This window comes from Microcebus murinus, chromosome 3 (assembly GCF_040939455.1).
Source record: "Microcebus murinus isolate Inina chromosome 3, M.murinus_Inina_mat1.0, whole genome shotgun sequence".
NCBI lineage: Eukaryota > Metazoa > Chordata > Mammalia > Primates > Cheirogaleidae > Microcebus > Microcebus murinus.
In genome coordinates this window covers 64,468,323-64,540,411 of record NC_134106.1, presented here as the reverse complement: position 1 = coordinate 64,540,411, position 72,089 = coordinate 64,468,323, and the positions used below count along the sequence as shown (strand labels likewise).

The 72,089-nt window shown below is 32.5% G+C and overlaps 1 protein-coding gene across 2 annotated transcripts; it reads left to right on the top strand.

Annotated features, from left to right (window-relative positions):
• The first annotated feature begins 23,596 nt into the window (after positions 1 to 23,596).
• LRRTM4 (leucine rich repeat transmembrane neuronal 4) lies at positions 23,597 to 42,678 on the top strand. 2 transcript variants are annotated; one of them, XM_012735382.2, is made up of 2 exons: positions 23,597 to 23,891; positions 26,099 to 42,678. In XM_012735382.2, the coding sequence occupies exons 1-2, from the start codon at positions 23,885 to 23,887 to the stop codon at positions 27,649 to 27,651; spliced, it is 1,560 nt and encodes a 519-aa protein (XP_012590836.2). In that variant the 5' UTR covers positions 23,597 to 23,884; the 3' UTR covers positions 27,652 to 42,678. The 2 variants fall into 2 exon arrangements, with proteins under 2 accessions (XP_012590836.2, XP_012590835.2); XM_012735381.3 differs by having other exon boundaries at positions 23,597 to 24,302.
• The last annotated feature ends 29,411 nt before the right edge of the window (positions 42,679 to 72,089 follow it).

Genomic DNA, 72,089 nt, shown 5'->3' with positions numbered 1-72,089 from the left:
TTATACCAGTACCATGATGTTTTGGTTGCTATAACCTTGTGGTGTAATTTGAAGTCAGGTAATATGATACCTTCAGATTTGTTCTTTTTGCTTAAGATTGCTTTGGCTATTTGAACTTTTTGTTGTTGTTGTTGTTCCAAATGAAGCATAGAATTTCTAGATCTGTGGAATATGACATTGGTATTTTGATGGGGATTCCATTGAATCTATAAATTACTTTGGGCAGTATGGATATTTTCACGATGTTGATTCTACCAATCCATAAGCTTGGGATGTTTTTCGATTTGTTTGTATCATCTCTGATTTCTTTAATCAGTGTTTTGTAGTTCCTCTTATAGAGATCTTTCACCTCCGTTGTTAAGTATATTCCTCGGTATTTTACTTTCTTTGTCTCTATTGTAAATGGTATTCAGTCCTTGATTTGACTCTCAGCTTGACTATTAAAAGTATATAGAAATGTTATTGATTTGTGTACATTGATTTTTTTAAACCTGATACTCTGCTGAATTTATTTACCAATTCTGAGATATTACTATTTTTAACCAGACACACTCATTCACACATACACATATTTTATGTGTAAAAAATCAGTTACTGGATATCATTTTTACTTACATTTTAAAAGCCTCTGCTATCTCTTCATATGTTCTGTGTTGACTTCCTTTCTCTGTGCTAACTTTTAAGTAAAAATACTTGACATTAAATAAAAAATGACATACATACATATATTTAACATTTATTGATTTTACTACTTTAATAACAAAGAAAACGTAACCAAATATACTTTTCACGTTGTTTTCAGCTTTCCATAAATCCTTGTCCTGACTTTTCTTTACAAATTCTGCCTGTTAACTTTGACATTATAATGACTTTTCATACTTCATAAATTCCAAGCAAGTTAGAAATGTTGCAAGAACTTTAATGAGTAAAACATCAACTTCACTTTCATCATCAACAAAGTTCTAATCAGCAGGATAATCAGATCTTTTTTGAAAATCTATGTTTAATAGCAACTTCTTTCTGCAAACAGAGTTGAGCAAATTAGGTTTCCAAGTGAACTCCACTCCCAGAGCTCATTTTGTGGCCATTTCCACACCTTAAACTCACATTTTACAACAATGATCAAGAGAATATAAAGAGGTTGGATGATAACTGTATCAGTACAAAATAAGTATAGAAGAGTGCAAAGGAGATTTTAAATCATGAGCTCACAATTCTTTCACACACTCCCTTCCATTGGTAGCTGCCTCTTTGAGATCCAGTCAGGCTTGTGACTACAGCAACCTACATTAACTAAATAATGCTGTCACTCTGAGGCTCTAACACCTGTGATTATAGCCTTTATCAATTCAAAGAGAGCAGCCCAAATCAGCCAAGCTCTGAAAAAGCCAAGACACATGGCGAAGCCATATATAGCTCTAGTCAGTGCCATAACCTTCAAGCCATCCAATCCTAGGTAGCAGACACGGAAGTGAACAAGCCTTCAGAGTCATTCCCATCCTTTGAGTTCCCAGCTGAGGTTTCAGACATTGCAGAGCAAATCCCCTGCCCCTGTTGTACACTGTCCAATTTTCTGTCCCCAGAATCAGTGAATAAACCAAATAAGATGTTTTGAGATGTTAAATTTTGATTAATTTTTATAAGTCCATAGTAGCTTTAACAAATGCCTAAAGAATACTCTGAGAAATTTCTCTGATGTACACTGCAGCCTGGTTGAGGGAGGAGTCAATTAACCAAAGGATTCACTTGAAGCCTGTTCTGGGAAAAACTAAAGGGATCCCAAGAAGAACCATCCTCACACTGACTCCATTAGAATAGAAGACAGAAATTGTAAGTGAAGTAGAGCTGTAGGAAGGTGGGCATGGGATGTTTATGCTGGGGTTTGAGTGAAGCATGTATTCAGTGTTGGCACAGAGGAAAATAGTCTTTCCAACTTATTTTGTGTTAGTCTGCACCTTCAGTAACATAATGCATTCCTATGCCACAGTGGAATAAGTAAAGGTATATCCATTTGAGAAGCAGGTAAATGTCCCAACTCACTACACACTTCTGGACATCTAAGAGGTAGAAACATATGAGCGTATTACTAAGGTGCCGTCTTGCATCTGCCAAGACCGTACCTTATGCTGCCCTCTCAAGAAGCAGATGCCCTAAGAAGAGCACTGAGCACAGGAATGACATGGTTTATGTATATTGTTAAAATACCATCTTGGCTGTTCAGTGTAGGATAGATTGGAAAAAAGCAAGAGTGGAATTGCAAAGATTTCTTTCAATAGTTCAGGTGAATAATGACAGTACCTTAGATGAGGGAGGTCGCAGGGGGACAGAGTCTCAATTTATCTTAGAAGTAAACTATAAGAATTGTTGATGAATTAGGCTTGTGGTGGAGATAGTGGAGGTTCCTCTTTTTAATTTATTTTTCATTTAATTTATTTATTGGGGTAAATTTCTTTTTTGCATTTGCTGTTTGAGTGTGTGTGTGTATGCATGTGCACAGCATGCTTACATTTGTGTCTTTTCTTACTATTATGGTGTTCATTTTATTTTTATGATGCTTTCAACTTAATTGTAATCTTATATATTCTCTTGAGTACATTAACCCTTTCATTTTGATATATTTTGCAAATATTTTCCCAAGTTAACATTTCCCTTTCACTTTAGTATATGATGTTATTAGATTACAATTAGTTTAACATTTTTATTTGCAAATATTTGGCTTTGCAAAATGTGCCACTTCAAAATGTTTTTGTCTCTAATCTAAAGCTATAGAAACAAACACCAATGTAGAACCACTGAAAATATTATGTCTTCCTCTTTTCTAAATTTTAGTATATTTTGAGGTAAATAAACAGAAAATTCTTTCTTTAGGGAGTAATTTATAACTCAATTCATTAGCTTTGCCTAAAGCAAATTTGATTTCTGATTTCTCAAGAAATGCTTATATTGTTGAAAGATTAAATTGCTCAGAAGCCTATACCCTGTACATCTGTGGTTTTGCTTTTTTTCTCCATGATAAGCCTATATTATTAATATCTAATAAGATATTTCAGATTCTCCGCTGGGCACTGTGGCTCATGCCTATAATCCTAGCATTCTGGAAGGCCCAGGTGGGAGGATTGCTTAGGAATCGGAGACCAGCCTGAGCAAGAGTGAGACCCCATCTCTACTAAAAATAGAAAAAAATAGCTAGGCATGGTGGTGCACAACTGTAGTCCCAGCTACTGGGGAGACAGGCAGCAGGATCGCTTGAGCCCAGGAGTGTGAGGTTGTAGTGAGCTATGATGATGCCACTGCACTCTAGCTGGGGTGACAGAGTGAGACTCTGTCTCAAAATAAATAAATTAATTAATTAATTTAAATTAGCTAAGCCATCATTCTTCTATCAGTGCCTCACAAAGAGGCTCTCTAACATGTAAGAACCCATTTAGTGTATTATCCACACCACTCCTGGAAGTATTACATATGAATGTGAAGTTAGAAATGGAAAGGATAACATGGTGATAAATAAGAAAGGATAATAAGTAATGGTGCTAGTGAAGCATGGTGTTGTCTCATTGCAAATCAGAGAGCAGAAAAATACCCTAAAGTTGTGTTAAGAGATGATATATTTCATAGAAAGTTAAGTAGTCTGAGCCTGAAGTTTGTCAGATTATCACGATAAATAATTACAAGTATCTATTGAAGCATAGTTTACACAAGTTACCTCATACCTCATGCCTTTAAGATTGGCACATTAAAAAAGAAATACATAATTTCCAAATTATTTGAGCCCGAGTGAAGAAGATTTGAAACGTGTGCTTAAATAATGTGATAAGAATGAAAAGCATAAAGAGAGATTATCAAAGTAAAAGCAATCGAGAGTTGCTTTTCTTCAACTTAAATTATATAGATTACATAATCTAAGTGTGATTTGTGATGTAATAAAAATATATATATTTGGTCTCTGCCCCTGGAGCTGGCACACAGCTACTAAAACTCTTGGAATCTCCAGGGTGATGAGTGTCTCTTTTACGCTAATGAGATGACTGGTAGCTGGGGCCCCTAGATTGTTTCAGGGTGGAGACTGGTCACCAGATAGAGGGTTGGGACTTTCATTAGCTCCAAGTAGTGTCAGAATTGACTTAAATTATAGGACAATGACATTTAGTTGGTGTCCACTGGAGAACTGCTTGGTGTGTAGAGAAAAATAATCCCACATATCTGATGCCAAAAGTGTTATGTTCAGTGGTGAGTGAGAGTAGAGGCTAAGAAAAACACTTTGGTCTAAGGTGAACTTACACATATTATTAGCAATATTATTTCATTAAAACAAAACAGATAACATTAGGGTAAATTAAAATAATACATAGTGACTTTAAAATTTTCACTATCATTTTTGACAACTAGCAAACATGTAAAGAAATATTAATGTCATGTGTGTGTATGTATGGTAAAAGACAAAGTACTATAAAATGTTAAATATATATTTAAATATGCAGCAATATATCTGTTTATATACTAAACTCCAAAGTAACCTTTAACATCTTTCCTAAAGTTAAAGGCATAAACTTCTTTTAAAATCATAATTGAATAAGTCCATGAAACAATAATAAAAAAGAAAACATTAAATATCTTGGGGAAAAATTAAACTTTACAAATAATGCTTTACCAAGGAAACAAACTATATATTTTTTTCCTTTAGGTTTTATTCTAGCAGGTTTCAAACATCAAAAACTTCTAAAAGTAAACAAAAACTCCAACTTGTCATACAGAGTGATAAATTTGAGATAACTCAACTTTTCAGTTTTACAATTGCTGTGCTATCATTACTTATATAAAATTATTGTCACAGTATTTGGAGACACAAGCCACACTGATGCAATATCCAGTGATTTGGAACCATTAAAAAATTATTTTCAGAGAAATAGGAAGTGTTCTGCACAGGGGAGAAACAGGAAGTGTCCTGCACAGGGAGGAAACAGGAAGTGTGCCTGCCATAGGAGAAAAAATAGGAAGTATTCTACACAGGGAGGAAACAAGGAGTGTGCCTGCCTTAGGAGAGAAACCAGAAGTGTCCTGCACAGGGAGGAAACAGGAAGTGTCCTGCACAGAGGAAAAGCAGAAAGTGAGCCTGTCTCAGAAGAGAAACAGTAAGTGTGCCTGTCTCAGGAGAGAAACAGGAAGTGTCCTGTACTGGGGGGAAACAGGAAATGTGCCTCCTTTGGAAGAGGTACAGGAAGAGTCCTCCACAGAGGAGAAACAGGCAGTGTCAACAAAACTATATGAACATATCAGCAAATTAAAAAAAGAAATAATGTATTTTATTTTAAAACTTTAGGATATACTAAGACTACATTGTGAGGAAAATTGATTCTCTTAAACTTTTTACAAAATGAAAAAAGCCCTTACCTCAAAACTTAGAATATGAACAGCAACAATAAATATGGTGTGTGAAATCAGTAATAATTATTTGTTCAACAAAATAAAGTGTTTAATAAATCTAAATACATTTATTTGAAAGGGCCAATTAAAACCTCTGTTACATTTAATTAATAAGTAAAATTATTATAAAAATAATATTGTTGCCATCCAACTGGGTTGTATTGCCCACTGCATAGAGAAGAGCCAATGTACTGAGGCAGTCAATGTTGCAATGGAGAAAGTTTATTCTGCATAGCGCTAAGCAGGGAAATGGGAGAACTTTTCTTAAGTCCGCCTCTCTGAGAATTTGGGAGACAGGGTTTTTAAGGATAGTTTGGCCGGCGATGGATTAGGCAATTAAGTTTGTTAATTGGGGAAAACTTTTAGGGGTATAGAAATAATCTTTCTGTGTTGCTTCAGTCCCTGGTATGACAATTCCAGTTGAGTCGGTTTCTTGGTATGGGCCACTGGTCTGGATGGGTCAACCAATCCACTGGAATGTGGGTCCTGCAAGATATCTTAAAAACTGCCTTTAGGTTTCAAAAAGGTGACGTTATCTATGGAGAAAGTTAAGAATCTTTATGACTGCCAGCCACATGGCTCAGGAGTGGCAATTATAGAGAAGCAAACAGGGGACAGTGACAAATTATTATTATTTTTAGTGGGCCTATGCCTTATTTTTAGCTCAGCCCTTACCACAGTTCTCAACTTGAACCCCTTTTTATTAATTTGTAGGGGTAATTTAAATATTATAAATTTAAAAACTTGATAAACCATAAGCACGACTGGTAGAAGAAAGATTTATAAATACTTATTTTATAAATAAATATATTTTATAATTAAAAACATTTAAACTCATTTAGAGTTTAGGAAACGATAGATTTTTTTCTTAATTCCCTTGAAACAAATGGAACACACATAGATAAGAAAACCTAACCATATGCAAAGAAATAAATTACAGATAAAAAATTATCAAAAAAACCCCAAATTGTTTTCATTGATATATTAATAGACCAGCACAACATTCCAATGTAGTATTCATTCTGGGAGTGAAAATAAAGTTCAATATTTTGTGTATATAAATATAATTTGCCACGTTAATAGTTCATGCAAGAAAAAATCATTTGGCCATGCTTATTAAAGCAAAAAATAATTTTAAAAACTTCAATACCAACTCTTGGTAACTTCTTAGAAGCTATAAATAGTATAATTTTCCTCTAAAAATGATAAATAAAAGCAATTTAATTCTACTACCCCAATCACACTTAAAGTAGAGGTATAAGTACTTTTTAATGCTCACTCATATTTATTTAACATTTTTCTGTAATTTCTGATTAAAATTTTTAAAAGTCAGAGATAAGAGTAGATTATTAAAAAGCAGGAATGTTTTCTGAAATTACTTAAAATTTAAAAACAGACAATTATTTAAATAGATGTTTGCATATTCTGTTAAAGAAATATTGTAGAAAATATCTGTTGACATGAATACATATTTAGTAACAATATTTTATTAAAAAATACAATTTGCTATTTTTGTAAATTATATAGGTATGTGTGTCTGCATGTGTTTAAGCATAGGATGATTTTAGATTTTTACTGAAGACATTAATGTTATCACTAGGGGAGAGTACTATACAAAATATTTTCCAGTTGTACATATAGAGTATGTATTACTTGAAACCAAAAGCTCAATGCTACAAAAGTGAAAGAAGCAATGTTAGAACAGGATGTAAAAATATTCGCTAATCGATGGTGGAAATGGTTCTGATTTAATACAGGATGTTGACAAAACTTGGTAAATGAACTTTTTTTTTCCTGCAGAAAGAATTTATTTATTTATTTATTTATTTTTATTTCAGCATATTATGGGGGTACAAATGTTAAGGTTACATATAGGATTACATTTTATTTAGTGGGAACTTCGTTCAGCAGTTGTGGTTAACAGGAAAGGTATAATATAGAAAGTTTAATTCCCTGTGTTCCTTTTGCATGTGGGATCCTGGTATGCATGACAGGATTCACACATATTTATAATCCTTTCGTAACCTCTGAATTTTTTACCTTTCAAGGTCATCTTCTTTATCCTTCTCTCTCTTTGTTCTCCTTCTCTTACTTTGTCTTTTTTTTCCCTAACCAGTTTCCTCTCCAACTATTATTGAAAAATTTCCGGGAGTCACTGTATGTTCCACCAATATGTCACAAATTAAAAAATCTGCTTTGGTCATCTCTTGTTACCCCCATGGACAAATCTTGTCCTAATTTTTAACAGGAAAAACAGAAACTAATCTTTCCATTAACTCAAATGTGTTGAAGGTTTGTGAAAAAAATTTTAAAACGAAATAAAAAGAATTGCAGCCTGACCTTGTTATTACATGTGTGGCCTTTATCTTATTCTATGGAGCTACCACCTTACAGAGACCAGGTCACCTTGGCAACTGTGAGTGATTTCCAACACTACCAGTTTTTGTTTACTCAACAATTCCTACCACCCACAATGCCCTTTCCTTTCCATCCCATTATCCTCAATGGACATTGATTCCATTGGGATGCTGATGGCCTTGCACTTGGGACCTTCAGGACAGTGTACCAGAATACAACAATCCCTATTCAGTCCATTTCTAAACACTCACATACTCAATCTGAAATAATGCATGTGAAGCATCAGCAAAACAATCCAGGTTGGTCTTTGCCTCTCTCAGCCTCTTCCTGTTTATGGTATTTCTACTAGTGTGAAACCAAGATGTTCTTTTTCCTCTTATCTGGGCTCTGAATCAGATACCCTGTGGTTAACTACCTGGACACGGATTTTCCCAAAATAAAAAATAATTTTCAGAATAGCAGTCTAATTCTAATACTGGTGAAAGAAACATTACATATAGTAGAGCCATAATAGTACACATAACTTTAACAATGAAGTGCCTTATATAATAACCTCAACAGGAGCACCAGCTACACACACACATGAGTTTTACACTTTCAAGAGATAACTGGTCTTTGACCAGCTTTTACTTTTACATAAAAGCCTAGAACAAAGTTTTTAAGGTCCTAAAAAGCCATTGAAAATTTAAAAAAAAATTTAGCAAGCAACACTTTTCCTATAGAAACCTAGCCCACATAATATATTTATTATTTCTTCACCTTCCAGCCTCAACTTGAATGTCTATATGTGCATCCTTAGGATTAGCTTCTCACAGTGAGCAAATGGTGTGATAAGGCATTTGCCAATGTCCCATAGACAGAAAACTCACTGGCAGTATGTGGATATTTTATCTGTGAAACTCCTTGAATGGTTTGATGTGCTTGTAATATTTTACTATTTTTCAAACAAAATCTATTTATAGAAATCTAAGACATCACCAAGACAGAACAGTGTGAAGCTAGTAAGAGGGTCTGTGATACATTACAGACATATTTAGTAAATCTTGTTTTGATTTAAGAATTGACACAGCTCAGCTTCCAGAAATGCCAGAAGTTTCATTTTTCATTCTAAAGCATAAAAAAGTACATGTTAATATAGTAATGGAATATAGCATATTTCATGTTTCCTCCTCAATAACATTAGGAATAAGGACAAGTGACTTAGCCAGTTTAATTGTTCTGAGGCTGATACAAATTATAGAGTTCAAATTCCCAAGTTTAAAGTATTTTTATGGCACTGTAGACACAATTAACTAACTCTAAGTTGATCTTTAATATAAGTGATAATTTCTACTGTATAAGAAAAGAATGGAATTGGTTCTGATAAATGCATTTCTTCTTTAATGTCATGTTTAAAGATAATGTTTAGTTAAAAGTTTTATTAATAAAATTATGTTTCTAATTTCTTTGTTATAATGTTTTCTGAGTTTTAAGAAATGAAATTAGTTAGATTACTAACTTACTAACCAAACTAGTTTGACTAGTTAGATTACTCTAACAACTAATTTAGTGTCCACCCATTTTTTTAATACTATTCACATGTTTTTTTGAGAGAACCCAATGTTTCTCTTAGATAAGACATACTTTTCCTCAATTAGCTTTCAGTATAAAATGACTGGCAATTGGAGAATGCCACCATTGGTGAGAAGATGTGAGAAATAACTCATTCTGTAAATGCCAGTCATTTTCAGAAACAAAATTATACCAATCTTCCATTTTGAAAATTTTAGAAATAGATATTCAGGGCCTGATATTTAAGGACTAAGAGAAACTGTCAAGAACAAAAGTATTTTTCAAATATTATATTTTCTTATTTTGAAAATGCAGATGATCCAGATGATCTTAATTTATATGGATAAGTATATTATTTTGATCTTGAAGCTGATTGACTTTTAAGATATATAAATTATTAATCATGTAGTCTTTCATAATTTTAACATAATGAAAGACAAACTTCAAATTTTCAATGTAGTTTATACTGAATGCTGTTTCCTATGTCTCAAGAGCTTTCTAGAAAAATTCCTGTGCTTAGAACCTGCCCTTGATTTGTGATCTGTGAATTACCTTAGCCCTCAAGCAATAGCCCTACTAGAGAGGGAGGGTGAGTGTATTTTTTTTTCTGGGGGACATTCGGTAGTATTTGCAGACATTCTGGGTTGTCATAACTGGGGTCATAGTTAGTAGACACCAGGGCTACTGCTAAATACCCGATAATGCACAGAAGAGGCCTCACGAAAAGAAGCATCTGGTCCAAAATGCCGATAGTGCCCATGTGGAGAAAACTTGCACTAAAGTATTAGTTTCCACATGACAAATATAACCTCAAACACTGAACCCAATATTTCCTTTGAAAGCAGCTCCAGCTGCTTTGACATCATTGGCAAGGGCTATTTCAAACAATAGTGTTTAGTTTAAGTGTTTCATTTAGTGAAGTCACTTATTAAGTTAACAAGTCAATCAACCACAAGTCACAAGTCAATAATAAAATAAGCTTCATTAGTTCCAACATTTTCTCCAAGGAACAGTTTCTTAAATCATAGCAAGTAGAAATGATGTTGTATTTGTACAGGTATTAGAGGCAAAAATAGACATTGATAAATGGAATTTTGTTATGTGTTAAAAATTTTAAACATATTGTTTATTACTCAAGAACCCTTTTACTCTGAAATTTAACATGGTTTTACATATTGGTTATGTCAACTAAAACCAGCTATTAAATATCAAAATACCAAATATTGCTTAATTCCACAATCTTCTCATACATGTGGGTTTCTGAACACTCAATGAATTATTTGGATTATTTAAATAATATCCACCTTTTTGTAGAGCAATATAATATGCACTTCTCTATGAATCATGCAATATATATGTATTGCATGCATATATATATATATGTATATATGTATATTATGTGTCAATACTGATATACACAAGCAATAGTAAGATATGAATACCTTCCCATGACTCAAAAATTAATATTGAATAAAATTTTAACAAATTAAAGCTCAGGCATATCTTCTATATCATGATTAACTTAGAGAAAATTCAACCTAAAAAAATAATGTAAGCAAGAATTGAATTGTTTTGCAGCCTGAGAAGACTTGCATTATGAGAATTTTGCTGGCATTTCTGTTGACAGACAAATGGTTTTCACCCTTACAAATTTGTTCTCTGTCAAAAGTTGCAAGAGGCACAAGAGTAATTCACTACATTTATATTCTACACGTCCAATACACAGTCTATCACACTCTTTTGTCATGCATTATAGATTTTTAAGTATGATCTTAATCTATATTTTAAAATATACCACATTATTTCCTTTAGAAAGACATAATTCCTTGAAAATTGGATATATATCATATTTCCTTGTATTTTCATTTCTAGTATCATCCTAAATAAATAGTAAATATTCAGTAAATATTTGGTCATGAAGTAACATATTCTTGCCTTTCCCAGTCAATTTTGTAATCTATGAATTGCATTTGTAAAAATATGTGGTTGGAGGAAAAAATTATGGAGTTTGAGACCAAAAAGAGAAGTTTCTCCCAAGTCTTCTAACTTTTTCTTTAAGTCAGATGCTTGGTTAAATACGTATGTGTGTGTGTATGTGTGTGTGTTTATATGTATGTATAGCAACCATGTATATATGTTCAAATGTTCAAAGGTCTGGAAACCCTTAGCCCACCAGCCTCTATCCATCTGTTTTCCATCATTCAGTTTAGTTTTTGCATGAATGGTACAGTGTTGCCCTGTATGTGGAAATAGTCCTTATTGGAAGCAGTTTAGCATTCTCCATCGCCTCCCGACAGAAGTACAAACTGGTTTCAGGCCACATAAACTAGGTATCAGAGAGGGAGGATGCCCAGAGGTTGCAGCTCCCAAGCTTTTCCTGGCTTTGAGTGAGTCCATTGCCTTACTTAGCTCTGTAGGTTAATCATTGTCCATGCAACTTTAGTTTAGTGTGAAAGTCACCCATGGGCAGGACTGAATCTACCTCCAGCACTGATGGGAACTTATATTTCTGTTTGCATTCTCTCACACTCTCAGAAGAAGCTGATCTGGTACAGCCTTCAGTAATCAGTGAGAGGATAAAGACGTGAGCTTTGGAGTCCATCTACCTGCTTTCTAATGCTGGTTTTGCCACATATTAGCTGCCTAATCTTAAGAAACTTATTTTAAAATCCCTGCCTTGTATTTCTCATCTGATAAAGGAAAATAGTAACAATACCTATCACAAATGTTTAAAAGAAAAATAGGCTGTTTAGAGCATTCAGTGTCATAGAGTAAAGGTTATATAGATGTTAGTTGTGTTATGATGATTGCTACCAATGCTGACTATGTAGCCTACCACATGCAGATGACTGGCTGCTCTTCCAACCCTTCCTCTGCCAGCTGTACTTCAGCTGAGACCTGGAGAAGCAATTTGAATGGATCCAACAAGGGATCTTTGAGGTTCTAGCTCCTGTACTGAGGTATATAGCAAACATTTCCTAGCTCATTTGTCCTCTGAAACAATCTCTCACGTCCTTATTGCTGATGTGAAGTACTTGCCTACTCAGTCTTTTGCTTTTCCTCTCATTGGAGAACATCACTTCATGAGATAAAGCCTCTACCCTAAATTTGCCACACACATCATGATCCTCTAGAAATATGTTTTAGTTAGCTTACAGAACTTTCCAGGTCCACATGCTTTAATCTTTTATTATTAATAATATCTATTTATTTTTGCCATTACCTTTATTTAATGTATTACATTTTGTAAGACTTGGGCTATATACAGATACAAAAACTGAAGCTGTAAATTGTTAAATAAATAGGCTGAAGTCATATTCATAGCCGGTATTTGGCAAGCACTAGAACTCTAAAATCACACCACACTCTGCAATTTTAACTTCTGTTCATTTCTAGTGATATCAAGGTTAATTTGGAAATTTTTCATTAAAGCAATGGCTAATTATAGAAAAGTTAGGTTAACAATTTTATTGAAAAAGTTTTTATTAAAAGTTTTAAAAAACCACTATATTTCCATAGGTAGTAACTTGTAAGTAAAGAGTTGCATAAGATAATCCAATATATTTGTATGTACCCATGTGTTTTAGTATGCATGTGTACACATGTACCTAGAAGAAATCAGTATTTTTAGTACAGAAGTATTTTTTGGTGGGACATATGTTTCAGGGTAATATCTAGATAGTTACCGTTTACATTCTAATTATGCATTAGTTGTTAAGCCTGAAAGGTATAGAAATTGCAGTGATAAGCACTTAAATTCATGTTGCCCAGTTATTTATGTTCCTGCAGAATGGAATAAAATCTACTCTCTGCTGCGGAAGCATGTTCATTTTGTTCATTTGCTATTGTCACTATTAACTTTGTGCTGTCTGCTTTAGATGAGAATGACTCAGGGTCATTTGAAGACCTTGTAGCATAAGCTTACATCTTACTTCCCTGACTAAATGCAATGCAATACTGACTAAAATTACTACAAACTATACATAGTCAACTTTTAAGTTGTTGTTTTGTTTTGTTTTTTCAATTGGGCTCTTTATAGTTACAAATAAGGACAGTTTATATTTGCAATATATTTAAGGTGGTTTTTTTCCGATTGAAAGACATCCTTTGTTTACAAATAAAAGGCAAATATGTGAAGTAGAGAATTGACTTATAAAACACTTTAGGCAGGTGGGAGTTTAATGTATTTTTATCTACTTCACTAGAAAACAATTTCTAACATTTTCTTTATTATTTTATATCATGCATGAGATGGATGGAGGGATTTTCAGCAACTGGTAGAATAGACCATGATAGATCCTATTTTGCCAGGGTTTATAAAGGTGAGATAGCAAGAAGCAGGATGATCAAATATTCCCTTGAATTTCTTAATGTGTATAACATTTGTAGCTATAGTATTATTCAGTTAGAATGCAATTAATTACAGATTGTTAACAGCTAAAGCAGTCTGATACTCTCACTCAAGTATGGAGGAAAAAAAGGTTAGGGAAACTATGATGTTCCTAACATCATTTTGCTGGTTGGTAGTTAAGCCTGGATCATAATGTACTACACTGGGTGATAGTGCCAATGAATGTATGACTAAAGGACTTGAGCAAGCCTGGTAACATACTAGCAATGAAAGCCATTAAAACAGAAATAGAAATCCTGTTTTATCTTTTAAGTAAAAAGTTGGTAGTAAAAAACACAAAATATATATAGACATGCTCAGTTAAACATTACTAAATCTATCAGAAAAAAACTGAGCATGCATTAAATAAATAAAAATATATTAGTATATCTATCAATATGGATATTGATATGAAGACATATACATTTAATTGTCAAAACAACCTTAGAAATGATATAACAATATATCATTATTCCCTTATCTCGATTTTACAGGTAAATAATTGAGTTAGGAATGGTTAATTTACTTTTCTATACTCACTCTATATCAGGACAGAGACTTTTGTTTTCATCACTGGTAACAATGCATGCCCAACAAATATTTGTCAGATGGAAAAATGGCCACCAATGATGCACTAGAATACAAATCTATTTTCTTTTTACTTTGATATTTATTTTTTTAATATATTGTTTTGCTTTTATTTAAAAAAAATATCCAGTGTCGCAAAAAGGAAAAGAGTATTGATTGGTGATGTCATTTAAAGCTTCATGAGTTAGCGGATGAAGAATACTTCATTGGGCAATTTCAGTCAAAACTATCCTGTATAGTACTTCATAGAGCACTATGCATAAATAGGCACTATCATCTGATGATAATGAATATAACTATCTAGTGAATAATTATAAAGCTTTTGTTTATGAAAGATATTATAAGCCACACTTTGTAGAAGGTCAAAATTAATCAACAATAGCAATATTATAACAATTACCAAAATATAACTTCTGGATATGGCAGGATAATATGCATAAAACAATAAACTTCAGTACAAACTTACTAAGTGTATTTTTTAACTAGCTATATAAACATGAATCTTACTGGCAACATTAAAATAGCTCTAAGCATTTTTATAATTTTATTGATATAATTTTCTATCACTTAATTGATCCTCAAAGTATCTCTATTATATAAATATAGAGATATATTATATGTGTTACCATCCCCTTCCTTATAGAAGATAAACATGAGATATAAAGTGTAATGAGATTTATTAACATGATTCGGATTCAAAACCAAGACTAGAGTATAAAGTACCTATCATAAACAATCACCTTCCTCTAATCACCTTCCTCACCACACCTCTAATCAAATGTGTGGATATAATTAAAAAAGAGACTTAGTTCAAAATCATTTGCAAAGTATTCCAGACCTTTCTATAATAAAGTCAGAAAGTTGGATTTATAATGATACATGAAATTAATATGTCATAATTTAGGGTGAAAGTAATATTTTTCGGGTGCTGTCTTCAATCTTTCTGACTCATCTTGCATTAAAAAAAATAAGTATAAATAAATGATCCGAAAAGTTACAAATTTATCAAGTCAATTTTTTTCTGAGTTACTTTTGCTCCTTTTTGTTACACGAGCATAAATATTTTACATAGTTGTAGTCATTAAAATGACTATCATTTTGCTTTCTACTTTTTGCATGTTATAAAAATCATTTTTATATTTTAGTGGATGCAAATATTTTATTGATTGATGTGTCACATTTCACTAATATATTCCCTCTATTTGCAACTTTTTTCTTCTCTAATTATACTACAATACATATTTTGAATTTTGCATTCTATTTTAAAACATTCAAGGATTAGAATACTACGTTAAAGACTAGAAAATTTTCTATGGATCTTGATATATATTGCTATGTATGTGACAAAATAATTACTCTAATTTATATTTCCATTATAAATATAGGCTTGACATAAAAGCATGTGAAATATAATTTAAAGTATAATATTTGACAATACAATCAGTATATGGTTTAACTTTTATTTCTTTTACTACCAGGATATTGATTTTTTTCATATCTGCTAAATTTGTAGTTTATATTTTTGTCTGGTCTGATTTTCTGAATTTCTGATAGCTTATTGCATCTATCTACATTGAGCCTGGACTTATGCATTTCTAAGCATTTTTAAATTTCACATGGAAATAAAGCTTAAATTCATTGTTTTAATTTTCTTTTTAAATTTTTCATCAACCCAAAATTGTGCAAATTATAAATTAAAATTTCTAAGTTCTTTTTTTGATGATTTCTTACTTTATCTTTTATAAAAATAATAAACATCGAAGGCAAGTAATTATAAGTGCTTGAGCCAAGAGTTACCTTTTGGTAATGGAATTTCCAATAGGTATTGCCAGTATTGGCTATAATGAAAAATTGTTTATGTTATGTAAACAATATTATGTCATTTAACATACATTGAATTCTATTTATAGCTCTAATGCTATTTGTAAGATATTGAAAAGGTTATGAAGCTTAACTTTAGTTTCTTGTGTCTGTGTATTTATATAGGTGTTGTTTATACTGCATAAATTAAGAAGCCAGCCAATCGAATAAATAGGGCTATCAGCATATTATTGAACAAAGTTAAATGAAATATAAAGCAATCAAAGTATTGCTTTATGAAAAATATTTTTAGTTTGGTAAAATGCATTCATTTCTGTGGGTGATGATGAAAAAATATATATGCATTTACCTATACTTATACATATACAAGGAAGCCACTAAACTAAAATTCACATTGTATTGTTTTATCTAGTTCACTAAATAATCTTCGTTCAGCTCTGCCAATTTCCATTTAAATCTATTTATAGAGTTATTTTTTAATTATTTAATGTATTTTATTTATTTATTTCAGGATATTATGGGAGTACAAACATTTTGGTTATGTATTGTGACTTTGCCACACCCAAACCATGATTTGAGAAGTGCCTTTTCCTGCCTACAACGCTCACCGCGTCCATTAGTTGTGATTTAACCACCCCCAACTCCCTAATCCCTGAAGTATATTACTACCATGTGAGCACCATAGAATTAATCAGTCAGTACCAATTTGATAGTGAGTACAGGTGGAGCCTATTCTTCTGTTCTTGTGATACTTCACTTCAGAGGATGGGATCAAGCTCTATCCAAGAAAATATAAGAGGTGCTAGATCACCGTTGTTTCTTATAATTGAGTATATTCCATTGTATACATATACCAAATTTTATTAATCCACTCATGAATTGACGAGAACTTGTGTTGTTTCTACATCCTTGCAACAGTGAATTGTGCTGCCATAAACAGTTGGGTGCAGATGTCTTTATTATAGAATCTATAGAGTTATTGATTACAGTTTTGTTCATAAGTTTAGAATTTTGATTTTATACTTATTATAGATTTTACTTCTCTGCTGAAATTTCCCATTTTGTGATCTATTATTTTTTTGGCATAATAATAACAGTTGTTTTTAAATTTGTGTCTGAGAACTGCAATACTGAATCATCTGTGAGTCTGTTTCTATTATCTGGGTTTTTTTCTCTCTTACTTGGTTTTCTTTTGTTTCTCTTGTATATCTTCAAACAAGCTCAAGTAGTCACATCTCTTAGAATCAGAATTATTTTCTTATTGTTTTCTTTTTTTTTTTTTTTTTTTTTGAGACAGAGTCTCGCTTTGTTGCCCAGCCTAGAGTGAGTGCCATGGCGTCAGCCTAGCTCACAGCACCCTCAAACTCCTGGGCTCAAGCAATCCTGCTGCCTCAGCCTCCTGAGTAGCTGGAACTACAGGCATGCGCCACTATGCCCGGCTAATTTTTTCTATATATATTAGTTGACCAATTAATTTCTTTCTATTTATAGTAGAGATGGGGGTCTTACTCTTGCTCAGGCTGGTTTCGAACTCCTGACCTCGAGCAATCCACGCCTGCGTCGGCCTCCCAGAGTGCTAGGATTACAGGCGTGAGCCACCACACCTGGCCTCTTATTGTTTTCTATACCGTGTTCTTTCTCCTTCATTTTTTCTTGGTTTACTCCTAGTTATCCTGTAGGTTGCACAAATTTTGGTAATGTATTCATTCTATGAATGTATGAGAGCAGTTTACATTAATAGCAATTAAAATTTTTCTGAAGAACCCTTTCCCAATGTTCTTATATAAATTACATCTCATTATTGTTTCATAGCATTCTCTTTTTTTAGTCATTAACAGTTACTATAATCTGTAAATTATATATATTTATTTTTAATTTTTATTAGTTTAATTTCCAATTTCCATCCACCACAACCCAAATTGAAATTGTGGAATATTAATCACATGTTGCACATTATCATTATCTTCTCATTAATATCCTATCATAGGTGATTAACTTATTTTATCATATTATAAGTTAGTTCATTGGTTAAGAATATGAGACAGAGGCCATTTTTATGTGTGTATATTGCAATACAATTTTTCTGTGACAATATTGATAATATAAACAATATATTGATTGATATACATGTCAGGATTAAAGGTTAGAGGTACGAACATCAGTATTTCCAAATGCAGCTGAACACATATAGTAAAATTTTATTTTTATTTAAATTTTTAATAAGTTAAATAGCCAATTACCACTATTATCAGCAATGAGGTGCTGCTAAACTGTGATAAATTTGAAAAGGGAGAAAAGGGCATCCATTTTGAAAAACATGATTTGAGGTTCTTCTTCATTTTGAAATTGAATTATGTACATAATTAAAATGTGTCTGGAGGAGTAAATTATTTTAAGCATGTACATGTATTGTGTGGGTTTCACTGTGTGTGTGTGCATGCGTGCATGTGTGTGCAGGAGAGCACGCACAACCTATTATTTATGTTCGTTTACCATATGAAGAGTAAAATTAGGTTTAGGAATATTTGGTAAATCAGAGTAAGGAGAAATTTAAATACTGAGAATAAAGAAAACATAGGTACCTGGTGCCAAGGTAGAGCAATAGCAAACGAAAGGTACTGGGAGGTTGTTATGTTTTGTTACATTGTTTTGTTTGGTTTTGCTGTTGTTATTTCTATTTTTTGTATGTTTGGTTTTGTGGTTTTATTTGCATGGTTTATATATTTTCTGTGCTCTAAACACCCATCCTTATCCCTTATCCCACTTATACTGCTAACGTAAATGATCCCCTGAAATTTAGTATCTTACTAGGGCTTTGGAATTCTGGGTTCTTGCCAGAAAAGGGAGAAAGAGACTCTTTCTTAACCACCTTGGCCTAGAAGTAATACACATCGATTTCTGCTCATAGTTCCGTTGGTTACCAGGTTTAGTTACATTGGCCCATTGGTTATAAGAATTAGTTACATAGGTCCCCACCTAGATGCAAGATGTGCTCTGGCAGAACAGCTACTTTTTACCATAGTTCACAGTTTTATCTTTTGGATAGGATACACACATTTTTTCCTTTCATTTTTCAGCCCATATTTTCTTTAGAAACACTACACCACTATAAGGGTAGAATATGTGACCTATATGTAACCAATCCAAAGAATCTTATTCTTCTGGACAGAGAAAATTATTCGGGGGTGAGGGGACCGCTAAAGCCAGCGCATGCAATGGGTTATTTATTAGTTCTTGAATCTTAATATACATAGACTGGAACTGTCTGGAAACTAGAATCAAAATGGTATGTTAGGCCTGAGAAATGAATCAAAGGAAACCAGATATCAGTGATACATTTAATCATTGGATCAAGCTATATCTGACTGTAGAATTTTTATTTACCTGAGCTAAAATAATTTTTCATTTTACTTTCATTCAGTCTGAGTTGTGATTTCTTTCACTTGCAACTTTTAATTTCTTAACTAACATAGCCTTTTAATCTTTTAAAGGGGAGAACAAATAATATTTTAAAATGAAAGAAAGTATTGAAGGTATTGAAAGCAAAATTAATAGTGATAATAGCAATTGGTTGATTACTTTAGTTACTAATTGATTGATGGTTGCCAGATTCTTTGGTTAATTGATTGACTACTGCATGCATCCATCATCTTAAACATTATCTTGAGCATCTACAATTTGGCAGTATCACACTACTTACAAATTTTTGGTGTACCAAACAGAAAAATCTTATATGCTGCTACCAAAATGTTATTATAATTTTCAATGAGAAATATAGATATGTCCCAATGGTTTGGATATTGCAGAATTGTTTTGCAAGAAGAAATAATAATTATGGAAGTGGCAGAGTTAGAAAGGAGCCTCTGTTGATCTCATGCAATGTTTCAGCTGCCTTTTCTCCCTTAATATTAACTTGTGTCTGGGTAGAGAAGAGATATAATTTAAAGTCAGGCCATCACTAATATTTATTTGTTAAAACTAGTTCACATTTGGGGCAATAAATATTAACATGTAGACCCTAGGTACAATGGTATGCTGATATGTTTAATAACTGGTTCTCCAAGTGTAATCCCAACATGATTATTGCCTTGTATTTTTTACATTAATAAATAAGACAAAAGTGAAACAACATAGACATATATTGAAACTCTGCTTATTTGTCAATGACATTAGTGACTTTTTGCTTAATCAGAAGGTAGTTTTCAAAAAATGAAAGACTATTTCTCAATGTTGTGCTACTTATTGTACAATTAAATAGCTGTAGGCAAGTACATTTTAAGTTTAATTTGTGTTATTAATATTTTCTCCATTATTTTCTTAAGTCTAGACCTACAATAAAATAATAAATTACACCTTAATTTTTAATCTTTACTGATTTTTGTGTTATAAATACCCCTACCATGGTTAATGTCAAGTTACCAAGGTGAGGTCATTGAATGCTCTTTGAGGTAACAAAACATTCTATTATCTTCTTAGTTCATGAAGTCTTAAGTCAGTAAATGAGTATTCGGTCCAGCATATTAGTCAGTACCTCACACTTTATACAAAGCATAAGCATTTCCTCCCATTTCCTAAGTGGGACCAGCTGCAGATGTGCCATCTACTCCCTAGGAAAAAAGAGGAAGTATAGTCATCTCCTCTCATCCTTGCTTTTCATCTCCCACACTTACTAACTTCTGTTTCTCACCTTACCAGGATACTTTTTGCTCGGCTGGTGCTACTGTAAAAAGGATTTGTGATCTCCGAGTCTAAAAGGTGTTGAGAGATATTTCCCTTTTTCATGAATGCATTGATAGATCCTTAATAGCCCCATTAACAATAATGAACAAAGATGACACTTTTATTCTGCATTTTTCTGATGCTGTCCACACTCAGTTTCTGTTTGTTTATTGTTTATTTGATGGTTTGGCAATACACTCAAATGGACTCTTTCTGTTGAGGGTGTCTTGTCAGGATTTAATATGGCTCCAAGATGACTCTTTCTCCCACTTAGCCCTCCTCTCTTCCATGGAAAACATACATACATATTTTTACTCAAACAAACTCTGAAAGTGAAATCCAATTCCAACACAACAGTAACTCTTCTTTGCTCTGAAAAACCCATTGTTTTCCCTTTGGATATCCCAATAAGAATTGGATCCCACACTGTCATGCTGGGCTCACTGTGGGAAACACCTATCAAGCTCTTCAAGGAGTCTGTGGACATCCCTTTCATTAAGGTTAAAACCAAGGAACTGACGAACCCATCACAAACCCTTGGGTAAAGGGTAGTGTGTGTTGTCTGTGTGTATGTGTGTGTGTGTGTGTGTGTGTGTGTAGATAAGATCAGCACAGCTTTTTCCAAAAAAAATATTTCATAAAGCATCTTTGGCCACTCAGCTCTCTTCACCCTTTTATATCCTCACAGTGTGTTCAAGAGATCTGTAACTGATTTTTGGCTACCTCCTTTGTAAATTCTATGTACAACCTACTACCTACTTTGGAATGTAGCATCTGTTAGATCTTGGTACTTTAAATAAAACTTGTATTTTAGGCAGTTTTTGCACTATAAATGAAAGTAATAGCCTGTGATTTCCCCAATCCACTGTTAAAAATTGTTCTTATATCTTGGATTCAAACAAAGGGAAATTTATACACACACACATATATGGATAGATATCCCACACATGACATATTCATTATATTTACACATTAGAAAGCACAGACAAATTTCAGCAAAAAAGATGAAATCAAATACGTCTAACATCCATCTAACATCCATCCAGGAAAATCTGCTCTGAATATTTTATTTTGCTGTCATGCAAATAAAACTACTTACAGAAATAAACTCTCTTTCAATGTCCTCAAGTACCTGAGTTCCCTGTCCCTGCCCTTCTTACTTTATACATGGTAGTCTAATTTCCTGTCATCAAATAAAAACCTTTATTTTAATTATAATAGCAGCATGTGTTCTATCTCATGAATGAATATATTAATATTTTTTGTTAACTAATTGTCATCATTAAATATTTGGGTGGGGTTTGTGTTTCTATGTAAACTACACTTCTATGAACAATTGTGCATGTATCATTTATATTGATATATTTCCTGTCAGCAACCACAATAATATTACCTCTTTTGGTGGGCATTTGCATTTTAATAAGTAATAATCCTTAAGCCAAAGGGACACATTTCTAAAATAGAAATCCAGGTATCAGTTAATGGGAAAGGGCTATATTTGGCATAGGTATTATTACCTTCTGTTCTTTGAGAAATCTTGGTAATTAGACAATGGCCTGTTACTGCCTACTGATAGATCTGAGTCAAATTATACGTGTTATTCATATGATAAACCTCTCTTAATTATTAACATTTTGGAAAATAACCTAAAATTAAGAATATTTTTTAAAATATTCATTTGCAATGATTCAAAGCAATTCTAAATGCTTATGTAAAGTTCATCTAAACTTCTCACATCTGCTAAATTAGGTTAGCAATCTTACCTAGTAGTCTCTCTATATATAACATTGGTTCATTCTCCTGGATTATTCAAAAAAAAATTGTTATCTGCTAGAGGGTTATGAGATAAGCTAGCAAAAATAAGGAGCAAAGTGGAGGTGATGTACTATTTTTTTTTCAATATTTATTACAAATTTAAGGAAAGTGTGTCGGTTTTTAAAAATTACATATTTCAAGTATTTCATCATTTCACCCCTCCTAATTCTGAGGATAGTCTGCAAATTTTAGAGAAATACCATGATAATGCCATACTCAAGTGCTTTTGTTTTTCTAGAATTGCACATTACAATAAGTGATTTGCATAAGAAATAATTTGCATTCTCAACATAGATGAATTTAAGGAAAGTGACTGCACTACAAATGTCAAGCTGGAATTCTACTCTTAGTTATCTTCACATTGGTAATACAGCATAAATGATAGCAGCTTTAAGACTAAAAATATAAACTTTTAGAAACTAATGTTCTAGACTCTTCAATAAAATGCACAAAATTGCAGAATGTATTTTATTTTCAAAGGTTGAGCATTTAAAGATTAGACTTAAACATTTTAAATGTAACTATGTTTAAAATTGATCGAACTACATTTTTCCCTTGAGTAGGATTGCTTCCCTATGTAGTTAGCTTAAAAATGTAAATAAATAAAATAAACCAACGGCAACAATAAATAAAACTCAAATTTCAAAGATTTCTGGCCTTGAAAAAAAAGATGATTAATCCCCTAGGACATGTGCAGGAAAAAAAAAATTAGGTCAAGGCAACTTTTAGAAACTATTAATTGTATAACATTTAGAGAAGCAGAATTTTACTTAATATTTGCACTCATTAAAAGGAACTCCTTGGCATAAACCTTTCATAATTTATATTATTGGAGAGAGAAAAAAAGCGATTCTGTGCCTTTAATTTCCCTTTCTGAGCAAGGGAAGGCTGCACACCACTGACAGGCTCACTTGTTCCCGTCTTTAATGTGCAATCTGTTTTCTCCAGCGGAGGGCACTCAGTGTATCACAAACTCAAGCATTAGCACCAACAAGCTCTGAGCATCATCAGTCTCTGGAAAGCCTTCTGAATTAGACAAGGGCTGCCTCTCAGCACAGCTACAAAACACTTTAAACCTGACCAGCTAAATGGATAAACCTAGCCTGCATAGCTTTTAAACTGGGGTCTTATACAGCACAGGAGGCCTACTTGCTTCAAGAACTGAAAATCCAGAGGATGAATTGCTTTATCTGGGAATGGCAAAAGCCAGCACAATAAGGAATGCCAGGTATTCTGAAGATTTTCTTTTTTTCCTGTCTTTTTACAGAGAAGTTGGTTACCTCCGAGATGGGCTGTAGCTCTTTTGCACAGATTGCCAATTACTGCTGATGGGTCTCTGGTGAATTACACAATGGTCCTCAGAGCCTAGAGGCCCTCTCCCCCAGGCCCCCCAACGGCTTCCTTTTCCCTGCCCCCCATCCCACCCCGTGCTGATTTTTTAAAATACATATGTACGTATATATTTTTTGCCTGTCCTCTCCGGGGAAGTTTGTATGGGGCTACTAGCTCACATGCGGGATCAGAATGGTGTGAATGACAGCCGCACTGTGTCATGAACGTGGTGGTGGTTTCAGCACGAGAGACCAAATAAGAAGAAAGCTGAGAGAGGGGGGAAACGTTTTTGGATGACAAAGGATGGGTAAGTGAACTTTTGTTGTTTCCTTCTTAGCAAAGCTGATCCTCTTGGCTTCCTATCCTCAGTGGTTGCATTAGCTGATAAAAAGACGGGAAAGAGGCAAAAAGCAGCAGCCTTGGAGTTTGCCAGTTGATTCACTATAGTTGCTATTATATTTTTAGATCATTTTCCTTTTTGCAGTGTTTTTTTTTCTAATCCATAAATGCATAAGACAGACTTAAACAGACTCCGGAGAAATATCTTTAAGACTGTCTCTACCGTCTGCGTTTCCACAGCTTGGGAATTGAACATGAGATAAATATTGTGTTTGCTTCTATTTCTTGATAATATTAGACATGCTTGTATTTCTGGTTGCCGTCAGGATTACTATTAACACTTTACTGCGTGTGTGGAGGGGTGGGGTCCTTACTTTATCAGAGGTTGCACAAGGGCTTGTTTTATCTTTGAAGCTGGATCCTGAACACAGCTTCCAAATTTCCAGCAGTCATTTGCCAGTCTTATTTTTTTCAAGTGTGACTGGCTTTTTTTCCCCCCTTTCTCCTGTCTGAGAGAGCTGGAATGTATTTCAATGAGTCTGTAGCTGGCAAGAGGACAGAGAGCAAGATCGGGTTTTAAATTATAAAGAAAAAAACTTAACTGCTTGAGAAGGAGGGTTTTTAGATTAGGGGTTTGGCTGGTTGCCTCTTGGTTAAAAATATGAAAATTTAAGGAAAGAAAGAAATTGCAGTACATGGTAGTTTTGTTTTTTTTTGTTTTTTTCACCATTAGGAAATAATAAATCTACTGTTGACAGAGGAAAGAGGTCCCTTAATATGCAATGATTTGGAAATGCAGCATAAGTGCCAATAGATTGCAACTTTGCAGGCTTTCTGAAGTTAATGGAGGTAGGGGAGGAAAAAAGTCAGTGAGAAATTTGAGCATGTCTGGGTGTTAGGGAGAGGGATGGTATTCTGCTGTTTCTGTCCTTGTTTATCTCGCAAATTTGCCAAAGCCACTATATTTAAAATAATAGCAAATTAATACTACACAAGGTTAGTTTGCATATATGTAAATATTTAATAAGAATGTGACAGTCTTAACTTTCAAGTATTCTCTGTTATGAGTAGTTAGATGTGTTAGCTCCTGTACCACTGGGCAGGGAGCCACAGTATGCAATAATATATACTTATTAACAAATTGAGAATACCTCACACTGTTACTAGTCTTCATACTATGCTTCATTGCCCGCCTATACTAGTCTTAATGCCATATTTCAGAGCTCATATGTTGCTATCCCATGTAATAAGTATACGATTTCAGACAGGGCAAACTTGGGTTGACAGCTTACTGAAGCTCCTTTGCCAAATCACAGCCTGTTTGCTCAACTGGGAACGACATACAAGGAGCAGGTTTATGAAGTCACTTTTTTGCCCTTAGCAGAAGACACAGTAGATGTCCTTTTGGTGCTATTGTTCAACACAGTGACTAGCCAAATATTATTGTTATTAAAATGTCAGCATTCAGTGATAAGCAAGCATCTGTGCTTTTCAGTGAGGAGGTAGTAGGAAGTCCTGAAACTTGAAAAGGCTTTTCCTAGTTCTCTGGCACTGTGGTGATTTGAAGATCAAGGAAGAAAGAAATGAAAGCTAAACAGCAAACATGCAACACTGAAGAAAATAATGTTCATACGTTAGATACGTTGTCCTTAAATCAACTGTCCCATTCCTACACTAGGTGGAGTGCCCCTGACATTGGTAAGCTGGGGGTGATTTATTTTAATAGGTTCACAATGTACATCTGTCTTCTTTTTAATATCGTAGGTTTCCATTTAATTACGCAGCTGAAAGGCATGAGTGTGGTGCTGGTGCTACTTCCTACACTGCTGCTTGTTATGCTCACGGGGGCTCAGAGAGCTTGCCCAAAGAACTGCAGATGTGATGGTAAAATTGTGTACTGTGAGTCTCACGCTTTCGCAGATATCCCTGAGAACATTTCTGGAGGGTCGCAAGGCTTATCATTAAGGTTCAACAGCATTCAGAAGCTCAAACCCAATCAGTTTGCCGGCCTTAACCAGCTTATATGGCTTTATCTTGACCATAATTACATTAGCTCAGTGGATGAAGATGCATTTCAAGGGATCCGTAGACTGAAAGAATTAATTCTAAGCTCCAACAAAATTACTTATCTGCACAATAAAACATTTCACCCCGTTCCCAATCTCCGCAATCTGGACCTCTCCTACAATAAGCTTCAGACGTTGCAATCTGAACAATTTAAAGGCCTTCGGAAACTCATCATTTTGCACTTGAGATCTAACTCGCTAAAGACCGTGCCCATAAGAGTTTTTCAAGACTGTCGGAATCTTGACTTTCTGGATTTGGGTTACAATCGTCTTCGAAGCTTGTCCCGAAATGCATTTGCTGGCCTCTTGAAGTTAAAGGAGCTCCACCTGGAGCACAACCAGTTTTCCAAGATCAACTTTGCTCATTTTCCACGTCTCTTCAACCTCCGCTCAATATACTTACAATGGAACAGGATTCGCTCCATTAGCCAAGGCTTGACATGGACTTGGAGTTCCTTGCACAACTTGGATTTATCAGGGAATGACATCCAAGGAATTGAGCCAGGCACATTTAAATGCCTCCCCAATTTGCAAAAATTAAATTTGGATTCCAACAAGCTCACCAACATCTCACAGGAAACTGTCAATGCGTGGATATCATTAATATCCATCACCTTGTCTGGAAATATGTGGGAATGCACTCGGAGCATTTGTCCTCTATTTTATTGGCTTAAGAATTTCAAAGGAAATAAGGAAAGCACCATGATATGTGCAGGACCTAAGCACATCCAGGGTGAAAAAGTTAGCGATGCAGTGGAAACATATAATATCTGTTCTGAAGTCCCAGTGGTCAATACGGAGAGATCACACATGGTGCCCCAAACTCCCCAGAAGCCTCTGATTATCCCTAAACCTACCATCTTCAAGCCTGATGCCCCCCAACCCAGCTTTGAAACACCAAGCCCTTCCCCAGGGTTTCAGATTCCTGGCACAGAGCAAGAGTATGAGCATGTTTCATTTCACAAAATTATTGCAGGGAGTGTGGCTCTCTTTCTCTCAGTGGCCATGATCCTCTTGGTGATCTATGTGTCTTGGAAACGCTACCCAGCCAGTATGAAACAACTCCAGCAACACTCTCTTATGAAGAGGCGGCGGAAAAAGGCCAGAGAGTCTGAAAGACAAATGAATTCCCCTTTACAGGAGTATTATGTGGACTACAAGCCTACAAACTCTGAGACCATGGATATATCGGTTAATGGATCTGGGCCCTGCACATATACCATCTCTGGCTCCAGGGAATGTGAGGTATGAACCATGATCATCCTAAAAGCATTTCTACTGCGGGGAAGGAGAGGTAAATGTTTGAAGCTCTAGAGGTGTCTCTAATCACTAGAAAGATTAATGACCCTTTTGCTTTTGGGTTTTGCTCAGTGTGAAAGGTTACTTAATTAAATTACAACCACCAGGAAATTGACTGCTTTTTTTTTTTTTAATGGTTGAAACTTGAAGGAAGTTCATTCAAGGATAAGTTGGAATAAAGCACTATGTTAAAACATCTGCTTTTTAACAGTTTGTATACAGGGGTTGGACTTAAAAACATACATACAAACAAAACTCTTTTCATTCTGAAATTTATGTCTGGTTCATGGTGTTTGACTTTTGTAAAGGAGTAAAGAAAAAGGGGCCAGCTTAATTTAAAAATAAAGTGAGTTTACCAAAATTCCAGGAGGTAACAAAGATTTAAACCAAAGAGCAATTTTCCCAAGGGTTGATTTTGTTGTAAATTTTTAGTTTAATTAAAGCATGCAACAGGGAATCTCATACCCATGTTACTTGCCATTTAGTTGTTATACCAGCATAGAGAATGTCAGAGGCCTACTGTGTAATTGTATCAGACTTTTAAGGCTTCTTCCTTTCCCCTTCCTTCCTACCCCCCTCCTTCCTTCCTCTTTCTTTCCTTTCTACTTTTTCTTTTTTAATTATTGGGACATAGATCACTTTTCAAAGGTTTTTTAAATGCTGGCTATTGGTGTTTAATCAGAATGATACTTCAATTCCATGTTTTGGCTTTGTCCCTGGTAACAAAAATCAAGTCACGATCTTGTGGATGATTTAGCAATAACAAAATGACAGTCATAACAGGGACTATTTGTCAATATTGCTGTCATCCCCAAAAGAAATGACATGTATTCTTTTAAAGTTACCCTAAATTAAGTGATGCAAATGTTTATAAATAAAAAAGAGACAGGTTTGAGTTCTGGATAGTCTCCCTTTTTGTAACAGCCTCAAATGAAGGCATATATTTCATGTTATATCATTTTTTGTTTTCATAAGAATAAGTTTGGACCCAGTTTCTGATTAATTTTAAAGATCACATATAGGAATGTATTAGTGAGTAGATAAATCGTCACACATTTCCAACTTGTCAATAAGTAATAATGGGTGTAAATTGTTCTTTTCTTGATAAAGTTGATCATTTTGGGCAAAGACTGTGACTACCAAGGCCTTGTGGCTGGAATAAACTAGTGAAGAGAGGTTAAGTTCTGGCAATATGCTGTTTCAGTATCTGATTTTAGATGATTACTTTTTCAAAAGAGAGTTTTAATGAGTATTTAAAGACTTTGCCCTTTCTAATGCTAGTTATAACCATTGAAAAATATAATTTGCTCTTTGATAATATATACTCCACTTTTTCCATAGTCCTAAATGCAGATGCTAATGAAAATGTTTTTAGATAAAGCACTGAATTTGAAATAATCTCCAACTCAGTACAATTTGGACTATTGAATTGTTCTTCACAGAGTTCATTTTCTCCTTTTTTTGTGTATCATTGAAAATAAGATAAATAATCCCAGACAATAAATCCGAAAAGAAAACTGTATAAGCAATTGCCCTTAAAAATTAAAAAGAATAAAAGATTTTCTATAAAAGTCTAACAAGGTTTGATGTTTTTATTGCAGGCCCACATTTTTACAATATACTTGAATACTAGTAACACAAGGTTATCCTGTTTTATTCTGTGTTCTCCTTATATTTTGTGATCCTCTTAAGGCTAGTAACATAAAAAGAAAAGGACAATCTAGGTCCATTTGTTCATTTTCTCTTGACTTTCGGAGTAGAATGCTGATTTTTATTTTTAAGGATCACCAAGAAAGAAGAAACATTCTTAAAGAAGTAGGAGTTGAGAACAGAAGTCCTAAAACTTTTCCAGAGATCTTAAATTCCACATACTGTTGCTTCAAAAACTCTAGGTATTACCATAATAAGGACAAAATTAAAGTATGTTTTATTCCATAAAAACATGTGTGTTTAAAAACACATTCTGATACTGTATGTGTTATACAGAGCAAAGTTTAAATTCATGAAATTGCACTAGCATTGTTGGGGATGAATGCATTATTAATGAAGAGTTTCATTAAATATTATAATTATGCTGTTGAGTCACAATGGCAGCTACACCAAAGTAGATCAAACTCTCCGTGCCCTAAAATGTGAAAAGTGGCAGGCTGTACATTTTTGACCATTATGTCAATTTGAGAGGATAAAGGGGTGCAATAAAACTATGTTTAAATGAATATTAACTTGTTTTGAAACAAAAACACACAGAAACAAACATGGCAGCCACAACCCCTCTTTTTGACCAGAGGTTTGGTGTATTTTACTGTTACAGATGGATATAAAAAGTAAGGAAAAGCAAATCTTAGAAATTGTTATTAGGGAAAACCCTAATTTCATATTACTTCTTAGTCACTCAGAGTAAAATTTCACCTGTTTAGAAATATTCCTTGGAGAAAACTTACCTACAAAATGAATCCAAGAGAGGGTAATGATTTGCCCAAGTTTATGATTTTTTTAGGAACAGTAAAGTATGCTGAATTTTAGCCTGATGTTGTTTTCATAAATCTCACATATCAATAGCCAAGTACATAGAGATTCATTAATATATTTATAATACAATTTTGTGAGGTAGGCTTTTTTAAATTCAAAACACCAAATTCTATCCAATAAAGCCATAAATATTTAACTAGAAAACTTAGCACCAAATGCTAATTTTCTAAGATAGTGCCTTGAAGAAGAAAATTTGCATTAAATTAAAAATTCCACTTTCCATCTAACTTTATATTATAACCTAAATGTAGTTAAAATATTAATTTTGTCTGTTTCTTTTGAAAGGAAATTTTTTTAAAAATTAAAATTTCTCATTAGAAGTTATCTCTGAGCCACCATACAAATTTAGCATACAATTGTCAAATTAAATAATTTAGGCTCTATACTTTGTAAGTTTTAATGTTGAAAATCCATGTGCACATACCATACTAATAAATTAAGGGATAATATTTTAATAACTTAGGCAATAAAAATTGTTCATATCTATAAAAGAGAAATAGAGTAGATAGTTATGAATAATTAATATGATATATGGCACAAGTATGAGAGATACATACATCTCAATCATCATACTTTGAGTGGATCAGTGTGCTTGGTTGAATTGAATCATTTAATTTGTCCTCAATATGTACTCAGAAAAGAGAACTTAAAACCAAAAGAATACAGCTTTGCCTATAATCTAGTAAAGTGTCATTAAAAATAAAATGGCAAATATTTACTATTGAAAATAGCTTATGGAACTTTGAATAATTTATCTCATTAAAAAACATTTCAGGGATTATGAAGTTGCTTCAGTCTGTGTACCAGATTTTTCCTTCAAGATGTAAAGAACATAGTTTTGAATACCTAGTTCTTCTAGAATTTATCAACTGAAAATAGCAAGGTACTTTGTATATTAGCCAATATGAATATAGGACAAGAGAGAAAATTTCTAGTTTGTCTTTTACATTTAAAAAAGGAAATTGGTGAAAGCTTAAAATGAATGAAGGTAGTCTCTAAAGAGATTCTCCATCCAAAGTGTTTTAAAAGTTAAGTAATAAAAATATAAATTTTAATGATCCCTTAATGTTAACAGTGCTTCCATTAGAAAAATGTTAGCAAAGATGACATTTTCCAAATATTTAATATTTTGTTATACTCTTAAAAATCAAGTGAAATAAAAAATATATTTTTTGTCAGTTTGGATTTATATTATTTCTTTCACTGCTGTGCAGTGGTGGTATAGACCATTTCTAACAATTTATATTTATTGACTGTATTAGGTGAGGTTCTAACTATTAAAATATGGTGGACTATTAAATTTTTGGACACTTTAGCAATTGGCATTTTACAGTGTACTGAATGGATAAAGCAAAGTATATGCTTAAAGATGATTCTAAGTGAAGCAGATCCATTATCATTGAGTTTAACACTTTACCAATGTAAAGCTATAAAAAACAAACATTATTTAGGTAGCTGACTAATACTGTGTCATGGAAAAATGTTATAACTGAAATTATATTTGTATATTCAAATAGAATATTTGTGTATGTGTTTTTGTATGAGTTTTTACATATTTATCCATTTGTATGGATACACATACATGTATGTGTATACATGTGGGCATGTATACACATACACGCACATACACGTATGTGTATACATGTGTGCATGTATATATACAGAGAGAAAGAGACAATATAAATATTTTTCATCATAATTAAGATCCATTTTGAACATTTGAAATATTGGTGAAAAAAACTTGGGAGTTTAAATTACCAGGATTTGTGAGTCAGGAAAATACTTCTTAAAGTAAATGTTTTATTATTTCTAAAAATTATAAGTATCTTACAACTACATAGTCTAAAACTATGTTTTTAAAATACAGAATTTAACATAGTCAAAACTGTATCTATACTACATATTGCCATTTTTGGTGTGACTTTGGGCTAGTCACTTCATTTCTCTGTAACCTATCCCTCAAGTCCTCAAGTGAGTGTTTTCAATGAGCACAGTATTTCCCAATGCAAAGCAATCTTCAGATTAGCAAACTATGTAAAATCTCTATGGTCATTCTCAGGACTACAAAAGCAAGATGAGATATGGAGAAAAAAACTGAGCTATACTTAATGAGAAAAGAAAGAGCTTCTTGAGTTGTTACAAATTGAGGTGCTCAGCTCAGGTGAACAGCCGTATGCTTTTTGTACACTTGAAAGGAAAATATATTACATACACACCCCAACGTGCATGAACATGCATGCGCTTACACCCCCACACATGTGCCTGTTAAATTCTAAGTAGTTGTTTTGAAAGCGCTTAAAACTATGGCTGCTTTTTAAAAATCAATTGTCTGAATTTGATCCAATTAAAATCTATTTGTGAATAGAGTTTTCATTAGAATTTGCCAATGGTAGTGGTGAAGAGTGACAGCTACCAAAAAGGTCTTACATGGCTAATTTAGGAAAGATTTTAGCTGACAATAAATGATTTAATTTTCCTTTTCTAGAATTCGTTGATATGAGCATCTCATGGACAAGTTTTTAAAAATTGGTTGCTCTCTAAGACCCCAAGCTGAGCAGTCTGTGGTTATGGTAATGTGTAGCTTTTGACATATCCCAGTAATCTTCACATAATACCAGAATTTTTCTTCTTGAGACTTTTCTATATTCAATAAAATCTAATCATCCCTAGTTCTTCTCAGGAATGGCATTTATAGATAGTTCTATGCTTTAGAAGATGTTCAGTAATATTATCATTGGGGATTTGGTGACTCATCTGAATTTTCCTGTCTCTGGAGTTTCATGATTCACTAAATCAAAGTGAAATGGTTGCAACCTGTATATCACTAGACACTGAGAGTTTTGAAAAATTATTATGTCTTTTGATCAGTGAAAAGCATGAAGTGATGTTGAATATGTTTTAAAAATTAAAATTGCTTTTTATAGTACCAGAAGAACCATCATTCATTGAGTCAGTTTAATAAAATCTCAACATTCTTAAAAAGAAAGAGAAATTAGGGGAAAAAAATATTAGAAAATATTTTCCTCATGTACTCCATAAGCCATTGAAATTGAAACTCTAAGTTAAGAAAGGTTGAGAAAAAGCACAGTATCTCTTATGATATAAAAACAATTGGCTTTTTAATAAACACCTGCTTGAAACTGCTAGAAATGTGCAAAGGCTATGTATTTAAACTTTTCCAAAGATTTTTAAAATAATGCTTTCACTGTCAAGAGAAATTAAAATCTAAACAAATATAGCTATGGGAAATTCGTTCTTTAACACATTGACTGCCACACTAGGAAAAAAAAAATATTTCTTTGGGGCTTTAGTGTTTTATCATGAAAATATAATAAAAACTTTGAAAAAAAATCCTTTCTAATTTAATGAAAAATTTGTTATTTTTTTATTATTTTCTGTGCGTGAGTTATATGCAACATGACAAATAATTCACGTGGCTCCCAAGGTAAAGAGATATGTGAGTTACATATGCTTCACAATGGCCTAGGCTCAAAACTAGCGTGAGTTAAATACAACTCACCTGGCAGTTAATAGGTTAAAAGTAAGATCAGCTCTGGTGGTGTGCCTGTTGTCTCAGCTTCTTGGAAAGCTGAGGCAGGAGGATCACTTGAGGCTAGGAGTTCAAGGCTGTAGTGTGCTATGTTTGCACCTGTGAATAAGCACTGCACTCCTGCCTGGGCAATGTAGGGAGACATCGTCTCTAAAAAATGAAAATAAAAAAAAAATTTAAAGGTAAGACCTTAAGTTTACTTACATAAGTTTTATAAAGTTTGATCTTAAGTCAAATCTATACATTGTAATATTTCTAAATGTAAGTTTTGGGAATGAAATGGCAACAAATCTGACACACATTAGTAAAGGATTAGAAAAATGGTGAGAACAAAAAACTCAGAAAAATCTTGTCTGAAAATTTTGAAGAAGCTTGACTAGAAGGAAAATGTTGAACACAAACTGATATCAAATAAATAAATAATCAATGCATAACTAAATAAGGTGATGGTATTTAGAATTATTGTTTGTACATGAAAATGAAATATTCTAATATTTTAATGGTATACAAGTATAACACCCTTAAATATCTTTGAATACAAATATCAAAATATTGATATCCTTAAATATAAACAACCATATAAAATTAAGCATCCATGTATCATATATAAATGTTTCTAAAATACCGAAATATATATTGAATAGACAATAGAGTCATATATATTTTACTTTTGAATAAACCCAGTTCTGTACTAACTTGTCCAGTTTATATGAATTGTCTCAAAAGTAAATATTTGTGGTAGATACTTAAAAAAGGATTTTAAAAACACAAGAATATTCTTTTGTATCTCTGTTTTTGCCTCAATTTGGTATGAGTGTTTTCTGAATTTTGGGATTTCCATGCCACAATATCTTGGAAGGTTGTGGTCTCTCCTTTACCTCAGTTTTTCATCTGTTTGTTTACTAAATTCTTTATCATTAAGTCTAGCAAGAGAGGTCATCTTTTCCATTTTTATTTTATTTGTTTAAACACAAATTCTTAGAAGAAATAAGGTATATTAAACATCTTAATCTCAGATTTTAAAAGCAAATTCAAAGAAAATTGTAAGGTGAAGAAAGGAACTATAACTTCAAAACTTCTGATAAAATTTACAATTTTTGTGTTTTCCTAATATTTCAATGATCGGGATCTTCAAATTTCACTGATTTATAAACTAAAAAATTCACTAAATTTTAACAGTATATGTCAATGTCTCAAAGCAGATAAGCTAAGATAAATGTATAAATGAACTGTTTGAGAGAACTATATTTTTAGGATCTAAATCAGCAAAATGTGTACTTCAAAATAAGGATATATAGAGTTATGAATTGATTCTATTTTGGTGAAATTTTTACTGTTAAGGCAAAACTATATAGACACTAATTTTGGAATAGCAAATGATATAGAGAAAAAGAAAAAATGCCTGAGAATGTTTTATTTTGGAAAGACAATACTACTTAATTCATATTCACTGCATATTTTCACTTTAAAAGGATAGCAATCGTTTAATTGCCTTCTTTTAAAATTAAATATCATTAGATAAAGCATTGAAATTACACTGATTTTATTAGGCCAAATGAGAAACAGTCATTGGTTATACATCTTATACTTGCTTTTTCAATTCTTCCCTCCTTCTTCAAGTCACATTTATTGAAACATTAGTTCTTTCATTTGCTCCTGAAGATTTTGACGTGTTGAGAATTATTAAAAGTTGATTTTTTGTTTCCTTTAACTGACTCCTGTTAGATATATTTATGTTCTAATGATACCCTAAAAATATTGCTTGTTTGTTCCAACATAAATTTGATCATGATGCATTTCACTATTGTTTTGATATTTACAATTTTATGCCAACTGTTTTCAATTGCTTCTCATAAGACTTAAAAAAGAAACAATGGAAATATAAATTAATTGTATCTGAGTCTTTTTTAGTATAGTTGCCATAGATGAAAGATTGATATTTTCCCTTGTGTTTATAGATCTGTAAAAGTAATAGCAAGAGAGGTCAGCCTTGAAGTACTTTAGGTTGATGGTCAAACCACACTGTGGACCAATGCAATATTGGTTAGACCACAGTGGTTAGACCAAGGGGTGTAAAAGAGGTCTCATATTTGAAACTGACTCTCTTTACTTCTCTACTATTGGACAAGCAAATATATATTTGACCTTTCTGTGATATAATTTTTCCATCTATTGAACTAGGATAATAACTTTCCAAGTAACTTGTTGAAATGATTAATGAGGTACTATTTGAAAACCACTCTAAACTCCTCCATAAAAAGCTTCAGTGTAAATATAAAAACTACTAACCATAAGCCCTACTGTCTACTGAAAAATGCAAAATAAAATGTGGCTGTATTATTTTCATTGTTATTATTAGTTATAATGATGGTTATAATACTCCCTGATGTAGAAACAAGTGTTGTGGTTACATTTCTACTAAAGTGAATAATAAACCTGACCTTTCAGTCCCTTGTCTGAGCTGTAATTTAGTTTGGGTACCAAACCTAATAATATTTAATAATACCCCAAGATTTGTAAAATACTCCCTTGACTGAACATTTTATTCACCTTTCAAAAAAAAGCAGCATTTATAATTCTTTTGCTGTTACTAACTCTAAAGAAGAAATGTGTTACAGAAATAATTATAAATTCCCAATCTCATCAAAATGTTGTACTTCAGTTTATTTTCTTAACAAGTAGAAGGAGTTTTAATTCCCCAAATGTTCGTGTATCACAAGTGGGAGTTTTCAACAATATAAAGAATATGTCTTATAAATTAAGAAATTAATAAGTGATTTTAAGAACTGATATTTCTCTAGCACATACATATGTGTATATATATACATATATAATTTAATAATTGAATGTGTACAAGTATTTATATTGGCTAACTATAATTTGAGTTTTGTAGAAATGTATATTGCATCATTCTTATTTTTGTCCCCATACTGTGGTATCTTTTAAAGTGAATTACTTTTTTTTTAAGTTTTCCAATGGAATATTTCCTATGATACCATTGTGTGCTATGAAATAGAGAGGGCACCACTGATACAGGTCCTTAACTAAACAAACCCCATACAGACAAAAACGACAAAAGAATCATATTATCTTTGCTGGAGAAGACAAGTGGTTTTCTTTGTGATTAGAAAGGCAGACTTACTCCAATGTGGGAATTTTGTCAGGTTTTGTGCATATCTATTCCAATTATGTATTGTGGAACTAGGGAAATAGCCACAGGTTAGGTTCACTGGATGCCCTGTGAGATGGACCTGAGCTAAAGCTCCATCACCTGACCTCCATGAGCCCTTACTCTGACTGGAGTATCACAGTGATATTTGGGATCTCCAACAATCAGTGTCACTTCAGAGTCAGTGCCCTGTAATCCCCAAAAGTTTGATAACCTCACCTTACATTCCCCAATACAAATTCACCCCTGTATATAGCTGTGGCTCTCTTTGGGGAAGACTGGGAGAAAGAGTAGCAGTATAACTTTTGGGGTGGCTTAACAGAATACTTTCCCAAGGAAATCTGGCATCTGGTTCTGGGTCTGTAGACTGACTCAAGTCTGGGAATTGATTGTGGGGATGTGACTCTTTTGATGATTCAACTTAGGCTTCTGCTGACTTAGAACTCTTCCACTTATGTAGATCAAGTAAGAATTTAATAAACTGTGTACTTCTTTACTAGGAGTATCATGATGCTCTAGCCAGCATGATAGTTCTTTTGTGAGTCAGGCTATTCTGATTACTGCTTTGACTTTGCTGTCACTATAGTCACCATGCCTACCTTGCCTTTGGTGATTAAGTGCTGGCACTAGGCCTGTGCCAGCTGGGATTTTTTTTCATACATTTAGGGATTCCAGTTTGAGAGCAGCTGTTCTCACTATAATTTCTGAACCACAGAGAAGAGCAAGTTTTCTCAACCACTCTTCCTTTCCCTCTTGAGATATGGCCTATAATACTTTAATCAATTTCTATTCTTTTCCTTTTTCTTTTTTTGTAATTTTTGAGAAATTCTGCTTAGATCCCAATCTTGAAACTTGAGAGAGTAGGGAATTTAAAATTTAAATATAAATATTTAACTGCTTGCAAATCATAATCCCTTGGCTCTCTGTCCACTCGTGGTGAGTCTTTTATTAATAACAAATGACTAGAGAATAAGAATGATTTTAAATCAATATTCCGACTTGTTGCCCCTTTAATTTTTGGCATAATATCTTCCTTGAGGATGTCTATATGATTCTCCTACAAACATGGAAGTCTGACAAGAATCATTGAGCTAGAAAGAAGATAGCATTCATTTCTTTTTTCATTCCACTTTTTACTGAAAATTTATTGAAATATGATTAATTACACAAGCACATAGAGTATTTTACTAGATAATCTTATACCAAACAATTTAAAAGGTACAGAGTATTCTAAAATATGAGGAAGTATAATTTTGTGAATTAACCTAATAAATTTTATTTTCCATTATTTTCTAATTATACAATGAATACTTTTTTAGAAAATGTTGAAAACATAAAGTTATTTATAAAAATAAAATAATTTTCAGAAGATTGTACTATGCAGAGATAATATTTTAACAATTCATTATATTTACTTCTATCATATGCACAAGTATGTGAGTCTGAGTGTGGGTGTCCTAAAATTTATTTGATATTGGAAACTGCATGTATAAGTTTATATGCTGTTACATTAAAGTTCACATTTTCTAATGGATAGGAATACATTTAAAATTATGATTTCTTAAAAGTATGTTCTTGAGATGTATTCTATTTTACTTAAGCCTTCCTTTTTTTTTTTTTTTTGATATTTATGGTGCTCTGTTTCACTGACATTAAAATTGTTATTATATAGATAACATTCCTAGAAGAGAAAGTATGTGTCCAGAAAGAAGGAAAAATTTAATCTTCTTAACTCATATTGCCAAATTACTCTCTCAAAAATATATACCATTTTATATTTTTATATTATCACATGCATTGTACAAGAGTTCCATTTTTCCACATGTACACTAACATTATTTATTATCTCTTTTTTCAACAAGTTGTCAGGTTAATTTTTAGTGTTTACTTTTTACATCTCTGGCTTTGGTGTAGTAGAACCTTTTTTGTTTCTCATTTTGTGTTACTCAATTTCTTATATTGAGCAGTCCTTGAGGTCAACAATAACAGTTTTCATTGTATTTTCTTACATTGCTTTTATTTTAAAAAGGACTTTCCTATCCTTTGTTTAGTAAACATTTGCCCTATTTTGATTCTTTCCTCTGTAAGTTTATTTTTACATTTAATTCTTTAATCTATCTAAAACATACTTTAGCATATCATGCAAAATAAATAACTTGTTTTTTCCCACTGAAAGATTACATTTACTATTACTTTACTAATAGTAAAGTAAAATTTTCATACGCCCATGTCATTTTTGTGCTTTCTATATTCTGCTTACAGATATACTCTGTATTCTTATGTCAGAACCCTATTTTCAAACATCATTATAGTTACACCATATATTTTATTATATTAAAAAATTATCTTGAGTTTTCTTTGTTATTTTTAATTGAAATAAAATTTTGCATCATTCTCTCTTTTCCCTGAATACACACATATGGTATTTTGACTGGGATTATGTGAATCTATGAATCAATTTGGAAATAATTAAATCTCTACAGTTGTCAAAATGAAATATTATCGAAAATATTTGCATAAAGCTCCGTTTATGTCATCCTTTTCTTATGTCCCCAATAAAGATGAGTTGATTTGCTTTATTTTTAAATTCTAATGCATATAATACATGTCTATAAGTAGATATGCATATGTGTTATCTATATTTTTATTATACCCATTAATTTTAATAGGTTATTTTTTATTAATTTCTACTTGTATTTTTGTCAATTTTATCTATTTACTTATTCAACAATAACATATTGTGTACCTACCCCAGTATGTGGTAATACTGGACTCAATGCTATTTTTACACTAGTGAATAAAATACTTCAGTTTTATGACAATTATCATAAAATATAGTCTTATTTATAAAATATAAATTTATCAAGATAGACACAAAATGTTACCAAATGAATTATTAGCATTATTTTGCCTTTTTGTGAGGCATATATTTTCCCCACACTTTGTTTTTTGATTTTATCAATTATATATTTTATTTCCCAATATTGAATGTTATTTGCATTTCTAGAATAATGATGGTTGTTCTTTCATAGTATTCTCTTTCCAATTAGCTCTCATTGAGTTTACTTTTGTTTGGTTTATAAATTTTAATTCTGTTGTAATTCATAAGGGGGCTTCATGTTGTGTTCTGTCAGTTGAGATATATTTCATACTTTATCTTTTCTAGCTGTGAAATGGTTAAAATAGCATGAAAATTATTTTTTCCTTGAAATGTATAAAATATTCACCCCAAATGCCCTTGTAGAGCATTTTTTGGATTTAATACTGAAAAAATATAAATTGTATCCAGATTTGTTTGCCTTTTTTTGCCCTTGAGTCAGACAATTGTTAAATTATAGTTTCCTCACAAAACATACATTTCATTGAAAATTTAGCATGTATAATGATTTGTTTTATGTAATAATTACTTATTCTTAAATAGCTTCTCTAGTCATATATTTATTCATTCAATTACTATGAACCACTATGCTAGAAACTGTAAATGAAGCATATGAGCTCCTTGAATCCATACTTTTATAATCCAGACTAAATTGTTGTATCATTAGATGTATTTTTTCTTAAAGTTGTAAATTCCTTAAAGATGTAAAATTTCTTTAGTCTTAGTTGTATGTCAGTTTTGTTAATTTATTCTTTCTCATAACTGCTAAAGATTTTCAGATTTATTGAATTTTTTTAAAAAAAGAATTTGTGGGAAATTATTTTCAAATTAAGAGATTTATATCAGTGTTCTAATTTCCAGGGTATAACACTCCTTGTGTCTGAATGAATCCCTCTACCAATACCCTCTGGCATTCTATTTAATTTTACCTTATCAGCTACCTTTCACTTTTTTGTATAGTCAATTTATTTCTTTGATCTGGTTCAGGGGTCACCAAACTATTTCTCTAAATAAAGAATTTACTATTCTTACCAGATAGTAAATATTTTAGACTTTGTGGGCCATATGGTCTCTGTTCAACTACTTTGTCACCATAGCACAAAAGCAGCCATAGAAAATATGTAAAGGATGACTCCATCTCTGTCCCAATAAAACCTTATTTACAAAAATAGGTAGCAGGCTGGATTCAGATCATATCTCATAGTTTTTTGACCCTAATTTGTATCATTTTCACTGGCTTTTAGACATAAATGAGTCTAATCATTCAAAAAAGAAAAAAAAAAAAAAACAAAGAAGAATTTTCTCCTAACCTTAAATCTCCTCTATTACTGCCCTATTTTTTTCTTCCCTTTCACAGAAAATCTTTCCGAAAGATTTTATCCCGGTCTACTCTTCACCATCAATCACTAATATCTTCAACCCACTGCAATGTGTCATTAGAGCCTATCAAGCCATCAAAACAGCTCTTGCTAAGCTTGCCACTGACTTCATTATCACTAAATTTGATTTTTTTTAATTCTTCGCTTTACTTTGATATTTCAATAGCACTTAACCCATGGCCTTTTCTTCCTTCTTCAAATGTTTTCCTCCCTGGGCTTCTAAACAGGGATCATTCCTTCTTCATTTTAGCATGCTTCTTTCCTATATCTTTGTAAGCTTAAATTCTTCTACTGGAATATCATGTTTTCCTTATGGCTGCATCCTTGCACTCTCCTCTTATACCACTGTGTTCTCTTTCTGTCTTTTTCTCTCTCTGTCTCTTTGTCTCTGTCTCTCATAGCTCTCTGTCTGATCTCATTTATAGATACAGAATACATTGCCTTTTATTTACTAAAGACAAGTTATTTCTCTATTGCTCAGCCTCCTCTCTGAGTTCCCCATGTATATACCAATTTCTTGTTTGACACCTGAATTTAAATATCTGAGATACCTTAAGCCCATTGCCAAAAGTAAGCCGTGATCTTTCTTTCCAAACATGTGTTTCTTCTTATATTTCTCTCTCTTTTTTTGAGAATGAAGCTATCCATTTTGGCAAGTCAGAATAACAGGAATCATCCTTGACCCTATTTTCTCCCTCACACTCCATAAGCAATCTGTCATGAAATCCTATTGATTTTATCTCCTAAATTCCCTCAAATCCATCCATTTCTCTTTGTCTTTGCTGGTGCCACCTTTTTGTCCAATTCAGTATACTTAGCTCTTGTTTCACTGGATTTACTTTTTATGCTGCAAACAATGTGCATCTTTCTAAACAAAAGCTGATCATATCACCCTCCTCCTTTATTTATTTAAAGAAATTTAGACAACTATTGTTCATAGAATGAGAACCAAAACCCTTAATGTAACCTAAAGAAGCCTTGAATAAACTGTCCCTGCCTTCATAGATATTCTTCTTGCTCTCCAGTCTCCATATAAGGAGCTTTCATACTCTCTGCAGCGGTCTTTTTATTTTTGTCTCTCTTAATTACTCATGCTCCCTCCTTTGACAACATCTTGTCCAGCCTTGACTCCACCTAATTAGTTTTCATTCATCATCTCCTTAGGAAGCCATTGCAAAAATCCTTGTATGGTCAAACCACCCTGTTTTACCCTTGCTCACCACCATCAAATATTCTAGATGACATGTAACCAAGTTGAGATTATCCCTTCTTTTTCATAACAATTTGACTAATATTTGCCAATCCTACTTGAATACAATTTGCGTAAAGGAAAGTAACATATGACTGATTTTCTTAGACTCTATAACTCCAGTGTCTCACTCCATGTCATATGTAATAGAAGCTAATAAATATTTACTGAGATAATAAATGAGTGAATTCCCAAAATTTACTTCTTTTTTTATTTTCTGTCTTTTAAAAATAATTAGATCTCTTCTTTGAAGTTTCTTTAAAAGTTTTTGTCTTGAAAGATTAGTAAATTCATTTTATTATTTAAAGTTCAAAGCTATAAATGAACTCTAATGTATATATTTTGGTGTGGCCCATTTTTAATATATATTTTTCTCAGGTGTTTTTTATTAATATGAAATTTCATTATACAAGTTTATGTTCAAATTGAGAAAATACATAAGAGCAAAAATATTAAAAATACCTTTATATAACTTTTATTACCATTTTCCTAGCATGAAAGTGTGCATTTTTATTACACAAAAATAATAAATTTAAGAAAATTGTTTATAATTTTCCATTTTTACCTACTATATTGTCAGCTTATTTATACATCAGTAAGCATTCAGCTAGACATAATTTTAGTTAGTGGATAACATTACTTTATTGTACATGATTTCCAGTTCTGTTTTGGTGGTTGTATCATTTTTTTAATAAACAAATTTTAAATGATAATCTTTGCACTTATGTATTTCCCAATACACTTAATGATTAACAACTTATAATGATATTTCAATTCATTTTCTCATTTCAACATTTAATTTTTTTTAATTTGGCAGTGATCTTTTCTAATTAAGATCAAACTGTATTTTGTTGTTTTTTTAATATTCACCACTTTGATTACTAATGACCCATGCAATTTCTTATATTTGCTCGACTTTTGCATGTTTTCATTTTTGTATTTTATGTTCATTTTCTTTGCCTGTCATAATTTTATTGGCTCTTAATAGGTTTTAAAGTAGTTTATTAATCCTTTAGCTTATAATAATGATCCTAAATTGTTTTTCTCAGAGCTTCCCATTGGCTCTTAACTATTTTAGTTTGGATTTTGATTGTATAATTAGAGAACTAATTTCACATATATAAATTATTCTATATTTTATTTTATTGTTTCTGCCTTTGTTTCTGACTTATGGTACAAAAGTTCTCTCTAGAAAATATTAAATAATTATTCACTTTTATTTTCTTCTATTAGTTTCATGTTTTTTATTTGCATGGAAATCAGTAACTCAACTGATTAACCTTTTATTGTCAAACATTTTACCTAGTTAGCTGAACTCATTTGTTATTTAATCACAGCTATAAAATTTTATATTTGTTAACTTATAAAGCATTCATTAGTTACTTATAGGCATACATTTTATGTATATATATTTATGTGTTATGTGTATAGATTATGTATTCATATATATTTTTCCATATATACAAATATATATGAAAACACATGCTCTTCTGTTAAAATTTTATTTTGCTGATTGTTTTAAAATACTGCTTAATCTAATAAGTTATGTTTTGTTATTCTTGTTTAAAAATATTTTTGGCTATTATTTTCATCTAATTTCCATATTTAATTATAAAATGATATATAGTTATATAAAATTATATATAATCATATAGATAAAAGTGATTCTTTTCCACTGTTTCATTTTCTATTGCCTTTTATCCTCTCTAGAGCCATATTCTGGGAATAAATCATTTTAACACTCTGTTTTGTATTCTTCTGGATATTTTCTGTGCATATAGAAATGAATACATTTTTCTTCTCAATTAATATTATGCTAGCTATACTGATCTAAATCTTGTATGTCTGTATGCTTTTGGATTTATTTGTTTCACATAATATATCTTGGATATTTTCCCATTATAGTAAATAAAGATCTACCTCTTTGTTTTTAATTTATTAAAGTGGTTCTATAGTGGTAGACAAGAGAGATGTGTGAGGATATAAAAATGAATATTAGAATTATTATGTCAGTACCCTAATAAAATGCATTTGATACATTTATTGGAATTGTGTTATTTTTTAAAAATAATCTGGAGTAAATGAATATCTTTTTAAATTCTAAATCTTTTATCCTGGGATATGATAAATCTCTACTTATTTACGTTGATTTTTATGAGTCAAATATACAGTAGAATACTACAACTTTATGCATACAGGAGAAAATTTATTTTTAAATATATTACAAATCATTTTATGACTTTTGTTCCTAATATGAATACAATGAGTTTTCCTTTTTCAATATTTTCTGGTTTTTGCTGTCCTATAGTGCAGATTTTTTTGTGCGTTTATATGGTTATATTTTTAATGACCCTTTTAAAACCAGAAATACTAATATACCAAATATTAATTCCAATTTTGTTTCACTTTATTTTTTAGTTTAATAAATAATATATATTTGTATTTTATCCATGGTCCTGTGGCCACCCCTATTGTTAAAATCCACATTCTTTACTTTATTGATCAAACTTCTGAAGTGATGTTGATCAATTAGGAAACTCTGAGGCTTCACAAGAACTTCCACCTCTCTCACCTCCACAATAATTCTGAGAAGGAAAATCATTGCTGTGGGCCAAGAACAAGGAACATTCAAAGTGATGGAAGAGTGTTTACAACTGATAACAAGACTCTTCTTAAGGAAGAGGATGCAGTAAAGTGCCCTGGCAGCAATCTCCAGTTGAAAGTGTTCCCACCCTGGGGAGTAGACTCAGACAAGCTGCTCTAAGCTATAAAGAGAAATATCATTTTCTTCTTTAGTATTTTTATAGGCTTCCTCTAGCTCTTATAATATCTGGAGTGGCAAGGACAAGAAAGTAAAAAAAAAAAGCATTTGAGTTTAGGGCAAATTTTTAGGAAGGTGCTCTGTTTCAATTGGACCATGGGTTGCATTTAATTGAGTGTAGCCAATTACATATACCTTACAAGGCAAGAGAGGTAAGTATTGTCAATGGTACATGAAGCAGCATGTATAAATAAATAGGGATTATCAATTAGTGGGAACTATAGAAATCTATAGCTTGCACAGTATCTATTAAGGCATTCAAAATTTTAACACCATGTTGGACAAAAAAAGAAAAAAATAGACTTGTCCAAAAATTCCTTTGTGGTCATCAAGTTAGAGTGACTCACTCTGTACTTTAAGGCATTGAAAAAGTCTTTGTGATTCACATGTTGTCCATTCCGGTTTAGCAAAGATAGAGTTAGGTACCAAAATCATCATAGAACTAGGCTGCTAATGAAGCTTATTTTAAATTCCTGATTTCCGTCATGCCTTTACCTCTTTGCATCCCAGAGACAAGATTCACATCTGGCCTATCTGGGCTCAGGTAAGTGTGTAGAGAACTGGGACCAGGAAAATGTTTCCAACAGGGACTTATAAATGCTAAGGCAGCTCTACTTTTCATTGACATAATTGCATACAAAAAATAAAACCTCTGAGGTAGGAAAGGAATTCATAAACAGTTTCTCAATTTTTGCACTATTAACATTTGGGGCCAGATAATTGGTGGTAGTGGTTTGGGGGGGGGGGGTCCTGTCCTAAGCATTGTAGAAAACATGCCTAGCCTCTGTCCATAGATATTAATCAATCTCCATCTTCCAATTGTGACACCCAACAATGTCTCCAGATATTTCCAAATGACCCCATGGGAAAGCGAAAGAATAATTCCCAATCATTGAGAATCACTAATGAACTACACAAAATCTGGTCTTGGAGAGGCTAAGAATACATTTCTGAATTTCTGTAGTCAAGAAATGTTCATTAACAATACTAAAATGTCAGGAGTTAGAGGTCAGATGTAAGAACCAAGGTGTAACTTATGCAGAGATTGGTAGGTATCTCTGAAGTAAACTCAGGGTCACTTCCAAAATGAGAGAATTTCTGTGTGCAGGCATTTAACCAAGTTGTATCAGGATTGTATTGATGACATAGATGATATGCTTTGCTTATTGATATTGAAGAACAGACAGCTCACTACAGATACAACTATAATAGTCCTGTTCCTGGAAAGAATGAGAATAAATGAATGAGAATAAATGAATGGTTTTGTTGCCATCACAGTACTGGAGGCCTAGAGAATTTTGAATGAGGAGAGGCAATATTGGAAAAAATAAGGACATTGTAGAGGAAATACAATATCTCACAGGGTTTCTGATCAACTGGGTTTGAAAAACACATCTAGCACCAACCAAGCCTAAGAATATTTAATGTTTAGTTAGCCATCAGTGAATTTAGGGCTATGACTTTGTTTGTCTGGAAAGGGGAGAGATTCTAATAAGACAGTGCCTGTACTCACTTCAGTGTTGGAAATTATGAAAAAGAAGAGTCAGGGGAAAACTGCAAAGCAAATAAATGGTTTTGAGCACACCAAATGAAAATGTGCAGGAAGAAACTAGCCTCGGGAAAAAATTTGGAGTCTGGCAGAGACACTTCTGTAATTTTCTACAATCTCTAAGAAGACAGTTTTTTAGATGACATGCTCTATTGGAGGAAGCAATTTTCACGGATGGTAGAATTTTCTCCTATTATATGGGAGAGATATGGTTAAACTCTTGATGAAAGATTTCTTCCAATTGAGTTTCAGGCTTACAGGTAATGAAATCTGAACAAATCTGAACAAATGCCATAGACTGACATGGAGAGGCTGAAATTAAAAAGAAAATAATATATATTTTTCTCTCTTTAGAAACACTTTGAAGTCTAAAAAACCTGGGCTCAAACACTAGCCCTGCCATGTTTAGCTTTAGGGTTTCAGACAATGTAGCCTATGTCAACCTGTTTTCTTATCTATAAAATAATGATTCTCTTTGTACTTTATAAGGTGACATGAAGACATCATGACATCATGTAGTTAAAGGACATTACATAGTCTCTGGCACATAGTGAGTGATCTTAACAAATGGTAGCTATTATTGTGATATTGTTATTCTGCTTGTGATGTCCTACCTCAGATATCACTAATTTTTGGTGGAGTCTATTACTGTTATCAAGAATTTGCTCCTAAAATAGGATATGTGGTGTGATTTTGGTATATGCTATTATATAATATAAATAAAATGTTTTTATAAATATATACAAATCCACATATACACACATACATATATGTGTATTCATGCATGTATATATATAGACACACATGTATACATATATGTATATAGTATAGTGTGTGTGTATGTGTGTACATGTGTGAATGCAGATGTAGACTTGGACTTAAGATATTTGTCTTCTTGAATTCTTGAAATGTAGCTTTTCTATAGAAAAGTATAACATGAGATTAGATGCGGAAGAAAATCCTGATGTAGGATCTGAAAAAAATATCAAAACCATAACTAGTACCTAGTACTAGTAGAAGAAATTTATAGCAGTATATGCCTATAACAGAAAAGAAGAGTCTCCTATCAATGACCTTAGCTTCTACCTTAATAAACCACAAAAAAGAGCAAATCAAACCCAAAGTAATCAGAACATAATTAATAAAAATAAAGTTTGAAATCAATAAAATTTAAGGCAGAAAAACTATAAAGAAAATTCATAAAATTAAAGCAGATTCTTTGAGAAAAGAAATACAATTGGTAAATTCTAGTGAGATCTGGGGAAAAAAGGATATATACAAATTATCAACATTGCGAATGAGAGAGGTAAAATCAGTACAGATTGTAAATATATTAAAAGCATAGTAAGGCAATATTATAAACATATTTTTTATAAATTAACTTGACAAGTTAAATGTAATTTACAAACTTCTTGAAAGACACAAACTACCAAAGTTTACTCAAAGAGAGATAAGCTGAAAATCTCTATACCTATTAAACCAATTACATATGTACTTATACACTTTCCCACAAATAAAAATCCAGGTATAGATGGCATCTGGTAAATTCTATCAAACATTGAAGGAAGAAATAATACAAATTCTACATAAATTGAAGAGAATTAAAGAGAAAACTGAAGAGAAGAAAATACATTCCAACTCATTCAATAAGGCTATCACTACACTGATGCCCAAACCAGACAAAGATAGTATAGAAAGGAAAACTATGGACAAATGCACTACATAAATATGTGTGCAAACACTCGATGTACATTTTGGCAAACCATACTCCAAAATATATAATCATGAGTAGATTTTATCTCAGGAGATTTTACTTGAGATTTTAAGTATGGCAAACCATACTCCAAAATATATAATCATGAGTAGATTTTATCTCAGGAGATCTACTTGAGATTTTATCTCAAGTAGAATTTATCTCAGGAATTCAAGGTTGGTATAGCATCCAAAAAAGAATCAATGTAATTCATTATATAATTAATAAATATTCATCTCAGTACATGCAGGAAAAGCATTTGAAAAAAATGCAACACATTTCTAATAAAAATTCAACAAAATCAGAATAGCAGGAAACTTCTCCAACCTAGTAAAGAACATCTATAAAAACAAAACAAAACAAAACAAAAAAACCCCAATTATGTTAGCATCATACATAATAAGAAAAATGAATGCTTTAACCCTAAGATCAAGAACAAGACAAAGGTATTTGTTCTCACCACTCTATTTGACATTACATGAAAGTCCTAACTAGTGCAGGAACTCAAGAAAAAGAAATAAAAATCATCCAACTATTGTTAAAAAGTCACTTCTTCCCATATTTTTCTATAGATTCAAAATGATCCTAACCAAAATCTCAGCAGTTTGTGTGTGTGGAAATGGACACATTTTAAATACTAAAATTCATATTAAAATGCAAAAGTTCTAGAATAACCAAAGCAAATTTATATAGGAAGAACAAAGTTGGAGGGCCAACACTACTTTATTTCAAGACTTATGAACTTTCAGTATGCAAAACAATGAGAAATTGACATCAAGATAGACAAATAGATCAATGAAACAAAGTAGAGAGTCGAGAAATAAACCCACACATGGACAGTTGATCTCAACAAAGGTGCAAAAGTAGTTTGGGAGAGAATGCGTAGTCTTTTCAGAAAATGATGACTGATATACAAATGCCAAAAAACAAAGAAAAATAACCCCACTTCATACCTTATATCAATTTGATTTCATCAATCATAGACGTAAATGTAACACCCGAAACTATAAAACTTCTAGAATTAAACACAGGAGAAAATCTTTATACCTTTGTGTCAGGCAAAGATGTCTTATGTATGACAACAAAAGTTTGATACATAAGAGAACAAAATGATATATTGAACTTAATTAAAATTTAAACTTCTGCTCTTAGAAAGGTCCTGTTAAGGGAATGAAAATACAGGCCACAGACAGAGAAAAAGACAAAATGAAAATGGCAGATCATACCAAGTATTGACAAAGATGTGGAAGACGTATAACTTTTGAAAAGTTAAACATGAACCTAACCATGTGTCCTAGCCATTTGACTTCTAGGTATTTAGCTAAAAGCTGAAAGTATATATTCATACAAATACTTATACATGAAAGAAAATAGCAGTTTTATCTGTAATTTTCAACAACTAGGAACAATCCAAATGTCCATCAACAGATAACATATAAACAAATTGTGGTATATCCATGTTATGGGACACCACTCAGCAATAAAAAGGAGCACATTATTTTTTTCTTTTTTAATTTTTTAAATTTTTATTATTTATTTTTTTTGTGAGACAGAGTTTCACTATGTTGCCCGGGCTAGAGTGCCATGGCATCGGCCTAGCTCACAGCAACCTCAAACACCTGGGCTCAAGCAATCCTGCTGCCTCAGTCTCCTGGGTAGCTGGGACTACACGCATGTGCCACCAGGCCCAGCTAATTTTTTCTATATATATTAGTTGGCCAATTAAATTTCTTTCTATTTTTGGTAGAGACAGGGTCTCACTCTTGCTCAGGCTGGTTTTGAACTCCTGACCTTGAGCTATCCACCCGCCTTGGCCTCCCAGAGTGCTGGGATTACAGGTGTGAGCCACCGTGCCCTGGCTAGGAACACATTAATGATACTACAACATAGTTAAATCTCAAAACATTTATGTTGAATGAAAGAAGCCAAATCATAAAAGAGTACATTCTGGATGATTCCATACACTTTTGTATAAAACAATAGGAACTGGAGACTTATCTGTGGTGATAGAAAATTAGTTGTTTCCTGGAAGTGGAAGAGATTGGTGGTGGGAGGACTAACAAGGATACTAAGAAACTTCTAAGAGTGTCGAATATGAATATTAATGTGGTCTCAATCTTGATTGTGTTGATGGCTTCATCAATTCATACACTTTCCAAAACATATTAAATTATATATTTTTAATGGATGCAGCAATGCCTGTGTCAATCATGCCCCCACAAAACTGTTAAAAATGCAATCATTTAACAGAGTCTTGAAGGAGAACCTCTGGCTGGACCATGCAAAATAAAAAGGAAATTTGTAAAAGTAGTGCACAGAGCTGGGGATTTTCTGTGGCAAGACCTTAGAGTTGTAGAAGCAATAATGGGAGAGGTGGCCTCACTTTCAATCCACGGCTGATCTTTTCCCTTAGGCCCTTCCTGGGTGGTCCATGTGTTTCAGCCTTTGGAATGCCTAGGAAAAGTATCAAAATGTTGGGAAACCGTGGATTGAGGGATGACTAGCACAGCTCATTACCCATCATCCAATACTGTGGAGAACTACAAACAGCAATGAGCAAGATCAAGGATAATTAGGCAACAGAGAACTAGGGAGTGGATTGCCTGGGGGTTCAAAACAAAAACAAATGAGCTTGTTAATAGCATTCTGTTTCTTCATTTGTTAAATTTAGTTTACTTTTCCTCTTTTAGGTTTCTAACCTCCTAGGCAAAAACTTGGCAAGTCCTCTGCAGTTCATCATTGCATACAAGAGCAGCAGTTGGTTTTAGCTGTAAATGGTTTAACATATTAAATAAATACTTTATTTCTACCAGTTTATGATACGTTTATAGGAAATAAATATTAAAGTGTATCACATAGCTATGCCATATCTATGGAAACATCTATAGAGATGATTTCTATTAATTCATTAATAAAGTAGGCTTATTTTATGAGGTTTTCTAATATTCAGCCATCATTGCTTTACTGCTAGAATTATTTCTAGGAAATGGCAATTCTATTTTATTTCATGGAATATCATGGTAATTATGGCTGAAGTAAATTGGCTATAAAATACTAAGTTTTTTGTATCAATATATTTAAAGCAAGTTAGCATTTTTTTCTTTGCAATTTTTATTACCAGAATTAAACACATTTTTTAAATGAATTGTGAAGCCTTCTATATCTTCTGTGTTTTGTTACAGTTTAAAGTATATACAAATGGATACTTACTTCATTGCTCTCGTCCTCACAATTCTTCAGGTCCTGTAACTTTTGGGGGAAGACATATTTCTTAGCTCATTTTTATAAACTTCTATGGTCAAGGATTTTTAAAAATAGTACTCTTCTTCATGGAATAGCATTGAAAATGTCTATTTTTTAAGCAATTAATCAATTTTAGAAATTATAAATTTGAAAATTTTTACAGTTTTACATATCACTGCTGTTTTGTGATCTTAATGCCTATCTTAAATACTGATGTATAGTATTTATATATTATATATGTGTGTGTATATACATGTACACATATATATATAATTGCCTTTCTTTCTTTTTCTTTTTTTTTTTTTTTCTTTTTGAGACAGAGTCTCGCTCTGTCGCCTCAGCTAACGTTCGGTGGCGTCATCATAGCTCACCGCATCCTCCAACTCCTGGGCTCAAGCTATCTCCCTGCCTTAGTCTCTTGAGTACCTGAGACTACAGGTGTGCACCACTACGCCCGGCTAATTTTTCTATGTTTAGTAAAGATAGGGTCTTGCTCTTGTTCAGGTTGGTCTTGAACTCCTGAGCTCAAACAATCCTCCCGCCTTGGCCTCCCACAGTGCTAAGGTTACAGGGGATAGCCACCATGCCTGGCCCCTTCTTTCTTGATTTTGCTTTACATAACTTTGTATATATTTACCATACTTTAAGAAGTATTTATTGAATATACCTGATAACTTATTAATGATAAGTAATTTCTTATTACTTATTCAGTTTTTTGTCTCCTGATTTCTTATTACTGATTCAACTTTTCCCTGTTTGAATATCTATTATTCTACCACTTATATTACTAAGTATATTTAGTTTTTAAAAAATTTTTTCTTGTTGCATAATGAAAATGTTTAAGGTCATGTCATTAATTCAGAGTATAGTGTTGACTAAATTCCATAAATTCTGATGGGTACACTTTTGATCATTGATAATTTCCAAATAGATTTTATTTGGTGTTTTATTTTCTATTTTGGCCTTATATATTTATTAAGGAAAACACTATGGTTTTGTTTGTATGTGTTGATTTATGAGACTTTTAGGAATAATCCTAATTAATTTCTAATTTCATTACATTAATTAATTTTTACTTTGTAAGAAATATTGAGATTTTTCTATGTTGACCAACAGACAAAAATTTTTTAGTACAGTGGGCTTTGGGTATGAAAAAGGTATTATTTATTTATATGGCACAACTTTCAATGTACTAACTCTCTTAATGTTCTTATTAAAATTGTGAAATTTCTTGCTGCTTTTTAAAATTGATTTCTCAAAACTGAGAGCTGTGTGTTGCTTTCACAAAGTATTCTTATATTTTGATCTTTAATTTCATAATGGATCCTTAAATCTTGATCCTTATCGGTTTTAGAGTGAGTAGGTTTATGCATGTGCATTGTCACTCTATGTTATTTCACATGTAAAGTTTCAGGAATTTATATGACTCTTGGGAAAAGTACCAATTAAAACTACATATTGATACATTTTGTAAAGAAGAATGCCCTTTACTTATATTTTATTGTTTTATTTTTAATTATATGGTTTTGACTTTTTAAAAATGTTCTAATACGCTTTCCTACAATACTCTTTAATATTGTTAATATTATTTTAAATGTGGGCTTAATTTCTTTCAAGTTAAGTGGTTTCTAATAAAATACTGTTATATATAATACAACTACATTTTATCTTAAGGATGATTTGAAATTATATTTATACATAAATAATATATTTTTTCATGTTTTATAATCTGCGTGATTTCTATTTTAAGCATTCTTTTTCTTTCCTCTGTCGTATATGTTTGCATATCACCTGTGTAATCTTTGTCTCATCTTTATTACTATTTCAGAAGGCATATGCCTTGCTTTACATTTTTCAAAAAGGTGCCTTTTTATTTTCAAAGGAATTTTTAAATTTCTGATTCATCTAATTATATCAATGAAAAATAAGGAAGTATAATTATTTTATTCCCATGACCTGAAATAAGGAATTTAGCATTTCTCTACTCTCCCTTCTTCAAAAATATCTTCTTGCATTTGTTTTAATATAATTTTATTATATTACATAATTTTTATATTCTTTTTAATAATTGCTTTTATTTTTATATATATCTTTAAAATGGTGTGGATTAATTAGCAGTATTTTTATTAGACTTTTCTCTATATCATTATATATATCACTATGTCTCATTATATCATTAGATCATAGCATTTAAAGTTACTTATTTTCTGGGTGATGTGGAATTTTGTTTTACATTATTTTTGCACTTAGCCAGGATGTGACAAAGTATAGGAATGAATAATATTGTTTCAAATGTAATGTTTTGATCTGAATATTGAGTTTTTTTATCTCAGGGACATTTCTAATTTTCATGTGATTATTTCGCTGTTTAAATTCCTTTGTCACTTTTTCACTACTATATTTATCCTTATTTGGCTTTCTTTCACTTTCCCCTTTATCTATCTTATAGTTTTTCAATATTTCCTACATTTTTCTGGTTCCTTTCTAATTCAAGCAATTATTTTAAAAAAATTTTTATGTGCTACTTTACTTTTCAACAGACTGTTTTGCTCTTTAATGCCTTTAATATAGAATGTTTCTCAATTTGATTTTTAAATTATTTCTTGAATTCTTTCTTTCTCTGAGCCTCTCTTATTTTTGCTCATCTTGTTGCTTTTTTTATACCAACTTACTTTCTAGTTTTAATATTCTGTCCTGTTTAAGAAATATCAGATTCAGTTCTACCTTATCGTATAAAAGCGAATTAATCACTTTGTGAACTGTTGCACTGGTCCTTTTCAAAGTTTTTAATAGGTTTGCTTCTTTGCTCCTTTTCTTGGTTCTATAATTTTCCCTCATCAGACTCACATTTTGCTCTTCCTGAAACAAGGGAAAATTGATTCAGATATATTGTTTACAAAGACATGGGGGACAAAAATACCATGTCCAGCAATGAGGTTGTGAAATTACTTTCTCAGATATTCAACAACTCTAGAAGTCTATTTGAGATGCTGACAGGCTCCGTCAGTTTCCTTGTATTTTTGTTGAGACAGAGTGTCACTCGGTGTCCCTGGGTAGAGTACATGATGATAAGCTCACCGCAAGCTCCAAGTCCTGGGCTGTGAGTGATTTCTGCCTCAGCCTCCTGGGTAGCTGGGACTACTGGCTGAGTTATGTGGTTTTGTGTATTTTTTTAATTTGGTAGAGATGGGGGGGTCTCACTGTGCTCATGCTGGTGTTAAACCCCTGAGCTGCAGCTATGTAGTGATCCTCCTGCCTCGGGCTCCTAGAAAGGTAGGTTTACAGGCGTGAGCCACAGCGCCCAGCAGATATGCTGACAGGCTCAATTCAGACTTCAGCAGGTTTTTATCTAGTGGTCGTTTACTCTAATGAAGAACCGTCTTCCCATATCTAGACTGCTTGGTTGTCTTGTGCTTTGCAGCAGGATAGGACAGGAAGAGAATAATTTCTATCATAAACTGCTATCCACGTTCATGTAATAACAAAAATATCAAATTTTGCTAAGGATTTTTCTTCTGTGCACTAAACCTCCCAGAATGCACTGCTACTCTTCCTTCTACTATTATAGATATGCTCTTTTATAGGAGACTTTTAAGTCTTTGTAGAGATATATTTTTTCTCTCTTTTTTTTACATTTAGCTTTTAGTTTTATTCTAAAGTTATGAATGAAGACTTTTCTCAAATATTTAAAGTATTGTCAGTGTTTTCTTTGTTTTATAATACAATTTTAATTTTCAGTTCTCTATTTTCCTTCAAGTCTTCATTTTGTCTTCAAGTAATTTTTTAAATAACATAACAGACATGAATCATATGACTTCTAGATCATTGTACATTTGGACACGTCTCTCTCTTCCCTTTGGACTCATAAGTTATCGGGGCTTAGCCTAAAGTTATTTTCAGATGCATAGTGCTCCACTTGTGATAGTGTTGTGAATATGGGACACGTTTGAGAATCATACATGGAAGAGGTGCTGGCCAGTTTTCTTTGTGGTGCAATTCCTGTCTCTGAGAACAGCGATGGAGAGTATGGAGGGATTAAATGTTGGCCTGGCTATTTTCAGGGACCCATATTTCAAGGCAGAAAGTACATTTATTCCATGGGATGAAGCCTGTGTAGAATTGTTTCAGTCTGGCTCCATTGTTTAATGATTTGGGAGAGGCATCCAATATCTGGAAAAATATTAACTCTCTGTCCTAGTTTTCAATCTTACTTTAAACCTTTATCATTTTTATTTGTGCATGTTTTGATAATAAGTTGGGAGGATATGTAACAAAGTCTGCTAGCCATATGACATTTTACATATACAAAAAAGCCCATGCAGATACTTTCTATATCTACACAGACCATACTTAACTCTTACTAGTTTCCTTGGCCTGACCTACCCAATTTTAAAGTAGATTGATTGAACAGATCTATTATAATATATATGACATTTTTTGTTTTCTTGTCTTTTTTTTTTTTTTTTTTTTTTGAGACAGAGGCTCACTCTATTACCTGGGCTAGGTTGCCGTGGCGTCAACCTAGCTCACAGCAACCTCAAACTCCTAGGCTCAAGCAATCCTCCTGCCTCAGTCTCCTGGGTAGCTGGGACTACATGCATGTGCCACCATGCTCGGCTAATTTTTTCTGTATATTTTTAGTTAGTCAATTAATTTATTTTTTTTAGTAGAGATGGGGTCTTGCTCTTGCTCAGGCTGGTTTCGAACTCCTGACCTTGAGCCATCCTCCCGCCTTGGCCTCCCAGAGTGCTAGGGTTATAGGTGTGAGCCACTGGACATTTTTTATAATATAATTTCTTTATATAGCAATTAAATAATTTCTATCACATTTTGCAAAATATGAATACCTATAAAATTTTGGATAGACAGTATGTTCTTTACCAAAAGGCTGATTTCTTCCATTGTAGAAACTTATATCTCCCATCATGCTCTATTTCTTCTTTAAATATCTTATAGAGAATACTAAACCAGATAAACAGTGGAAGGAGTACATGAAGGTAGAACTTATATATCTAGGAATTTAGGTTTTGTCATATTGGTCCATTCAGCTACAATTCTTGCATATTGTAAGAGGACATTATTTATTTTTTGCATATCTAATTATTTAGGCATGTTCCAAGGCTGACTGTGATAATTATTTCTCAGGCACTGCAGTCCATGTTTTTTAAATAAAGAAAACTCTTAAGGATCCGTGTTGTTTTAAATGTCGAATATGTTTCCTTTAGCAAGATTATTAAAAATGAAATAGTTTAGTTTTGTGGAAAAGCTATTCTTGGTTACTTGTCCTGTTGATTTGTGCAATCGTAAGTCAGAATCTATATTAGAAATGGTCGTTTAAATATTTTGAATATCAGTAGCCAGTTCTACAAATCACAGTAAAAGCAGACTTCCAAGGAAGACCAATAAGTGGTAGTAAATTGCAGTTCTGTGTAAATGATAACCTGAAGGACTACCTGTGGATATAACTTATGTGCTATCTGCTACCAACGGGTAATATTTTCAAAGGTTCAGGCAGATTATAGTCTTCTGGACAAGAAGCAATTTGAAGATATCAGAAGTAAACGTCATAAAATGGTATTGAAAAATAAAGATATGTAGAGAGATCATCTGGCTATCATTGTATGTATTACTAATACACATACCTCTTAGATAAAATGGTAGGCTTTTGTTAATGGTTTGACATTTTATAGGGTCACAAGTTGATATGGATTTTTCAGTCTCTAGTTCCAATCCAAATAGTTCAGTGTGCCTCCTGTAAGACTTATTCTAGCACCAGGTTCAAACATGGCAAAAAATTTAAGCAAGTAGATAAAAAGAGAGGATGCAAGTCAGTTTTTTTAACCTCTGCAATCGATTAGATCATTGTGTTAGAAATTCATTTTAAACATAAAATTGTTTTACTTTGGGCTAAAGAAGAGCTTGTTATATTGCCCAATATATCTGCAAATATATCACTTTAAAATTCCATTAAAATTTCAACATGTTACTCTTTCCATTTAATGTTTTAATTTTTGTTAGTTAGCTTACATATAAGCAAAAGTGAAACACAATCCTTTGATTTGTTTTAAATTATGTGTACAAGTAGAAATGTTTAGCCATTTAATTTTGCATTTGTTCTGCATGCTATATTATCTCTGACACTCTTCTTCCATTCAAATGTGAGAACATTTCTCATATAGATATGTCATTTTTAGATATTTATCAGAAGAGTTTAAATGGGTAATACATTTTTGTGAAATAACACATGGCATATATTTTTGTGCATTAACTCATTTCTACATTTCAGTGCTCTTATTTAAAATTATACATAGGCCAGTGTTAATCATACCCCATGTGTAAGATAGAGTAGCTTAACTTTTTTATACTCAAATTTTTTAACATGGTTAATAATATAGACTTTCTTTCACAAGAAATATACAATTATACTTGATCTTTCCTTGTATTCCATAATTCATAATTATGGCATCTCTTTTCTTAACATGATTACAAAACAAGTACATTATAGATTTTACAGTAAATTATATTTGAAAAATTGAGAAAAGAATTTTATTATTTTTTTCTAAGACAGGAAAATATACAAGAATGGACTGTATTTGAGTAGGGAGAAAAAAGATAGCATATTCAATGTTTTATTTTCAAAATTCATTAGTTAATATATTATTGACTTGCATTAGAACAATTATGATCCCTATTTGTTTTTGATGAAACTGTTTTACTGAGTTTGAAGAAAATGGATATTCCCAATCAATGTGAAGCAATAGCTAATTTAAGTAGTCTTTATGGTTTAATTGTAGAACTATAGATAAAGAATAAATTACTGAACATTTGTTGTGTGTCTAAAAGGCATGGTAGAGGTTTTAAATTTATTTTTTTAACTGTTTTCCCTTTTTTCAAGAGGTATATGGGAGAAGATTGCAATCTTTATTTTTGTTAAGTGCTTCCAAGTGTTGTCCTTTTCAACAACAAATCTGGGTTACACCCTTGATATGAAAATCTATTTGGTTCTCTTTCTCTTCTTGATAACATACAAACTCCTAAGCTCTTTATAATCTTCATACTCTGATTCAGAACCTGTTCTGTGGAATCCCCATTGCACATTTTTTTTTTTTTTTACTCTAAGAGCACACTGCTTCACAACTATTTAGCAATGTAATATTTTTCTTCTATCTCTGGGTCTAAAGACCAGAGTTTATTTCCTTTCCATGCAGTTTCCACTCCATGTAAATCATTACATTTTACCCTATTTTATCTACCTGAAAAATCACCATCATTTAATATCCAGTTCAAATTTTATCTTCAATTCTCCAAGTAACTGTGCGGTACCCTCTTACGTTTTGCCCGAGGCTCACTGATCTCTTTGTCTCTCTCCTCAGTTGTATTATATGACTTACTTAAAAAAAAAAAAAAATCTTTCATTTATACATTATTCTCTGCATTTGAATTTGAGCTCCATAGAGTAAAAAACTGTATTGTATTAATCTTTCATATTCAGAAGTCTAGTAAATTATCTGGCACATGGAAGGTTGTCAAAAATAAATTTTAAATATAAGCATGGTTTGAAGAACATTTTAATATTGCAAATAACTCACTGAACAGTAACCACTTCTGTAACTTATCATAATTCTATTTGAGATCTGATTCATTGAGCACTTTTATAACCTGAGTTTTCCTAGTCTTTCTTCAAAGGTTCAACACCTACATATTCCTTGGTGCTATTTGTTGATAAACATGCTATTAACTTCTGTTTTTGCTTGGGTAAACTTGGGTTACAGTAATTAAATTCAGAGATTGCAAGATTGTTCTTTATTAGCTGTTAAATTCACATTCCTTTTGTTGTTTTTTATCACTACAAAAGAAAAGAACCAGAAGACTTTGTATTTTTAACTTTTAAGCATTTGTATATAATCAAATAAAAATAATTTTAAAATTATAGTTATATTCTCTTGGGTCAAAATCACTTTTGTGGATGTTTAAAATGTGCTTTTATTTAGTATACTAATAATTATAAACTTATTCTATTATAATTAGTAATGCCCTGGCTCTGGGCAGTGACCTTGAACTTGATGAGGAAGTCCTTAACAGATAAAGTATAAAATTAGTAAAGAAGGAAAGGAAAGTCCCCATATTATAACTAATCTTGAATTTATGGGCATCTCTTTACAGTCTCAAATCTGCAGTCTGAAGTCTCAAAGTTATAGTCAGCCCTTCAAATACAGACAACTAACCTTACAAAAATATGTGAATAATTTCATGATTTAGCACACTCTAATTCACCATAAAAGGCCAGATATAGCAGTGGTCCCCAACCTTTTTAGACCAGGGACCAGTTTCATGGAAGACAATTTTTCCATGGACTGGCGGGGGTGGGGGAGTGATGGTTTCAGGATGATTAAAGCACATTACATTTATTGTGTACTTTATTTCTATTATTTTTACATTGTCACTTGCCACTCACTGATAGGGTTTTGCTATGAGTCTGCAAACAACTGATTTACTATGATCTCTGTGCAATTGAACCTGCTGATGATAATCTGTATTTGCAGCTGCTCCCCAGCTCTAGCATCACCACCTCAGATCATCAGGCATTAGATTCTCATAAGGAGCACACCACCTAGATCCCTCCCATGCACAGTTTACAGTAGGGTCCGCACTCCTATGAAAATCTAATGCCACCGCTGATCTGACAGGAGGTGGAGCTCGGGTGGTGATGTGAGTGATGAGGAGTGGCTGTAGACACAGATGAGGCTTCCCTGGCTCATCTGCTGCTCACCTCCTGCTGTGCAGCTGGGTTCCTCACAGGCCACAGACAAGTACCAGTCTGCCACCCAGGATTTGGGGACCACAGAGATAAGGATCTTAGAGAAAAAGTTAAAAAACAGGGGCTATTGAATATATGAGAAACATTAGCCTAGGTTTGCTAAAACAGCTCAAGTTTACCCAAGAAATCATCTCTTGCTTTGTCAAGTACTTGGTTATCCAGTGGCCAAAAATCCTGACTTCCTGTGTCAAACGTACATACTGCCTGCCTATGAACAAAACCACTTATTTATTGACCTGTATGTGTCTAAACACCCTAAAAGATAATTACCATCCCAGCTATACTTACTTAAATGATCAGCTTTCTATACTAACCAAAATTGATATGCATTAAGTGTAATGGTAGATAAAGCTGGGGTTTTTTAAATACCAATCCCCCAACATTGTCTTCATCCACATACATTCAGATTTCAATTTACACTCAAGGTCATTTTTGTTCTCTAGCTGTCCAGATCTACCCAGCAAAGGGGAAACTCCACTCAAAGTCCTCTTCCCAAGACTTTGTCACCTTATGTTCTGCACTTGACTGTCTATAAATAAGACAATACTTATGTGGTAGTTTAAATTTCCATTTAAGGTGAAGAACTCACTTATCATATATAAATTGTTAGAGGATATATATGTATTGTAAGTTAGAACCTTATAGCATTTAACCAAATAATGTGGAATTATAGAATAGATTAAAAAACATTGGGGGGGTACAAATAGGTTTTATTATTCATCAGTTTATAGTTTATCTATCACATGAAACAATTCTATTAATTAATAAATAAATGAGTTAATAACATTATAAAATATGCTTTTGATAATAATGACCACAGTTATTTGCATTAGAATTACAGATGAAGAAAATATATTTTGCCATGCAATCTTATGTCTAAAAATGTACCAATCTTTATATTATGTAATGATTTTAAACTTCTTTTAAATTTACCTTGTAATTGTTTTCTTCCTGTCTGAATCAAGACCTCTCTGGAATTTGTGTCAAGTTTTATTTTCTAGAGGATAGAAAATAAAGAAAATAACTTTCCAAAAGAAAAGAAAGTTAATCACAGGTCCAAATGTGTGTGTGTGTGTTTAATATTTCTATAGATGTTTTTGTGTTCAACAGTGCATTGTTTTTATGGTAATTTATATATATTTTTTTTCTTTCTCTGGCTTTTCATTTATTTCCTGAAGTCTCAAAAATCTCATGTAGAGTATTCGATTTACAAGCCAATGCCTTGTAGGAAATCAAATGAGAAATAAATGTTCCTCTTGTTCTGTCACAGTTGGAAAAAAGATTGGTGAAATTATATTGGAAAAAAGCACCAGCAACTTCAAATTAGTGAGAATAATCTATGGTCTTCATAACATTGCTTCCTTCAGCCATTATGTTCTTTTTTAAAAATTCACTAATTCAAGCTCAGGACAAGTTAGCCATCCTGAACATATAACATTTGACTTGAAATTTTAGAACACTTTTATTATCTTGATACAGCTGGTTAGAAATCAGAGTTGTACACTATTTTACATTGTAAAAATTGCAACAGAACTTCAAAGCAATCCATGCCTGCTGAGAGAACTAGTGTATTTTATGCTTAGTGTCAGGTCCCAAAATAACTAGAATTTTTTTCAATATTTTCCAAAACCAAAAACCTCCACCCTATTTTTATGTTAGTCTGTAGTCATGTGAAATAAGTTAACCTAAAGCAATTGCCTTTGTCCTTTTAATAATCATACCCTTTTGGAAAAGGAACTTTGTGTTTTGTGTATTCATAGATAGAAATTGACAAAGGGTGTCTGAGACAAACTCTATATAGCATCAAAAAGAATTTCATAATCTTAAATTAAGAAGCAAAGAACATGGAAGAAGAAATAAAGAGTGGCGTAGTACGTAAGAAAATCTTGAATGGTAGAATTTCTGCCCTTGGCATTTTCCCCTTGGCTTTACCTAGAACCTAGAGGATGAACAGGCTCCAAAAGCTAATGAACCACCACTGTTTTTGGACTAGTTTAATTGTATGAAGCCTCTATATTTGAGTTCCTAGTCAAAGGCAGAGTCCACTTGCTCTAGTCTGCTCATTCTGCAATGTGCAAAAAGGAAGAGGGACTAATAAAGTGCCTTACTAAAGCCAGATATTATTCACTGTGAAGAAAGCAGGTTTTGAAACTGGATTGTTACATTTTAATTGTTACATTTAAATATGGCTCTGCCATGTCCTAGATCTATGATCCTAGGAAAGTTACTTTACTTCTCTGAGCCTCAATTTTCTCCTCTGTAAAATGGAGATAATAATAGACCCTGCCTACCAGAGTTGTAGCAAGAATTCCATAAGCTAGCACATATGACGGATTAGAACAGGAATTGACACAGGAAATGTGTTCAATAAGGTTGGTTAATACTCATGTTGCTTTTTTTCTGATAGGTGCCCTTCAATAGGGAATAGGTGAATACTCCTAGTGGAAGGGTTGAGAATCTCTCAGTAGGAATGGGCAGAGAAATGTAGATGCTGTATTTTCATATAGGTCATGTTGGGAAATTTTTACACCAATTCAAGACTCTGTCAGATGTGGTAATTTGGGATGTGTTGAGTGATTTAGTTACCCTCTGTTGCATGTGGATCTAGCATTCAACTGTGCAAATAATAAGAAAAAAACAAAACCTGCACAAGAGCTGGTTGCAATCTCTCTCTCTCTCTCTCTCTCTCTCTCTCTCTCTCTCTCTCACACACACACACACACACACACCTCTACAATGCTACATATAGTAAGTTTACATTGAGTTTCAGTATTGGGCAGTGATACTGAATGACTCATATATTTTTGTTTTTTTAATATTGTGAGCTTTTATGCCTGCACTTTCTTTTTACCCTCTGCTTCTGGTAGTGCTTAATGTGGCTGCTTTATTAATAGTGGCATTATGGAGTAGGCAGAAAGGATTCTATCTAGGAATTGAAATGATACATTAATTGATTTTTTGAGCCTGCTTGCCTTCACAATGGTGGGTTGAAGAAATGTCTGGTGTGCGGCTCAAATTAACCCTGGGTAATGCAGTTGCTAATTTTCCATGGGCTGTGCTCTCTTCTCTTGCATTGCTAGCATATTAAAATAGGAGAAATAAAGTATTCTTTTGGGAAAATAGGACAAGAATTAGCACAAAACATCTCTAAAGAAGAGTGAATGTCTATTGAATCAGCTGAAAATACTCTGCAGCCAGACAATGGTGTTGGAGATATTTTGTAAGGGCTCTGCTTGTCTTCTCTTCTGTGGTTCCTTATATTTAATAATCTTCTTTTTAAGGTAGAAATCTACAAACATCAACTTCACTGATGAGGCAGAATCTTCTGAGATTGATAGTTGGAAGCAAAATAGTTTAATGGAAGGAGCAAGGGCTGAGTTATATACCATCTCTCCCTTACATCAAATCCCAATGCTACCAGGGCTGGCTGAGCATTCTTGCTCTGTGAAGTTCTCTTTCCTCATATGGAGGATGATAATACCACCAGAATATGCAAAATTAGGCTAGATGTAAGGGTGAATTAATATCCTAGATGGGAAAACCAGGAGTCATATTTAAATATTTTTCCCTAGACATTTAGTCTTTTCCTATAGAAATGTTACTTAAATATCAGGTGGATTATAGATTTTGTGAGAAAATGAAAATGTGCACCCATTCCAAAGGGGTGTAATGAGCCACAGATCAGAGAGAGAGAGAGAAAAGAAACTGACAAAATAACACACACAAAAAAAATTGGCAGGATTCCTCCCTTAACCCTGAGACTCACTGTGGCTCAGGATGACTTACAGGGCAGTAACACGCTGTGTACTTCCCACAGGTCACATTGCTTTCCCATTCAAAGTCGCCTGTCTGGTAGTTATCTTTGTTTGGGAGTCTGGAGAGATTAGCATCCTGCTAAGGTGCACACTGTCCAGTAAACCCCAAGGACTTGCTTTAAAAACCTTCAGAGCTTTTACAAAGTGGACTGCCTGTTTGATCTTTTTTTGTCAGATGTACTTTGTTAACAGAAAAATATTCATTTCTGGAGTATCAGACTTCCTATACAGTTTTATAACGGATGTTGCAGAGCCCATTAAGAGGCTCTTTCACATTTCCTTTCATATAAAAAATCAGACATTAACATTAATGAAAAGGTCAACAAAGAAACTAAATTGCTTAAGAAACAGAAAAGTCATATAAAAGTACTGAATTACATAAAGATCCTTCCCAATACTGGATAAATCAAGTCTAGCATTTTTTTTTTCTTTTTAAAAAAGATGAAAACTGTAATCTCATCTTTGGCAATTACAGCAGACACCATCTTCACATGAGAAACCACTTACAGGTCTGTAGAAGTAAGTGCTTCTGAAATGACACAGACAAACAGAACTTCATTTTGACTAATGAATATCTTAGAAACCCAGATTGTTTTCCAGAAAAGGTGTTAGCGTGTATATACCAGTGTTTGTGTTCAGAAGAATACCTCTCAATCAATGAGAATCTTGGGAAGATATAAAAGTAGTTCAGCACTGAACTAAGGCTTTGCAAAAGCAAAGTTCCTCTCCTTAAGGAATCCAGAAAAAAAAAATGAAGTATTTAAAACACTAACCACTGATCTAGGACACTATTTGTTTAGATATAAAAAGTTTTCTAAATAATCCGTGAGAACTCTAATAATTTAAAAAAGAGACTGAGGAGTAAGACATGGATATTAGTTATGGGAGCTCCAGTTTGAAAATTGGGAAACCTGAGATGTGTCTTAAATGACAAATAATATTTGTATGAATAGAGAGATATCATTGTAACTTAAAAATAACATTTTTATATTAGGTCACATTTTGTATGAACAATAAAAAAGATGATTTTCTGTGAGTAAAGTTTAAATTGTGTGTCCCTATTATACACCTTGTACCTCCATACAAGTCCTGATCAATTTTGATAATATGTGAGACAGGAAAGAAAATAGAGGGGAAGAGAAATATTGAGGAGGCAGCAAGAAATAGCAGGGACCACAGTAGCTTTAGATTTTGTAAAAACTGGATTTTAATTTAATTACTATTGTAATTTAGAATCTGTGTAATCTTGAAGAAGATACTGAGCATCTTTCAGCCTGATTCTCTTATTCATAAAATGGAATTAGTAATATCTGCCTCATGTGGTTGTTCAAAGAATACCAAACATTAAATATAGTTTCAGATACTTTATGGCAATGACAGATATGCACACCAAAATAAATCATCTTTTAAAAAGGAAACATAACTTATCCAATTGTACTTATGGGAGAGTTTGAAGCAAAGGTTCATCTCTGCAGAACAGGGCTATAACCTTGACAAATCTCATGATAGACTTTCTTTTAGTCAGGATAAGAATATTTCTTACTCAGAAATTCATTGTTTTTGCCACGAAACTGTCCATCCATTATATCACTCAGAATTTTTCAGATGCATCTTACTAGGTACATACTTTTACTTTCTATGATGGCTCTTGGTTTTCTAATTGCACGTGATGCTAATAGTTGCATTATGTGATCTACATTGTATCTCCTTCTCTGTCTCTCTCTTGCTCTCTTGGTCTTTATCCTACACCTTCTTTTTCTCTGTCTCTGCAGAAGGGCATTGGAAAGCCCAGTGAACTATACAGAAGTTAGCATTTATCATCCTTTTTTCACATTTGTGGCACAAAAACCACACAAACACACATGGACTCACATACATATCCTTTCAAAATTTATTATTCCACATATTTCTGCATTTACTTTTGCTTTTTTTTTTTCAATACTGTCCTTCAGAAATGAATACTTTTGCTTTTTTTAAAAGTAGCATTTATGGAAGTGAAATTAATAGTGTACTCCTCAGGAAAAAAGAAAGAGAATAATTTGTAAAATCACTCCATGAAGAAAACCATCATTTGCTTATTTTTCTGGTAAAGCATACTTCAGTAAAATGATCATTTAGACTGTTGATTTTTAAAACTTGGACCCTTACTATAAATAATGTTTGTAACATGGGTTGGGTTTACATGAAAATTGTTCCATGTCATGAAACATTCTATTGAAACATTGTTTGGTGACTGCATAATATACCACTGTAAAGATTTTCCAAAACAAATTTGACTTTGAGTATAGCTTTAACTACAATTCATAGTTTCTAATTTTTTCATTATTATCCTAAGAATTTTCTAAATAATGCTTTTGGATTTCCTTTTTGATGTAAGAGAATACTTACTTTTATATTTCTAAGATTTTTTTACCACTAAAATTAATTTATGGCTTTTGCTGCATTGTGCTTAGATAATTTGACCTATATATTTACTGGTTTGAATTTCTTTTCTTTACTTTTTATTTATAATGTGATTAAATTTTATAAATACTCTATGAGAACATATAAGAAATGTACTCTTTTTATTGTACATATTTCAACACATAGTTCTAAAATAAATCCTGTTGGTAATATTATTCAATTTTTTGATCATCTTCTTTATGTTTTTACAACATTGATAAATCAAGTGCTGAGAAAGATATATTCAAATTTTGCTCCATCCATTCAAAAAGTGGAAAAATAAAAAATGTAGATGAAAGGTAATAAATTTATGAGTTTCACACATATCTACCAAGAGTTTCTTGGCATTGAGAAATGGAATATCAGCTCCACTGAGCTGATTAACTACTTTAGGACAAAAGAGATAATTTATTCATATAAGGTAATAGTAATAATAATTTTATGAATAAATGAACATATGGAAATAAATGATTATAAATAAAGGAAATACACTAGAAAGATAAAGGTAGATGTTTACACAAGCATGATTGAAAAAAGAGTACTAGAGGCAAAGCTTTAAAAGACAATTAAGACAGAGTCTCCTCTTTGGCATTCAGAGTCCCTTAATGAACTTGGGTGTTTTATGAGTTTTTTAAATATCTGTAAGCAAAATTTCCTGATCACTATCTCTTTCTGAGAGATGAGTCCATCACTTTTATTAAATTATGCAATGTGTTTGCATTAGAAAAGGTCAGTATTGATCAATTGAGGAATGTAAAAGTTAATTTTTTCTTTGCATAATAAAACCTTAAACAAAATTATAAAAAAAAGAGATAATATGTAGAATTTATGATGGAAAAAATCATTGTTTATTAAACATAGGAAAATTAGACCTATAGATAATTAATCAGCAGTAAAATATAATATAACTTAAATAAAAATGAGCAAAGAATATGAACAGGCAACCTGAAGAAAAAAAAAGAAATATATTGGCAATATATTAAGAAATACCTAAATACACACATAAATGAAAGGCATGCAAACTATACACTAAATACACTAAAAATTAATTTCTTTCATTTTTTTTTTTGCTAGTTTAATAAATATTTTAAACTCCAGTCTTGGTAAGAATATGGGATAGTGGGAGTTTTCGTATGTTAGTGAGAGAAGCTGTCAGCCTTTCCAGAAGACGATTTAGAACTATAAAACACTTTAAAACACGCATATTACTTAATCTAAAAATATATATATTGGAATAATTTATCTAAAGGAATAATAGACATTCATCTTGTCCTTATCAGTAGAAAATATTCTATAAATAGGAAAAAAATATATATGATATTGCTACATATTTCTTAAATAAGATAGTACATGTTCTTTTAAAATAGATGATATATTTGTAAGTGGTAGTTTAGCTGTTGCTTGTTATGAGAGTACCTTGTGAAATCTTGCAATATACAATGTGCTATAAAAATAGTGCAGGCTATGTCTGAAGTATTTTTTTTTCCCAAAAGGAAGAATGTGGCCACAAATTTAAGATGAATTGATTGCTTATGAATGAACTGAGTTGTAAAACCAATACCACCTGTGCTTCTCTATAAGTGTGAATTGCAGTTGCTTCCTCTGCAAAACACAATTGTTAAAGAAAGAACAATTTTCCCATCTTTTACCTATTTTGGAAGAACATTTTCCCCCCTAACATATATTTTCTCTCTTGGTCAAAAGTTTTTCTTGATATCCATATGTCTAAGTTTCTAAAAAAAATAGTTGTCTATATGATAGTAACTCTCCACTCCCCACAGAAACTTGCTTCACAAAGTGGAATTTGGACTTGTGGATATCATCTGAATGAGCAAAGTTTTACATTATCATGCTGTGATACTGCCTGGCAGTCAACAGCTGAGTTGGGAAAGCATTAGATATATTCATATTACAAAGGTATGTGCTGATTATTTGAAAATTTTTATCATAATATGCCTTTATTATTTTATAAAGAGTGTAACATGAAAGAATTGCTGATCTCACAGACAACATACTTGAATCAAAAGTGATCACTGCTACAACTGCTGAAAACAACTAATTTTGGTTCCTAATCAAAAACATATTGGATTTAAAGGGATCAAATATGGATTGATTATAAAGTAAAAAAGAACAGAGTAATAATCGGTTTATAATATTCTTTTAGCAATTTAATACCAGAATTCTGATAACATTTATTTGAATTTTGATGATTCTATTATCTTGATTTACTTTTGACACTTTTTGGCCTAAACTGTATTTAACTATCATACTGATGCTACCCCAACCTTAGTCTTGACATTACTATAGCCACTTCTATTGAGAAGTTTCCAATGAAATAGGCTTCTGTGGCTATTTTATATATAATAAATCATCTAGGAACTGACAGTTTGGTTTAGTCAGAAACCCATATATGTCTAAGTTGAAAAAGGAAAAAGTGGGACTGACGATTTGTTTTAAAGAAATCTTACTTATATAAATAGTGACAACTCCAAATACCTCAGAGTCTACTAAATATCTTGTTTTTCTCTATTTCTTAGCACTTCCTCCCTCTTTTGTGCTTTCTTTCTTCTTCTCTCCTTTCCTCTTCCTTCCCTCCTTCATTCCTTTCCTTTATGTTAGACTATTCCTCCATACATGTTAATTTTTAAAGAGGTTTTCTTTTGATTTTTTCTCCAAAATTAGAACACAAAAGCTGGTAAATACTTTGAATTTCATGGTTAATTATTTTTTCTCTATCACTGACTCAGAAATAACAAAAAAGCATATTTCAGTTTTAGTATAGTAACCAGTAAGGGATAACACTATGACAAGAACAAAGCTCACATCCCCCTGGCTCACAGTTTAAGCAAGTAAAGCAACTCAGAACACTTTCTGAATTGCCAGAACTATTTGAGTAAATAGTTATTTGTAAGAATGACGTACATTCAGGCTTGGCTTGACTGTTTCAGAGCTTCGAATTCCACCTGCCAAAGAAAATGGAGAAAATGCACAATATAAGGAAATCTCTGTTTCATTTCTTTATTAGTGTCACATACGCTGGTGCCAATAAAGCTGTCAAGCAGATGTTTCAGCTTAAATACCCCTGGCAGTAACTTTATTGAAAATCAACACAAATCATGGTCAACTATCAGTTCTTACTCCCCAAAGAAACAATTAAGTCAAAGTGACAGCTCAGAAGGCCTCATGAGGCGAAAACCAAAGCTCGAGGTCTGTGAGTAGAAGGTGTTTTGTGTCACAGTTGTCAAGCAGCAACCGGGTCAATGGTCCATTCTTTATTTGATTTCACTTGTGCACCAGTCCAACTCATTTCAGAAACGAAAGGAAAAAAAGGCTAATAGAGCTATCAGGTGAGCACTGTGCATAAAATCCATCCCATTAGCCTGAAGGAAAAGCAAAACTCTTGTGTCTGAAGGATGTTAATTTGTGTGTATGTCTTTGATTTCACATGGTTTCTTATTATAACAATAAGCTTATTTATCCTAAAACTACCTCCTGTGATTTTCTTGATAAACATTTGTTTTAAATATCAGAGAATGATTAATGTTGCATAATGGTTATTCATTATTTTAATAATATGTCATAACATTTAGCCATTTTCCATTTGCTTTTGTATTCATTATCCTCCTAGATTCCTTTGATAATAGAAAAGTAGGCAGGGAAGATATGCTGATATGTATATAATAATGTCCCCTAAAGGACAGAAAAATGTACTGAGATAGGAGTAAATTCCATATTTTCTGACTGTAGTTCTTCAATCTGCAATCTACTCTAGGCTGCTTTCGAATTTAATCTTTGCCTGTATCTATTTGGTGTTTTAATTTTGGAATAATAAGAAATCTTCATATCACAATTAGTTTAACAACAAATGGTATGGGCTTGCTGTGAGCAAAAGATGATAAATTCAGCTTAGAAGTAGATATACCTAAAACTGACTGGTTTAATTCATTCATTTATTCCTTCCTTCATGTCATTCACCAGCCCTGTAGTTATCTACCAACTTCATCTTCAGCAGTATTGAAATTGTTAGGAACCCAAACATACTGTCTGGTTTCACATCTTAGCACTGACAATTATAATCCTGTGACCTTAAGTGAGAGTTGACTTCCTTGTTATGAGCTTCTTTATATGTAAAATGCATGTGATAGCCCTATGACATGGAAATGTTGGGAAGATTAATTGATGTAATAATGTGTTATTACTACTGAGCATCTGCTATAGTACAGGCTCAGGTTTACGCATTGGAGATAAATTAGTGAGGAAAACAGACAAGGCCTTGCTTTTACAGAATCCTCTACATTTTAGGAAAGACTATAACAATCACAAAATGAACAAGCACAATTGAATCTCATTCATTGTAGTTATGTTCTATAAAGTCATCATGAACACTGAATTAGCACATACTAACCCATTGGTCCTAGGGGAAATACAGAGGAAATTCCTGTGAGTCCCTCATCATAAGGTTTTTGTCAATTGATCAATACATAACCTTGTAGGATGTGTGTTTCCCTTTATAAACAGCTTATTTAATATATGTTCTTGATTCACTAACATTGAACCTACAGCCAACAGCACTATAACTCATGCCTGAATGAAGCTCATGTAACACAAATATTTTCTCTGTAAGGTGCATTGTAGCTTTCTTACACTTAAGAACACCAGACAGCACTTCAGCACTACACATGGGGACCATTTTAAACAGAAAAATCACCAAAAGAGAAGCATAAAATATTGCAAAACATGTGATACAAAATAGATGGGAAGAGTACACTTGTTTACAGTAAGGAAGCTGAAATAAAACAGAGAGTTGTCCTGCTAGACTCTCTAGCTGGGAATGTGCTTTTCAGGTGATGCAAATTTTTCGCATTTCTGCCCATGCATATGAATGACCACAAAAGCACCATGAGGATTATATTTGGGGTTACAAATACATTGAGTGAGTAGGCAAACATGTGAATACAGAATTTACAAAGAGTGTTTATGTTTGTGTGTTTCTAAAACATACCTGGTAGCAAAAAGCATTATTGAAAAAAAATAAGTCAGAGTAAAGGAGCTAAAGAATGCTACTGCTGGAGTGTGGTGATGGAGTGTGTGTTATGTCTATAGCAGTCATCAAAGTCCTCTATGGTAAGCTGACATTTGAACAAAAGACCTCAAGTTAAGGAAGGTGCCAAGTGGATATCTATGAGAAATGACTT